The 72,089-nt window shown below is 36.6% G+C and overlaps 3 protein-coding genes and 1 pseudogene across 4 annotated transcripts; 1 reads left to right on the plus strand and 3 right to left on the minus strand.

The window, feature by feature from the left end:
* Positions 1-1,156: 1,156 nt before the first annotated feature.
* LOC133797015 (aldehyde dehydrogenase family 2 member C4-like) lies at positions 1,157-5,425 on the minus strand. 2 transcript variants are annotated; one of them, XM_062234766.1, is made up of 9 exons: positions 5,215-5,425; positions 3,435-3,577; positions 2,949-3,332; positions 2,768-2,857; positions 2,467-2,640; positions 2,199-2,336; positions 1,940-2,077; positions 1,668-1,729; positions 1,157-1,563 (listed from the first exon to the last, which is right to left on the minus strand). In XM_062234766.1, the coding sequence occupies exons 1-9, from the start codon at positions 5,321-5,323 to the stop codon at positions 1,290-1,292; spliced, it is 1,512 nt and encodes a 503-aa protein (XP_062090750.1). In that variant the 5' UTR covers positions 5,324-5,425; the 3' UTR covers positions 1,157-1,289. The 2 variants fall into 2 exon arrangements, with proteins under 2 accessions (XP_062090750.1, XP_062090751.1); XM_062234767.1 differs by lacking the exon at positions 3,435-3,577 and having other exon boundaries at positions 5,215-5,391.
* A 23,526-nt stretch (positions 5,426-28,951) lies between these two features.
* On the minus strand, positions 28,952-38,733 carry LOC133793749 (aldehyde dehydrogenase family 2 member C4-like). Its single transcript, XM_062231039.1, has 9 exons — positions 38,560-38,733; positions 37,285-37,427; positions 33,137-33,520; positions 32,949-33,038; positions 32,672-32,845; positions 32,371-32,508; positions 32,074-32,211; positions 29,490-29,551; positions 28,952-29,389 (listed from the first exon to the last, which is right to left on the minus strand). Exons 1-9 carry the CDS (start codon positions 38,657-38,659, stop codon positions 29,116-29,118), a joined length of 1,503 nt encoding a protein of 500 aa, XP_062087023.1. The 5' UTR covers positions 38,660-38,733; the 3' UTR covers positions 28,952-29,115.
* A 5,156-nt stretch (positions 38,734-43,889) lies between these two features.
* LOC133793750 (uncharacterized) lies at positions 43,890-44,918 on the plus strand. Its single transcript, XM_062231040.1, has 3 exons — positions 43,890-44,266; positions 44,349-44,453; positions 44,532-44,918. Exons 2-3 carry the CDS (start codon positions 44,394-44,396, stop codon positions 44,871-44,873), a joined length of 402 nt encoding a protein of 133 aa, XP_062087024.1. The 5' UTR covers positions 43,890-44,266; positions 44,349-44,393; the 3' UTR covers positions 44,874-44,918.
* Positions 44,919-52,652: 7,734 nt separating this feature from the next.
* On the minus strand, positions 52,653-58,540 carry LOC133797017 (aldehyde dehydrogenase family 2 member C4-like; annotated as a pseudogene).
* Positions 58,541-72,089: the final 13,549 nt, after the last annotated feature.

Consider the following 72,089-nt stretch of genomic DNA (forward strand, 5'->3'; position numbering starts at 1 on the left):
AACAAATATCATATTAAACATATAATATAATATAATCTACTATCAACTAGCAACAAACTTCTTTAAAAAAAAATAAAAAAACTTAGCAATAAACTTAAATTTAAAATCAATGTATAACATTAATATTATATTAAACATATATTATATAATCTCTTGTTTTCACTGCCAAATTAAAAAACTAGAACAAACACAAACTTATACAAAAATAAATAAATTAATTAATTAATATAAGATATTTTAAAGATATTTTATGATAATTTAAATAATTAAATTATATTTATCTAAAAATAATAAAGCCATATATATTATTTTTTTATCTTATAAATTTGTGTGATAGTTTATTGTTTATGAAGTGATTGAAACTTTTTTTTTCTTTATTAGAAACTAAAAATAGTTGATGCATGTAATACTGCACTACACTATGACTCTTTTTATTATTATTTTATTCTATTATTAATTAATTTTTAAATATTATTGTAATTTATATATATGTTATATTGCCATGTAAATATATATCTATGTCAATGTTTTGTTTAGGTGTCATATATGTAAATATTATTGATATAAATATATATACTATAGAATTGTAATTCATTATATTATATATATATTTTTTAAAATAGTGAACTAATTTTTATTAAAATTATAGACAATGTTTTGCCCTAATTTCATTAATACATTTATGTCATACATTGTATTAAATATATTTTATTTATTTTTATAATATTATTTATTTATTTAAAATTTATATGATAATTAAAAAAATACAAACACTTTAAAATTAAGTTTATAGCTAGTATATTACTATAATGATAATAATATTAGAAAATGACGCATATATATACCCAGAATCCACTCCAATTATATAAGAAACAATTTTACTTCATTAATACTAGTGGAGGATTATTAGATGTTGAATTTATAATTAGAGTAACGATACGTGCACTTCAAAATACGCATCCAAACATTACTTGACGTGGCACTGTTTGTTAAAATAGTAGTCTCTGTTTTTTAAAACAGTGGGTCTCTATTTTAATAAATGTGATTGATTATGCTAAACTGCTATATCATGTATATATCATGTATAATGTTTGCATATATATTTTGTGTGTACATATATTACTCCTGTAATTATTACATTTTAACAAAGCATCAATAAAACAGAGACGGATACGTATGCGCTTTTATTGGATGTTTAAAAGATTACATAAAAATATTACAATATAGAACTTTGGTGGAGGCCTCTGTTTTAAAGCAATACTACAAATAACAAGATAAAGATTGGGCTTTCAGAGCCAAGGAGAGTTATGAAGAGGAGTAACAACTGCCTTCACTTGAAGATACTTGTGGACGGCGTCCATGCCGAAATCTTTACCAAAGCCGCTCATTTTGTATCCTCCGAACGGGCAATCATTGTCGATTGCGAGGTAGCAATTGATCCATACTGACCCAGCCCTGACCGATCTTGAAACCGTGTTCGCCACATTTAAGTTATTTGTCACAACCACTGCGGCTAGCCCATATTTAGTGTTGTTAGCCCTTTGTATCGCCTCCTCAGTTGTCCTGTATACACACACACACATATACATTTATATGATTTGTTCAAAGTTGTAAGCTAGCTAGGCAGAGCCAAGTTAAATTATATAGTAATTATTTATTATGCTTACTTGAACTTCATGAGCGCCAAAACAGGACCAAATATTTCTTCCTTTACAATTTGCATGTCCTCCTAATAATAATAATGGAATTTAGAAGAATATCAAAACACCATATATATAATGCTTGAACTTCAAGTCGTTATAGTAATTTCCCTCGTTATTTTTTAAGACTCTTTCTGTTCATCTCTCCAATCTCTATATATATCTTTCTCTCTTTACATATTCTATATTTTTTTAATAGATCAAATAAAAATGAAATGAACTAATTAAGGGCTTATTACTTTAGTATCGGCGAATATGGTTGGCTCAATGTAATATCCTGTGTTTCCTACACGGTTACCCCCAGTTAACAAAGTTGCTCCTTCTTTCTTTCCTTGCTCAATGTAGCTTAGAATTTTTTCAAACTGTCTCTTGTCAACCTGCCATTGTATGTGGTTGAAGACTTCTCATCAGATCGATCGAAATGCCATATATATATATATATTCTAATATTCTATTAATTAATAAGATATAATTAAGATAGATAACTAATAATATTACCTGGGGTCCTTGACGGACTTCAGGATTAAAAGGGTCTCCAACAGCCCAAGCTTTTGCCTTCTCAACCAACTTCTTCACAAGTTCATCGTATATTCCTTCTTGAATGTACAAACGAGATGTTGCCACGCAAACTTCCCCCTGAAAAATATAAAAGATAGAATAAAAGTTGTTATGTATAAGAAAATTATATGAATAGAAAACTAGCTACTATATGAATAGAAAATTATTTCCAAAAAAAACTAAAAAAAATACAGCACTAGTACTGCACCTTGTTAAATAAGATTCCCATGAGAGCAAGCTCAGAAGCCATATCTAAATCAGCATCATCAAAAATGATGATAGGTGACTTGCCTCCTAATTCTAGTGATACTGGTTTCAAATTGCTTGCTGCTGCTGCTTTCATTACTTCACGTCCTACCTCTCCAGACCCAGTAAAACTTACCTGAACATTTGATAAATAAATAACTCATGAAAACCAACGAGGCTACAAAATATTCTATAGATAAATATATATATATATATAGCTCTATAATTCTTTTCTTTTTCCCAAACATGTAGAGATCTTATACCTTGTCGATGTCCATATGAGAGCTAATGGCAGCACCTGCAGTTGGTCCATATCCATTTACCACATTGAGCACTCCATCAGGTATACCAGCCTATAGTAATTACCATTAGTAGATATATTAATCACAATAAGATAACATATAAATATTAAAAGTAATTAACGAGAAATACTTTCTTTATTACCAGCTTTGCAAGATGAGCATAATAGAGAGCGGAGAGGGGAGTTTGCTCGGCGGGTTTGACGATCATGGTACAACCGGCGGCTAAGCAAGGGCTGACCTTGAGAGAAAACATGGTGCTTGGGAAATTCCAGGGAATGATGTGCCCAACAACACCAATGGGTTCAAGCAATGTGTATCCATGAAGTGGGCGCGACATTTTCAGAACCTCGCCGTGGATTTTGTCAGCAGCGCCAGCGTAGTAGCGGATGGTCTCTGCGGCCCCAGGAATGTCTATGGTCTTGCCTAGACTAAATAATTTCCCAGCATCAAGGCTGTCCAAGGCCGCTAGTTCTTCCACGTTTTGGTTAATTAAGTCTGCAAACTTCATCATAATCCTTCCTCTTTCCTATACATATCAACCAAGAAAATATTTCATTTCATACAGCAGTGCACAAACTTCTATCACAAGTAAAGATGAGAACATCTATATATATATTTATATACATACAGCGCCAGACATGCGAGGCCACGGACCATGGTCGAAAGCAGCTCGTGCTGCTTCGACAGCCAAGTCAACATCTTCCTTGTCTCCTTCTGCAACTCTTGCTATTACCTCTCCGTTTCTAGGATCTATTGTCTCGAACGTTTTCCCTTTTTTTTTTTTTTTGTAGTTATTATGACAACAAATAAAAGAGTTATAAGATAATATATACCTAATTAAGGACCATCCACATGGTCTAAATTTCAAGTTCTACTCCTACTACTAATTAGAATACATTATTATTGTTTCGTCAGTAATAATTAAACTCATTGAAATTAATAACATAACTTTCAATATTTTATCATTAATGAAGTAATAAAGTATAAAAAGTAATAATATAATTATTTTGTGAGCATTAAATTTTAAGTTTTATGTTTTTTTTTGTCGGGAAGTTTTATGTTAATTTAGTACTAATTAAATAAAGAATTGGTGTGTTAATTATATTATTTTAATATTCATCATAATTTATAACTTTAAATATGATATTGTTTCAGTTCTATGCAGTTATTTTATTTTAAAAATATTTTTTAATCCCATTATTATTATTCATCTAATTTCAAATTCTTTGTACATAATTAAAAAAAAACTTCAAATTTCCAGCTGTAATACAAATACTAAGCAATCTCTCTATATGTTATATTATATTATATTATATCTAACTATATCATGTGCCAAGACTAGCTATAAAATCTCATATATATTTTTTTATAAAAAAAATTCACAAGCTTTTGATTTTCTTAACACTCTATAATTTATTGTATGAAAAATAAAAAATTAGGCATTCTAAATTTTAAATAATAAAAATAAAAAACTTAATAACTAAATTCAAATATATTTTCTGACTAAAAATTTATCTTATTAAAATCAAAATTATTTATAAAATCACAATATTCAATTTTATTATTTAATAAAAATTATAAACTAATTAATATATAAGTGTTATACTAATTTTAGAGCCGTGACCAATTTATTTTTAGTATTTAACATATATTTTAATCAATCAATTAATTAATAAAGGGATGAGTTGATAAAGAGAAAGAGAAAGAGGACCACAAAAAAAAAAGTTTGGCATGATCTTCTAAATAATAAGTGTAGCCATAATAATTAAAGGAAATTAGGAAAAGGACGGTGTGGTGGATAATGATCACAGTTTATGGTTAACAGATTCAAAATACGGAACTCCGTTAAACGAGTCCTTTCATGCATGGTTCCAAACAAGAAATGGGGACGATGTACATGATAGCCTTGCAAATTATCTTAAAGAAAAAGATATCTTTCCATCTATTATTGTATCACTATACTGTATGTGACTATGTGTGTAATTTTTTTTTTATAAATGATAATAATAATAAAAAAGGTTGAGGAATATTCTCAAGTTTTCTTCGACCAAAACCCAGTTTGATTAATTCCTCCTCTCCTAAATTTGTTTCCCAGATCATCATCACAACTATGTCCATGTATAGACTAGTGCATGTGTATCTATACATAAATACAAACTATATCCCCCTTTCAATTAGACAGTGTTGATAAAATGATAAAAATTTATGATCTTCTTCATGATATGGTGCTAATAATCTGTATATACTATATATGAAGAGCACACACAAAAGAAAAGTACAGATATTTCGAAAAATACACCGGTATACACACACACACACACACACATATATATATATGCATAAGAGATTATATTGAATTTACACATGAAAAAGAGGGATTAAGCTATGCATGATATAGAAGAAATTACCAGAAATTGACTCAACAAATTCTCCATTAATGAAGAGCTTCGTAAATTTGATGGTTGGCATCTTCACAAGAGACTCATTGGTGCCACCGATATCACCATGACTTCCCATCTCTTTCTCTCTCTTTAACTTTTCTAATTTAATTCTCTCCAACTCCAGTAATGATATATAAGAGAATGACTAGCCTCTGCCTCTGCCTCTCCTGATTAGTGATTGGTGCTCGTTTTGGTCTCTATATATATACAACACACATTTATATAACAATATAGTTATATTAAAATAAATATAAATGGAATATACTATTTGGTCCCTATTTTTAATTATGCAAAATAATAGATATGTCTCTCAATTTTCATAAATACCAAAATGGTACTAAGCCTATTTTTAGTCAAAGTTATTTTTTCAAAGACACTTTAACCCTTACTTATATATTTTGTTTATAATTAAAGTTATTCATAATTATTTAAATAAATTAAATAAAATATAAATAATAATAAAACTTAAATGAGTTTATATACTTATTCTATAAGTTTATTTAAGTTAAAATCAAATATTAAAAAATTGTAAAATGTAATACTTGATTTTATTTATTTTAAGTAATATTTTATTCTCATTTTTTATTTATTATTAAATGTTTTTAAAAATAAAGTTTAACTATTATAAATTTATTAAAAGAATTAAAAATAATTTGAATTATAGACAAATATGTAGGTGAGGGTAAAAGGGCTTTTGAAAAAAAATTTTTATTAAAAATAATTTTAGGTACTATTTTAAACAACAAAACAAAAGTACTATTTTGATATTTACGAAAATTGAAAGACAATTTTGTATAATCCATGTGTATAGATAATACATAAAGTAAAGGTAGAGACAAAAAAATAATAGAGCTGTTAGCTAACAGGGACAGATGTAGATAATAAAAAAAATATAGTTGACAAAGTGACATTATATTTTCCGTGGTCAACTTTTTGAATTGGCTAAGGGGGACGGCATTGTGGAGTAGTATTATTTTGCATCCTAACAAAGACTTATTTGTCTTCATCCTTTCCCACGCAACCAAAACATCTCTTCTAACTGAAGATATATACATACCCTCTTTATATATTGACAATTTTTCTATAGAAATTTTCCATTAAGTCTTGTTGGTAGAGTTCTTAGTGTTTCTCGACCTGTGAACAGTTTTCAGTGTGATATTTTTTATGCACGTGTGTAACAACATGTTTGAATTTAGTTTTCGGTACTGTAAACTATTCAAAATTTTCTGAAAATTTGCAGGATGCTCTAAATAGCTACAATATACACGGTCATAAAAAAAAATTGCGCCAAAAACTATTAACGGATTGTAAACAATGAAAGTCCTACTGTTAAAACTTAAAGTGAAAGCCCTGTACAAAAATTCCCCTCTACTCGAACCTCTGACTTTGACATCAAGAGCGTAAGGCCAACTAATCTATAGGTGATTGGCGATTATTCCAAAATAATTGATGATATTGTTATTGATGTGGTCGGTCCATCGATCGATCAAGCTCAATTTCTTTTCTTTACAATATACTATATATACTTGTTCGAATGTTAGTCTATAAGTCCCTTTCAAAAAAAAAAAAATGTGTACGAACAAATAACGTATATATGTATAGATAAAATTGTTCGTACATAAACATATTGAGTAATCATAGTAACTAATTACCAAATATGTTAAACAGTAATCCAATAAGTTACTACTGTTTATGATAATCAAGTGGGTAACTAATTAATTAAGTACGTGACCGTGGAAACCAAATTAAGTACCTAAATAAGTTACTGTTAGTAATCAAGTGGCCAGCATACCCAAAAAATAAGTAATAGATTAGCGTTGCCAATAAACAAAGTAGAGCAAAGCTACGTACACGTAATCGAAAATTCTCCCAAATTAATATATACCAATATGTTACTGTTACTAGTAGTCAATAGAATCTCTTGTTAATGACTGAAATTGATGGCGTTATTACTTATATATACATAATATACTTTAATTAAAACACCATATAGCAACCGAGTGGTCAACAACCATTTCAATTATTTATCTTTTTTTAAAAAAGAAAAACGAGTTGTAATAAAAAGCGAATAATAGGAGCCATAATGTGTTTTTGTAAAGTTGTAAGAAAAACGAGTTTGACAACCATAATTGTAAGAGAAAATTAGTCAACATTTTCATAATGTTTCCCGCAAAAATAGTCAATATTTTTACATTGTTCTAATTTTACATTCAATATTTTTTTTTACGTCTCTCCATCATTATTCACTCGTATTAAAGGTGCTTACGTGACTATTGATATGGGCTGACATAACTAATGTATTATTTTCACGTTAATGATACATAAAAATTAATTTATAAAAATCAAATTATTTATATATTAAAAAAAGTCTTATCCTTCGTGCTCTTTCTCATTTTCTTACACTTCACTTGGATTTCTAGCATACTAAACATAAAATTAAAAAAAAAAAAAGAAATCTCTTATTTTCAAGCCTGCCAAACATCTACATCTCTCATTTTATCTTCTTTTCTTTCACTTTCTCACAAATCAACACTACAAAAAAATTAGTCTTTCTCGAAAGGTCGGGTCCACTGAAAATCTGAGCGCTGAGATTGTTTCTTTGTTAAATATTAGCAGTTTTAAGTCCTTCCAAATCCATTTACAATGTTAATAATATTATGTGAAGATATTAACAATAAACAAAATATAAATTCTAAAATCATATCTCATTAAACTAATAAACTAAGAAAATATAATTATACAAACTTTCAAAATGAATATTATGTCAAAATAACAAATTTAACATATATATTTCTACAACAAGATTTTATTTAACACAATATAATATTAAAAAACTTGAAATAATAAATTATAATATTAATTTTCGGCCAAAATAAAAAATATATATATATTAAAATGACAAAATTCATCTAAACTAATTTACAATAATTTAGTTATAACTACTAACATTACCAATATATTTAACTACATATATATAAAAAAAAAACACAAACTAAATAAATCATAATATTATTTTCGCCAAATATAAAAAATAAAATAAAAAAATTCAAACCTTACCCAAAATAGCTCCAAATCAATGACTCAAGGTCATTTAGTCTTCTATGAAGATAAACCCACCCTATTTTGAACCTAAAACAATCATAAAACAACATACATTTATCAAAATTTTCAAACTTTTAAAAAATGAAAATTAGGGCAAAATACTTACCAACACCAAGCACCTAAAGTGTTAGGTCCCGACCAGTGGGCGCACGTCCTGCGCACGGACTCGTACGGACGGATGGGCCCCGCGGCCCATGAAGGATCCACGTGGCTTGGGTGGTTTGGGATTACTTAGTATGGATGTATTCCTCCTTCTTAAGTAACTTAGCATAGATGATTTACTCCCTTAAATGGGCAGGTCATTTAGTTTATGGGCTTGTCCATATGCTTTATGCTTTATGTAGATATTTTAAGGGAAATGGATGGTGGGGAGCTTGCCACTTGTCAGCTTAGTGTGTTCTCTAGTTTCCTATATAAAGGGCAATGCCCACACTTGTTTAGGGGCTGCCATTACATTTCTCTATACTTGTAAACCACATTTTTATCAATACAAAGCACGGATTCTTTGTACCTTGTTGCCTTGTTCCTTTTCATTTAGTTGCTTACACTCTTTCTAAGTGGTTATTACTAACCACTCTAATAGGCTGACTTTGCCGACAGACTGGTGAAGTGCCGCACTCCCTAACCTCGGTGGGTTCGGAGCGTGTCAGGTGGTATCAGAGCTAATTGAAAGGAGAAAGAGTAGAACTAATGACGGATCAACCAATGGCGGAAGCCACGAAGCAAGTGACTAAAAAGAAGGCCGATCCAAGAGAAATGATAAACGAACTAGAAAAACGCCTCGAAACTAATGTTTACCTTGTCCATGCCATGGATTCTCGAATTGGAGGCCTTGAAGAAAAATGCAAGGATTTAGAAGCAGAAGATGCTGCTATACACGACTCCATTTTGGATGCACTTCATATACAGGCCGAAGGTCTGTGTGATGAAGTCGGAACCATGAGGGATTTGTTACTTACGGAAATGAATTCAATACGAGCCCGGCTCGATATCATGGAGGTGAATGAAAGAGAGAGAGACGTAGAGCATCGTGAGATGCTCAACCGGCAGGAAGAGGCGAGTTCCGCCACCATGGCCAAGATTGAGGAAATCCAAGCCGATTGGGCCATGTGTAGAAGAGTCGCGTCAGGAGGTGGAGTTTCCACCCCCTCGGTTCACAAAATCGAAATACCAAAGCTGAAGTCTTTTGGCGGGTTGAGGAATGCCAAGGAAGTAGATAACTTTCTTTGGGGTCTTTCCCAGTATTTCGAAGCTACTAACATCACTGACGAAGCAGTAAAAATCCGAACCTCGGCGATGTACTTATCCGATACTACCATGTTATGGTGGCGCCGGAGGCATGGCGAGATTGGAAGACAACTCTGCGTGATGGACTCTTTTGAAGATTTCAAAAGAGAGCTAAAGAAACAGTTCTACCCCGAAAACGCACTAGATGATGCGAAGGGCCAGTTGAGACGGCTTAAACAAACTGGCGGGATCCAAGAGTACATAAGAGATTTTACAACTTTGATTCTCGAAGTCCCAAACATCACCGAAGAAGACTCACTATTTAACTTCATTGATGGATTACAACAGTGGGCCAAAATTGAGTTAAGGTGGAGGAAGGTTCAAGATCTTTCATCGGCCATTGCTGTGGCCGAGAGCTTAACCGACTATACTTCTAGAGAACCCTCCAGACCGAAGGAAGCAAAGACGTTTGCAGGCCCGAAGAGTGGAGGAGGAGAACGGTGGAAAGCCGAGGGACAACCGATGCTAGTGCGAGCCAGAAGGGGAAGTCTAAGGAAATGGCCACACGAGACACTGTGAAATGCTTTGTCTGTGCTGGGCCACATTGGGCGCGGGAATGCCCACAAAAACGGCTGCTGAATGCTCAGGCAGTCGTTATGCAAAAGAAGCTCGAGGAAAAGAGAAGGCTCGAGGAGCAAGGAGCCAGATGCGGCTCGATGAAATTGTTGAAAGCCTTGAAGGCCAGCCCACGAACAAGAGCAGATGGCCAGATGTTCGTGGACCTCATCCTCAACGGAACGAAGATGACGACATTGGTCGATACAGGGGCATCTCACAATTTCTTGTTAACCCATGGAGCGGGGAGCGTTGGGGTAAAGCCTACTCATGAAGGCGGGGCACTGAAGACGGTAAATTCAGGGCCTATCCCAATAATTGGCGTTGCCAATGGCGTTGAGACCAGTCTTGGCGAATGGACTGTTCAGACTAATTGGTCGGTAGTGTACATGGACGACTATGACGTTGTCCTAGGGATGGAATTCTTCGATCAGACGAAGGCCATCCTCATTCCCTACGCCAATCAGGTTTGCATCTCTGATGATGCCGGTCCGTGTGTTGTTTCTACCCGAACAGCCATGGAAATTGAAGAGTGAGCGTTTTCCGCCCTTCAATTCAAGCGAGGAATGCACCAGGAGGGTGTGAGTTACCTTGCTATACTGAAGGAGTTTGATGATGAGGTGTTATCAGCCCCGACGGTGGAACTCGATGAAGTAGAAAGAGTACTGAATGAGTTTGAGGATGTGATGCCGGATGCCTTGCCTACGCAGCTACCCCCTCGACGTGGTGTGGACCACGAGATTGAGCTAGAAGCTGGTGCCAAGCCTCCTACGATGTGTCCTTATCGGATGGCTCCGCCGGAGTTAGCCGAGCTGCGTAGTCAGTTGAGAGAGTTGCTCGATGCTGGCTTAATCAGACCCTCTAAGGCACCCTTTGGGGCGCCTGTGTTGTTCCAGAAGAAGAAGGACGGGAGCCTTCGGATGTGCATTGACTATCGGGCACTAAACAAGATTACTATAAAAAATAAGTACCCGATACCGCTGATCGCGGATTTGTTCGACCAGTTAGGGACTGCTCGATACTTTACCAAACTCGATCTTCGCTCCGGCTACTATCAAGTGAGGATTAAAGAGGGCGACGAGCCGAACACCACTTGCGTGACTCGGTATGGCTCGTACGAATACTTGGTGATGCCCTTCGGTCTTACCAATGCCCCAGCGACGTTCTGCACATTGATGAACAAGGTATTCCGGGATTACCTTGATAAGTTCATTTTTGTCTATTTGGACGATATAGTCATATATAGCAACAGTCTGGAAGAGCACATCGACCACTTGAAGCTAGCTTTTACCTTGTTGAGGGAAAATCAGCTCTTTGTCAAAAGAGAGAAGTGCACCTTTGCAAGCAACGAAGTAATGTTCTTGGGTCACAAAATCAGAGACGGACTTCTGATGATGGATGGGGCCAAGGTGGTGGCTATCCAAGATTGGGAACCCCCGAAGAAAGTCCCCGAGCTAAGGTCCTTCCTAGGTTTGGTGAACTACTATCGGCGGTTCATTAAAAGCTACTCTGCACGAGCAGCTAGCCTGACCGATATGCTCAAGAAAAACAAACCTTGGGTATGGGACGCTGCTTGCCAAAGCGCGTTCGATGATTTGAAGGAAGCGGTGGCTGTTGAACCTTTGCTGGTCCTGCCTGACTGCGCAAAGCCCTTTGAGGTGCACACTGATGCATCCGACTTTGCCATAGGAGGAGTCCTAATGCAAAACGACAGGCCGGTTGCCTTTGAGAGCCGCAAGCTCAACGAGACCGAGCGGCGGTACACGGTCCAACAAAAGGAGATGACGAATGTGATTCATTGTTTGAGAGTATGGCGTCATTATCTCCTCGGATCCTTCTTTGTTGTCATGACTGACAACATAGCCACAAGTTACTTTCAGACTCAGAAGAAGTTGAGCCTGAAGCAAGATCGATGGCAAGACTTCCTTGCCGAGTTTCACTACTCGCTAGAGTATCGACCAGGGAAAGTAAACGTGGTCGCGGATGCTCTAAGTAGGAAGTCATCTCTTGCTGCACTTAGTCGACCACTGAGTACTCTTGTGGTTAGAATTAAAGAAGGCTTGGCACATGATCCTTTGGCCAAAAGTTTGATTACTATGGTCGAGGAAGGGAAGACTCGGAAATTCTGGCTGATCGATTGGTTACTCTATGCTAAGAGTAACCGAATATACGTGCCTAAATTTGCTAGTCTTCGAAGGGAGCTCATTAAGGAATGCCACAATTCCTTGTGGGCTAGGCATCCGGGAATGAAGCTCACTTTGGCGCTCATAAAGGCGATTTACTACTGGCCTCAACTTCGAGACGATGTTGAAGCCTATGTTCGCACCTGTCTTGTCTGCCAACAAGACAAACCAGAACAACTCGCACCAGGCGGGTTGCTGGTCCCTTTGCCCATTCCGGATAAACCCTGGGAAAGTTTATCTATGGATTTCATTACTGGATTTCCAAAGTCAGATGGTTGTGTGAGCATAATGGTGATTGTTGATCGATTCAGCAAGTATGCAACCTTTATCCCGGCCCCGACCGACTGTACGGCAGAAGTGACGGCGAGACTATTTCTAAAGCACGTTGTGAAGTTTTGGGGGATACCCTCAAGTATCATAAGTGATAGAGATCCTCGTTTCATTGGTCGCTTTTGGACCGAGTTGTTTAAACTCCTTGGTACGAAGTTAAACTTCTCTACTTCGTTTCACCCTCAAACCGACGGACAGACTGAGAGGGTGAATGCGCTGGTCGAGTTATATCTAAGGCACTATGTTAGTGCCAATTAGAAAAATTGGGCAAGTCTGCTCGATGTTGCCCAGTTTTCATACAACCTGCAGCGAAGTGAGTCCACGAACAAAAGCCCCTTTGAGCTGGTTGTGGGAATGCAACCTCAAACGCCTCACGCCCTGGTCGCGAGATATGACAGGCAGAGTCCCGCGGCGTTTAGGTTTGCGAAAAATTGGAGCGAACAAGCCGAGTTGGCTAGGGCTCACCTAATGAGAGCCCAAAAGCAGATGAAGAAGTGGGCGGATAAGAAGAGAAGGCAAGTCGAATTCCAAGAAGGTGATCTTGTCTTGGTGAAGATGTTGCGTCAACAGTTCAAAGCCTTGCGGAGATTCCACAAAGCTTTGGTTCGGAAATATGAAGGCCCATTCCTGGTGCTCCGGAGGATAGGCCAAGTTGCCTACAAACTTCAGCTGCCTCCATAGTTGAAGATTCATCCAGTGTTCCACGTGAGTATGCTGAAGCCTTATCATGGTGAAGAAGAAAACCCCGAGCGGGGAGTGTCCAAAAGAGCCCCTACGGCAATGACCACTTCTTATGATAAGGAAGTCGAGTGTGTACTGGCCGATAGAGAAGTTCGGAAAAAGAGGATCCCCAGATACACTGAATACTTGATTAAGTGGAAGAATTTGCCAGACGAAGAGGCTAGTTGGGAACCAAAATCTCTTCTTTGGCAATTAAGAGATCACATCCTGCGTTACAAGGATGGTGATGCGACGGGGACGTCGCGGACTTAAGTGGGGGAGGGTGTTAGGTCCCAACCAATGGGCGCACGTCCTGCGCATGGACTCGTACGGATGGATGGGCCGCGCGGCCCATGAAGGATCCCGTGGCTTGGGCGGTTTGGGATTACTTAGCATGGATGTATTCCTCCTTCTTAAGTAACTTAACATAGAGGGTTTACTCCCTTAAATGGGCCGGCCATTTAGTTTATGGGCCTTTCCATATGCTTTATGCTTTATGTAGATATTTTAAGGGAAATGGATGGTGGGGAGCTTGCCACTTGTCGGCCTAGGGTGTTCTCTAGTTTCCTATATAAAGGGCAATGCCCACACTTGTTTAGGGGCTGCCATTACATTTCTCTATACTTGTAAACTACATTTTTATCAATACAAAGCACGGATTCTTTGTACCTTGTTGCCTTGTTCCTTTTCATTTAGTTGCTTACACTCTTTCTAAGTGGTTATTACTAACCACTCTCATAGGCTGACTTTGCCGACGGACTGGTGAAGTGCCGCACTCCCTAACCTCGGTGGGTTCGGAGCGTGTCATAAAGTTCCTCTTGATATTAGATGACTATGGTGATGAAAAAGACCCAAAAACCTTCAATTTCAACAACAACAAAAAACTAAAAAATGGTGGCTGGTTTCAATGGTACCGCATGGAGAAGAAGAAGAAAGAAAAGATGGGAAAAATAGTGGCTGTGGTGGCTCTTCTTGGTGGTACCCCATGGGCCCACCAAGACCAATTCTGGGCTGAATTTCAAATTTTTTTTTTAAAATACTTACCAATCTCGGTGTACACACACGGGCCCGCCAAAATTGGTACGACAGATTATGCCTATTTTTTTTGTAGTGCAAACTCAAAACTTAAAACCCATCATAATCATCATGTCACAAATCAAACAAACCAAACTGATCAAAATTTAAAACCCATCATCACTCTTTAGAAAAAAAATTCAAATAAAACTTAATTCTGCACTTTTTTTTTTAAGAAAATAGATCTGCAAGTTGGCTCTTTTTGACGAGGCTCGACAGGTTGTGCTCTTTCCTATGAGATTCAAAAATCTGGAGGAGATCATCATCACTCTTCAGAAAAAAAAATCAAACCAAACCCAAATCTGCACTTTTTTTAATTATTAAAAGAAATAGATCTATAGGGTTGGCTCTTTTAGGCGAGGAACGAAAGGTTGTGCTCTTTCTGGCAGGACTCGACAATCTAAAGGAGAGGTCGGCAAGGGTTTGGACTCTGGTTGGACCTGCTGCGCTTAAGCTACGTCTGACTGCCATTGACTGTGCAGCAAGAAGAAGAAAAAGAAAAAGAAGAAGAAGAATAAAGAAGAAGAAGGGGCAAAAGAGAATTTGTTTTAAGGTTGTTGTTTTTTTTTTAATTATATTCATTAATTTTTATTTGAATTTATAATTAAAAAATGAATTGATTTTAATTATAAAAATAAAAAATTTATTTTATTTTTAAAAAAAAATAATTACGTAGCAATGACACACCAGCTATGCCAGACCATGCCACATCAATAGCCACGCAAGCACTATTAATGGTGTTAATGGGTGGGTAGTAACAGACGTTCATTGTGTCAGTAAATATTGACGCTAAATTCTGCAACAATGCTTGTGGCGTGTGGATATATATTTATTGACGCTAAACATATAAACATTAGTTCTAAGAATGTAAATATATATTTTTAGAATTTGTCATTAGACTATGTTGACGCGGTTCTTCGGCAACAGGTAATTAAGAGAAGAAGAGAAAGAGATTAGTACTTAAAAGTAGAACCGCCGCAGATATGAAATCTTTGTGAGAAGAACTAGGTGACCCTAAACACGCTTTTTAAGTGGTTCGAAGGTTAAAATCCTTCTACTCCACTAGTCAATATTATTGATCTTTTCTGGGTAATTGGTTTACAAAATATATAGTTCTTACAAGACTATTTTTTCCAACCCCTATCAATTCCCAGGGTCTCCATATTTATAGGAGAAGGCACCTGGAAATTGGTAGGGAGGTCATCCCGTGACCTTCCCATTTGTCATATCAAGTCTGTGATATTCATGATTACTTCCTAAACCTGACACACAAGTGTGGTCTAATCAGTATGGAAGGAGATAATGGGTCGCACGGCCCAACCCATCCGTGGGTGTCTGAATACGCACGTTCCTGCGGCGTGTCCGAGAAGTCAGGGGGATATCGGATACGTGATGGCAGGATTATGCACGTTTATCTTGCGTGTTGACCTCCCATAGGGTCAGAGCTTCCTGAGAAGCTCGCTACCGGAGCAATCCATAACCCGAGCTGATCCTTCAGTGGTCGTCGGATGTTGTTCCCAGCTCCTGGAACAACAAGAAGGAGCAGGAAACTCCATACCCTCGAGCTAGAAAGGGCCCGTCCTGAAGATAAAGCCTCTGGCCTGTGGGAGCCTCGGGCTAAATCATGTTTAGTCCGAGGATCGTCCTGCTAAACAGCCCGTGGGAAATCCAGGGCGTACATCTGCCCCCCAAGCTCCTGCTCGTGGTCCATGACGTCAGACATGGGAGACCACAGTTGGAGCTTTTCGACTTCTCCCACAACCCTTCGCATTCCATGCTTTTCGCATGCGTCTGATACGTGGAACGCCGCGGGTGGCGACGGTACATTCTACGAGAACCGCATTAAATGGCCTAGCCTACTGTCCAGCCGTCGTTTCACATTTCGAGTGGAGGGTCTCCTAGGAGCCTTTTACACGTGATCCCCCCTTGTATAAAAAGGGGGTGGTCATCCCACGCACGGACCACCTTACCATTCAGAACCTCTCAAATTTCCTTCTTTTCTCTCTGACCTTCCGAAGAGCAAAACCCTCATTTCTATTGCTCTCATCTTCTCCGTTCACGAAGCTTAAGCGTGCGAGTTCCTTCAAGGCCTTGGAGACTACTGTGCCAACGAAGCCCCTACCCGCGCAGCAACCTCGCTCACCATCCAACCCTATACTGTAAGTCTTCTGTCCCCATTTATTTTTGAAAGCATGCCACTGTAGCATAGGTAAAATTTTTTACTGTAGCCACATGCAGAGGTTTTCTAGGTCGCGCGGATATGGAGGGTGATGGCCCTTCTTTGATTAGGGCACATTCGCCATGGGACATCGCCTTAGAACATGGGTTCCATGATTCTTTCTTAGGAACAATTTCTGGTAGGATCCGTAGGAACTTTGGGTGCAAAAACCGGGTAGCTTAGGGAATACGCCTTAAAAGCGGTTTTGCCACGCCTTGCTTGTTGAAACTTTCCCCCCAAGGCAAAATTTTTTTTTTCTTACTCTGAGCCATCTGACACACGAATTCCGAGTAATCTGGGATCTGTTGAGGGCATAGGCGCGTGTTCCTTGGAACGCGTGGCACCACTCTCCACGGGTTGGGCTTACCCCAGCTCGTGTACTTAATGCTTGCCTCACTCTCCTGCTTGGGTCGCCTTTTCTAAAGTGTTTTCTTTTGTTCGATAGGCGACCAGATGGCTCCAAAGAGAAATCTGCCACAGAAGAATGTGGGAAGTTTGGCCTCCCAGAAGGATAAAGGAAAGGCGGTGGTGACCAGCTCGCCAATTCCTCACTTTGGACCGGCGGTGGAGAAGCAGGCCGAGGTGGCTCCTGACGCGTTTTTCGAGGCGGAGAGAATCGTCTCGAAGATAACCAGCCAGGCAAAGATCACCAAAATCTTCCTTAACCACAACATTCCTCTGGGGAAGACCTCCGTGATCGCCCGACCTGCTGCGGATGGGGAGAGGAGCTGCACACCGCTCGACGAGTCGTTCGCGGCCTGGAGCGGGGAACACTTCAAGGCAGGGGCCTTCCTCCCCCTGGATCAGTATTTTGCTGATTTTCTGAACTACGTGGGGTTGGCCCCATTTCAGCTCCCCCCCAATTCCTACCGTCTGCTGGCGGGACTGAGGTATTTGTTCCAAAAGCATGAGTTGGAGGTCCCCACTCCTGCTGATATCTTGTATTTCTTCTGCCTCAAAGCCAGCCCGGACCAGCGGGGGCGAGGCGACGGGTTCTATTACTTAACCCGCTTCCCTAACACAGCAGCAGTGATCGAGCTGCCGAGCCATCCAAACGACTTCAAAGACCAGTTTTTTATGTCTACTGGGTTCCGAAACTGCGATCATCATTATTTCAACCGCCCTCGTAAGTAATCCTCCATTTAGCTCGCCTTTTAACGGTTATCTTATTTTAGCCCGTCCCTTATTCCAATTCTGATTTCGACCAACCTTGCAGCCATCTACTCGAGGACCGAAAAGTCCGTGACCCTCAGGGGTCAATACGACACACTGGCGAACCTGCCCCCCAGTGAGAAAGACTACCGCGCGCTCGTGACGGACGAGACGATGGTATTCTGCAAGCTGATTTTCCCAAATCAGACTTTGAATTTGAAAAGGCCCCGGGGGCCTCCCCCAGCCCGCGACAACAGGCCGATCGTCGCGGAGGAGGTCGCAGATGACGAAGGCGAGGAAGAAGGTGAGGAAGTTCCTCTGGTGAGGAACAGGAAGCGGAGCTTGGAGGTCGCCCAGGGGATGATCGAGGAGAGGGCCCAATCCGGAGCAGCCGCGGGTCCTTCCGGTCAAGGTAACTTTTACTTATTTAAGAACGTAGATAGGGCCACTGCAGACCCCCGGCTGGTTAGGTTCAACCCTAGGCAGCTCGTCCATCGTCACCCAAGGAATCCGGACCTGGACACGCTTCTGCTCCACTGCGTTGACCAGCTCGTGCTGGACAACCAAGAGAGTCGGCCCAAGGGTACCGTAGTAGTAGATAATACCCTAGCCTTTAGGTCGGCCATTTTTGAGGAGTACGGGACCAATTTACGCACGTGGCCTGCGCTCCAGAGGGGCGTCTACGCTCCGGGGATTAGGCAGTACGTAGAAGAGTCCAGCCCCGATTCAGAACCGGACCTAGAACCTTCGCCAGTTCGTGAGATAATCGTCCTAGGCTCTTCCAGCTCGGGGGGTAGGGCTCCCTTGGTATTTTCTTTCTTATTGCCTTTATTTCTGTATGATTGCTGATAACCGTGTTTTTTGCTCTTTGGCAGAAGAGATGTCTCAGCCCGGGAATAGTCTGCGGGGCGTTGTGTTTGGTGGGAATCCCCCAGCGGGGCCGAGGTTAAAGAGGCTTCGCGAGTCCAAGAGCTCGACCGGGGTCTCCACCAAATCCCCAGCTACGGAGAAGGGGAGAGACCCGTCATCCCAGGTCGCGGGGGCGAACCTCCCTGTCGCCAGGACAGGACTCATGCATCCGCCACCCCAACGATCTCCACTGGCCGCCCAGGACGGGGTAATAGAGGTCGGGAATCTGGCCGCGGTAGCCCCGGACGTGCGTATCCCGGTCGACCCCCGGGCTCTGGAGAAGATGCCCGAAGCATTCCGGGGTACGGTGTACTAGTCGGCCAGCTACGCCGTCAGCCACTATTACAATATCAGGGAGAAGGAGCTCCGGGCCATCGAAACAACGAGCCCGGTCCGAGTTATAGAGTCTGCTATGGACATGACTTTAACGGTAAAGTGCCCCATTCTTTTAAGGCTTTGACACTCACACGCCGCCTTTCTCCTTCCAGTTTGCTAATTTATCACTCTTTTCTTGCAGGGCATGGCTGCCGCCTATAGAGGCATCGTTAGGACCAAGGCCCAGCTCGAGGGTTTGGAAGCAGATCGCCAGACTGCCCTCCAGGAGTCTCAGGAGGCGAGAGACGCCTTGGCGGCCTCAAAAGCCGAGCTAGAGAAGGTCCGCTCGGAGAACCAAGAGCTTAAACGCTCCTTGGCCGCATCCGAGCTAGAGAAGCTTCGCTCCGAGAACCTAGAGCTTAAAAAATCCCTGGCCGCATCGCGGGCAGACCTTGAGGTGGCGAAGGCCGAAGTCCAGACCTCCCAGACCGCCCTGAAAGACGAGCGGGTCGTGTCGGAGCAGTCCTTACAGGACCTATTCTATCACTGCTGGTCCCACAATCCGGACGCGGACTTCTCCTTCATGCCGCCGGACCTCTGGGCATTCCTGTTGCCGCGGCTTCAAGCCCGCCTGAATAAGGAGGCTCCTCCATCGGAGACTGGAGAGGCCTCTGCCGTGGCGGAGCAGGGTGAGACCGCGACCTCCAAAGGGCCAGCTGATGGGGCTTAGGATGCTTCTTGTTTTCGTATTTTGAACTCTTTTTTTTTTATTGTAATTCTCTTTTTTATGTGAGGCGTTTCCGCCTCGAGACAATTTGCTCAACCAGTTTTACATATATATTTTCATGTATTTGGTCATAATTTATCTCTTTATTTTTATGAACGTAGTTCGAGTTAACTTCATCCGTATCCCGGGCTCTTTAAATAAGATCCGCGTTCAACAATTTTCTAGTTCACTCCTAAGTTTTCTGACCTGGTTAAGACCAGGAGCTTATTTTGAAAAAACTCAGATCGCGTCAACTTTTATCCGTATCCCGGGATCTTTAAAGAAGAACCTCGGTCAACAAATTTTAGCTAACTTCTAAGTTTTATGACCTGGTTAAGACCAGGAACTTATTTTGAAAAAACTTAGTTCGTGTCAACTTTTATCCGTATCCCGGACTCTTTAAAGAAGAACCTCGGTCAACAAATTTTAGCTAACTTCTAAGTTTTATGACCTGGTTAAGACCAGGAACTTATTTTGAAAAAACTTAGTTCGTGTCAACTTTTATCCGTATCCCGGGCTCTTTAAAGAAGAACCTCGGTCAACAAATTTTAGCTAACTTCTAAGTTTTATGACCTGGTTAAGACCAGGAACTTATTTTGAAAAAACTTAGTTCGTGTCAACTTTTATCCGTATCCCGGGCTCTTTAAAGAAGAACCTCGGTCAACAAATTTTAGCTAACTTCTAAGTTTTATGACCTGGTTAAGACCAGGAGCTTATTTTGAAAAAACTCAGATCGCGTCAACTTTTATCCGTATCCCGGGATCTTTAAAGAAGAACCTCGGTCAACAAATTTTAGCTAACTTCTATGTTTTATGACCTGGTTAAGACCAGGAACTTATTTTGAAAAAACTTAGTTCGTGTCAACTTTTATCCGTATCCCGGGCTCTTTAAAGAAGAACCTCGGTCAACAAATTTTAGCTAACTTCTAAGTTTTATGACCTGGTTAAGACCAGGAGCTTATTTTGAAAAAACTCAGATCGCGTCAACTTTTATCCGTATCCCGGGATCTTTAAAGAAGAACCTCGGTCAACAAATTTTAGCTAACTTCTATGTTTTATGACCTGGTTAAGACCAGGATAGGACTTAGTTTGTGATAACTCTTATCCATAGATAAAAATTAACACCTAAGTCGTTAAGGAGACCCGGATATATCCGGGTACCATATGCCCCCCAAGTAACTGGGAAAGGGTCTTTCGTTGTTACTTTAAAATTACCCTTGCAAATAACGAGAAACATTTGATTTTTATTTATACATGGGAGGTGACCTTCTAGGTCTTACACATGTTTATTGATAATATTTCTTTAGGTGGATTGCATTCCAAGTCCGCGGGACCGCCCCTCCACCAAGTCGAGCTAATTTATACGTCCCTTGTTTGATGACTTCGATGACCTGGTATGGTCCTTCCCAGCTTGGTCCCAGAACCCCATCTTTGGGATCTTTCCCGGCCAGGAAAACTCTCCTCAAGACCAAATCGCCGACGCTAAAGGCACGTCTTTTGACCTTAGCGTTGAAGTAGCGAGTGATTTTCTGTTGATAATGGGCGAGCTGGAGTTGTGAATCCTCTCGCCTCTCATCCATCAAGTCTAAGGAGTGGCATAGGAGCTCGTGGTTCTTGTTCTGTTCGTAGGACCGGACCCTGTACGATAGGACCTTTACCTCCACGGGGAGGACTGCTTCACTTCCAAAGGTTAGGGAGAAAGGAGTGTGACCCGTGGGAGTCCGATGTGAGGTCCTATAGGCCCACAGAACTTGGGGGAGCTGTTCTGGCCAGATCCCCTTTGCCTCATCTAGCCTCTTCTTGAGGCTTGCCTTCAGAGTTTTATTGACAGCTTCGACCTGGACGTTCGCCTGGGGATAGGCCACGGATGAGAAACTTTTCACAATTCCGTTCTTTTCGCAAAATTTGGTGAACAGGTCGCTGTCAAATTGAGTGCCATTGTCGGAAACGATCTTTTTGGGTAGGCCGAAGCGACAAATGATGCTTTTAACCACGAAGTCTAGCACCTTTTTCGATGTTATTGTCGCCAACGGCTCTGCTTCGGCCCACTTTGTGAAGTAGTCAATGGCTACCACGGCGTAACGGACCCCGCCCTTTCCGGTGGGCAGGGCGCCTATTAGATCTATGCCCCAGATGGCGAAGGGCCAGGGAGACGATATCATTTTTAGCTCGGTCGGGGGTGCTCGTGCAACCGCGGCGAACCGCTGACATTTGTCGCACTTTTTTACGTATGAGATCGAGTCTTTGGACAGAGTCGGCCAGTAAAAACCCTGCCGAAGGATCTTCAAGGCCAGGCTTTGCCCCCCAGTGTGATCTCCGCAGAATCCGTCATGAACTTCCTGCAGGATGGCCTTCGCCTCACTTGGAAGAACACACCGGAGGAGAGGTAATGAATGCCCACGTCGGTACAACACCCCCTCGACTAGCGTATATCTCGGAGCTTGATAAAGGACTCGCCGTACGTCGTTGCGCCCTTCGGGTAACTTGCCCCCGACGAGGTACTCAACAATGGGAGTCATCCAGGTCGGCCTGATGTCAATCATCTCAATATCCGCTCGATCTCCGTCTATGCTTGGTTTGTCCAAGAACTCAATTGGCACCAACCCCAGGGTTTCTGCCTCCCCCGAGGTGGCGAGCTTGGCGAGAGCATCTGCGTTGGCGTTCTGCTCCCGAGGTATCTGCTCGATCGACCCTTGCCCAAACGTAGATAATTCGGATTTTACCTTAGCCAAATAAGAGGCCATCTTGGGACCCCGCGCCTGATACTCGCCTAAGACCTGATTCACCACGAGCTGGGAGTCGCTGAAGCACTGGACAGAGCTTGCCTTTAGCTCGCTAGCTATCCTAAGTCCGGCTAACAAGGCCTCGTACTCTGCCTCGTTGTTGGACGCCTTGAACCCGAATCTCAGCGCCGAATGGAATCTATGTCCTTCTGGGGATATCAGAATAATTCCGGCCCCGGAGCCGTTCTCGTTAGACGAGCCATCAACGAAGATCCTCCACGATGAGCCTGAGGATGTGAGCTGCTGTGAATCTTCTGATGGGATCTCACGGAATCCCGCGCATTCTGCCACGAAGTCGGCCAAGGCTTGACTTTTTATGGTAGTTCGGGGAGTATAGAAAATCTCGAACTGACTGAGTTCGACCGCCCACTTTAGCAAGCGTCCCGAGGCTTCAGGCTTTTGCAAAACCTGCCTTAGAGGCTGATCGGTCATGACGTGTACAGAGTGGGACTGGAAGTATGGCCTGAGTTTTCGCGAGGCCGTGATTAGGCAGAACGCCAGCTTTTCCATCAACGGGTACCTTGACTCAGCTCCGAGGAGTCTCTTGCTGATGTAATAAACCGGTTTCTGAGCCCGGTCCTCTTCTCGCACCAGAACGGCACTAGCTGCGTCCTCAGTCACGGCCATGTAGAGGAAAAGAGGTTCTCCTACCCTGGGCTTTGATAGCACAGGTGGCTCAGCCAGGTGCGTTTTTAGGTCGAGGAATGCGCCCTCGCACTCTACTGTCCATTCGAACTTCTTGTTTCCGCGGAGCAGGTTGTAGAAAGGCAGGCACTTGTCGGTCGATTTGGAAATGAACCGGTTCAGTGCCGCCACCCTTCCTGTGAGTCCTTGGACATCTTTCCGCGACCTGGGGGATGGAAGCTCGAGCAGTGACCTGATCTTGTCGGGATTTGCCTCGATTCCTCGGGTATTGACTATGAAACCCAAGAACTTCCCCGATGCGACACCGAAAGTGCATTTCTGAGGATTGAGCTTCATGCCATATTCTCGCAGTATGTTAAAACATTCTTCCAGGTCGGCAACGTGGTTGGTGGCAGTCTTTGACTTGACAAGCATATCATCGACGTACACTTCCATGTTCTTCCCGATCTGATCCGCGAACATTCTATTTACCAGCCTTTGGTAGGTAGCTCCGGCGTTCTTTAGACCGAACGGCATGACCTTATAGCAATAGACATTAGTCGGGGTCATGAAGCTGGTGTGATCCTGGTCTGCTGGATTCATCGCGATCTGATTGTAGCCCGAGTACGCGTCCATGAAGGACATGAGCTCGTGCCCCGCCGTGGCATCCACCAGTTGATCGATCCTCGGCAACGGAAAGCAATCCTTGGGGCAGGCTTTATTCAGGTCGGAAAAATCAATACAGGTCCGCCACTTGCCATTGGGCTTTGGAACTAACACGGGATTGGCAACCCAAACGGGAAATCTGGCTTCGCGGATAAAGCCACATTTCTTGAGCCGGGCCACTTCTTCTTCAAGGGCCTCGGCTCGGGTTGTCCTTAAATGCCTCTGCTTTTGAGACTTTGCAGGGACGCTTTTGTCTAGGTGGAGCGTGTGCATGATTACGCTCGGACTGATCCCTATCATGTCCTCGTGCGACCATGCGAATACGTCTAGGTTCTTTTTCAGAAACGCGGTCAGATCCGCCTTTCTTCTATCGCAGAGGTTCTTTCCGAGCTTCACCGTCCGTGAAGGGTTTTGTTCATCGATGCCTACCTCCTCGAGATCTTCAATAGCTTGGAGCTCGGACCTGTCCTCGCCTACTCGGGGGTCAATGTCCTCGCTTAAGGCGAGCTTTTCGTCTTCGGAAACCCGAGGTTTTTCAATCTCAGGGGCCGCCTTGGGTCCCTGCGATTCCTCTTCATCCTGAATGGCCATCGCCACCTGCCCGGGTTTAGATTTTCCCTTCATGGAAATGCTGTAGCATTCCCTGGCAGCGAGCTGATCGCCCTTGATAGTGCAGACCCCTGTCGAAGTAGGGAACTTCATGGCGAGGTGCCGGACGGATGTGATGGCTTCGAAAGCAACGAGCGTGGGTCGGCCCAAAATTGCATTGTAGGCAGCGGAGCAGTCAATGACTACGAATTCGAGCAGTTTGGACATTGTTCGGGACTCGTCGCCTAGGGTGATCACCAGCTCGATCGTTCCTATCGCTGCTGACCCTTCGCCTGAAAAACCATATAGCATCATCGAGGTTGCCTTTAGCTCGGAGACGGTCAGACCCATTTTTTCTAAGGTTGAACGGAATAGGAGATTCACCGAGCTCCCATTGTCCACTAACACCCTCCTTACTCTCCGGTTGGCGAGCTGGACTGCTACGACCAAGGGATCGTTATGAGGGAATTGGACATGGCCCGCGTCCTCCTCCGTGAAAGTGACTGGTTGTTTCTCTAACCTTTGTTGTTTTGATTGACGCTGTTCCGGGACGAACTCCCCTCCATTGTGGGCCTTCAACTCATTTATGTACCTCTTCTGGGCGCCTCTGCTCGTGCCAGCCATGTGTGGCCCTCCAGAGATGGTGGAAATCTCTCCCTCGACCACGGGGGGAGGGACGTCCTGATCTACTCGAGGTCTAGGTTGACTGGCTGGGATCTCCGGAGCGGGTCGACCTGTGGGGACCCTGTTCCGCGAGTATTGCGCCAACGGACCTGCTCGGATGAGAGTCTCGATTTCATCTTTGAGGTGCCTGCAGTCGTCGGTATTGTGCCCGACGTCGTTATGAAAACGGCAGAATTTGGAAGCGTCTCTCTTTCCCTTAGGGTGCTTTATTGGCTCCGGTCTTTTCCAGGGGACTCGCGTAGCGTTGGCCAGGAAAATATTCTCTCTGGTTTGGGTGAGCTCGGTATACGCTGTGAACACGGGCTTGAATTTATCCACAGACTTATTCTTCTTTTGACCGTGCTGGACGTTTTCACCATTTCCTTTTCTTTTGCCGCCACCGGGCTGGTTGCTCTGCGTGACGTCGGGAGTCGCTACTACGATCTCTGTTCCCGCCCCAGCGGGCTTCTCGAGGACCTGGCTGGTCCCCGCGGCTGAAGCTTCAGCTTCCTCCAAGTTTATCCATTCTTGGGCTCTGTTAAGGAATTCACTAACTGAGCTGACCCCCCTCCTTTGAATATCCTTCCACAGATCTCCGCCTACTAGGATCCCGGTCCTCATAGCCATGAGTTTGGAGCTGTCGTCGGCATCTCTGGCTCGAGCAGCGACATTTGCAAATCTGCTCAAGTAGGCTTTTAGCGTTTCTCCAGGTTGCTGTCTCACGTTAGCTAGGGAGTCGGCCTGGACCCTGGCGGCCTGAGAGGCGCGGAATGCCCTCTTGAAGTCAGCCAAAAAGGTCTTCCAGGAGCTGATTGACTGCCTTTTACTTTGTTTGAACCACTGCCTGGCAGGTCCAGTTAGGGTGGAAGGAAAGATCAAGCAACGAAGCTCTGGCCCGATGTTATGAGCCATCATTAGGGTGTTGAACATCCCTAAGTGATCAGATGGGTCTCCATCCCCGTTGAACTTTGACAAGTGAGGCATACGAAAGCCAGAAGGGTATGCCGTTGCTGCTATGTTGGGGGCGAAGAGCTCCATCTCATCCCCTGAATCATATTCGTCTTTTTCTTACTCTGACAGGAGCTTCTTCATCAGCTCCTCCATTTGAGTTAAGCGCTCTAAGGTTTTGTCCTGAGATCCTGGGTTATTCCGGGGCTGTTCAACAGCTCCGGACCCGTTGTACATATTAGGCGGGTTATTGCCCCTCCTATCTGGAGATAGGTCATTTGGGGCATTCCCGCCATTACGTACTTCGGATCGGACCCCAACTGAGCGGGCCTGGCTACCATCCCTAACTCGATCCTCTCTGTGAGAGTTGAGGCGATCTCGAAGATCGCCTCCCTGGGTATTATGGTGACTTTGTGCTGAACTTAGTCGCTGTCGCAGGTCTCCTCCCGAAAGATCACTCCGTGCACTACCGGTCCAGTGACTCCTGCTAGACAGGCTCGATGTGCGTCTTTGGCGGCTCCGACCTGATCCTTCCCCCGGCACCCTGCTACGCCGGGAAGGCTCGGCCGATGGCGGGTCTCTCCTACTATTCCCGTAGGTCGGGATGTCTCGGATGGTCTGAGGAGACGGATATCTGATGGGAGAAGGAGGATGCCTGACCGGAGAGGCGATCCTAGTGCCGTCTGGACGGACTAAATTTGGTGGGGGCCTCTCGGCCCTGCCAGCTTGATGGTTTCGCGCTGGGCGATCTGGACGAGGAACTGGACGCTCTTCGGGGACGGGCTGACGTCTCCGGATCTCCTCGGCCCTCCTTTGGGAATTTCCCCTATCTCTTCCGGGTGTCCTCGAGGAAGGCTGAGAGCTAGGGGTTGATGTCCTAACCGAACGGCTGTACTGCTGCGGTTCGGTCTGAGGCATTTCCCTGAAGTTCGCCTCTTGATGGCGTGATGAAGGGGTGGAGTTGGCTGCAGGGAGTCTACCCGAACGGCTATACCTGGATCGATTACTCCGGCGAGACTTAGGAGCCTCGCCTTGCCTCTCTCCAACGTTACCGTTGGTTGTGAGAGGGGGTAGTCGACTCAGAATATCCTGGATTTGCTGACCAGCTGCTGCTAGCTGGCTCCTCAGTTGAGCATTCTCCATCTCCACCGCAGTATAATAACCTGGATTCGGATTAGGCGGCCGGGGCGTCGAACTACCAGTATCGTCTTGGCCGGCCGGCTGCTTTCCTGGCCTTTGCTGGACTTCAGGAACTTGCTCCTCGGGGAGGGCAACATGGCGGGCCTCCTGCCCATCATGCTGTTCTGTCTCGTTGCCATGTTTGGATCGAGTGGTCACCATAGTTGTATGTTTGTGGTAGTACTAATTAGATTCGCTCTCAATGAAAGCACCAAACTGTTGACGCGGTTCTTCGGCAACAGGTAATTAAGAGAAGAAGAGAAAGAGATTAGTACTTAAAAGTAGAACCGCCGCAGATATGAAATCTTTGTGAGAAGAACTAGGTGACCCTAAACACGCTTTTTAAGTGGTTCGAAGGTTAAAATCCTTCTACTCCACTAGTCAATATTATTGATCTTTTCTGGGTAATTGGTTTACAAAATATATAGTTCTTACAAGACTATTTTTTCCAACCCCTATCAATTCCCAGGGTCTCCATATTTATAGGAGAAGGCACCTGGAAATTGGTAGGGAGGTCATCCCGTGACCTTCCCATTTGTCATATCAAGTCTGTGATATTCATGATTACTTCCTAAACCTGACACACAAGTGTGGTCTAATCAGTATGGAAGGAGATAATGGGCCGCACGGCCCAACCCATCCGTGGGTGTCTGAATACGCACGTTCCTGCGGCGTGTCCGAGAAGTCAGGGGGATATCGGACACGTGATGGCAGGATTATGCACGTTTATCTTGCGTGTTGACCTCCCATAGGGTCAGAGCTTCCTGAGAAGCTCGCTACCGGAGCAATCCATAACCCGAGCTGATCCTTCAGTGGTCGTCGGATGTTGTTCCCAGCTCCTGGAACAACAAGAAGGAGCAGGAAACTCCATACCCTCGAGCTAGAAAGGGCCCGTCCTGAAGATAAAGCCTCTGGCCTGTGGGAGCCTCGGGCTAAATCATGTTTAGTCCGAGGATCGTCCTGCTAAACAGCCCGTGGGAAATCCAGGGCGTACAGACTACTATGCATACATGTATTTTTCACGTGAACTCTTGAATCGCGTCGTACATGAGTGCTACAACAATAATCTATTTAAAAAAAAAATGAAAGGAGTACAATAAAGGGGGCATGTTTGCAATAATTGCTACAATTCAAGAGTTTTTTTTCCACACAAAAAAAATCTGAAGGGTAAAACTCTTTAACTCTACATGGGTGGGGAAAATTACCTATTCACCCAATTTTTATGCACGACTCTAAACATCTATTGTTGGAGACTGAAGCCTTGTTTTGCTGAAAAAGTCAAATTATTTTTAAAAAATTTTAGAATTAAAAAAGTACTTTTAAAAATATTTGAGTAAAAAATAAAAAAATCATTTTTCTTAATTAAAAAAAGACATATTGAGTAGTTAATTTTTATATTAGAATAATATTAATCATAATTTCTAAAATTTATTTTATTAGTTATCCAAATACTCTACAAAAAAATCATCATAAAAAAAATCTTTATATTATAGTTAAATTTAAACACAAAAAATAAACTAATTTTTTTGTTTATCTTCTACTTTTAGATACAAGTAAATAGAAGATTTTTCAAATGGGGTCTAACAAAAAAGAAAAGCGATGTTAAAAAGCATATATTAGTGGATAGTATAAATTTTGTTCAATTAAATATAAAAAACCAAAAACAAATAACATCATTATTTTAGTAAAATATATTATATATGCATATGCAGCCGTATACACAATAATCGTCATGCTTTTTGGTCTTATCAGAAGAAAAGAGGTAGCCAGAGAGGGCATGAGTATTGGCCTAAATATATACGATAATTTAGAGCCAAGGAGAATTGTAAATGGGAGTAACAACCGATTTAAGTTGCATATACTTGTGAAGGGCATCCAGGCCAAAATCTCTGCCAAACCCACTCATCTTATATCCACCGAATGGGCAATCCTTGTCAATTGCAAAGTAACAGTTGATCCATACAGAGCCAGCTCGGACTGATCTTGAAACAGTGTTGGCAACGTTCAGGTCCTTGGTCATTATGCCTGCTGCTAACCCATATTTAGAGTCGTTTGCTCTCTGTATCGCCTCCTCTACAGTCCTGTATATAAAGTACATATAGAAGTTATAAACACTACGAATTATTATTTATATAGAAATAGAAATTGGTTGGGTATCAATTATTCAGATCATGTGCTTACTTGAACTTCATGAGGCCCACAACAGGCCCAAATATTTCGTCCTTTACTATCATCATGTCCTCCTGATGATCAAATATTGTCACAGAACAAGGTAACAGCATTAATTGGACATCTTATTCATGATTAATACATTATATAAATATAGACACAAATAATATATCACTACAAGAAAAATAATTTTTAGCTACTAAGTTTTTAGCTCCCAAATATTATTGGTAACAATTAATTATATTTTGCTACTAAATTATGGTAGCAAAATAGTTTAGTGGCAAAATCCATTAATAAAAGACCAAATATTTCTACTACCAAACTTCTTAGTAGCTAATTTATAATTTTAGCTACCAATTGTTTTTGGTAGCTAAATTTATTGGGGCCAAAATATAAAATTGGCTACTTTATATATTATTTGCTACCAATTTATTTTTGTAGCAAAAACTGAAATTTTTAGCTACTAATTTTTTTAGTAGCAAAAACAAAAATTTTAAATTATAAAGTTTAGAAAATTTTGCTACTAATATCTTGTAGCAATATAAGTATTTCAATTATACTACTAAAATATTGATAGCTGATAGGACTTAATAAATCATACTTATCTTTTCACATATTTATAATAATTATATACAATAATACATTTATACACACATACTTATAAAATAAAGTATTTGCGTTTATATAAGATAAATCATATAATAAATATATATTAATATAACATAACCAACCACCACTTATAAAATCTATTACATGCACACACTCTCTCACATTTATCTCACCACTATCCTACCACTTTCTCCATAAACTGCTAGCTTCTCTACACAATATTTACCTTCTCGCATATATATATATATATATATATATTATACAGATAAAAGGAATCACAATGTTATCATTTTCCTTTGAGTAGAAAATATATATTTCTCATACTTCTCTTAGTTATATATAATTCTGTCTCAGACATACATAGCATCTTTCTCTCATATATAGATATCATTTTTCTTCAACGCTCTCTCTCTCTCTCTCAATCATCACTCCGGGCCAAGAACGTCTCTCACAATTATTATTCTCAGCCAGCAACGTCTTTATTTCTCAATCTCTCATATATATATATATATATATATATATATATGAATATAAATCCATTAGATAACTAATAATTACATTTTGTTTTTCTCTTTTACTGATTTTATACAAAACTTGAAGGATTGAAGACTAGAAGAGATTTGTTCTACACTCTGGAGCAAACCCCACTAAATACCATCTTGTAATTTTGTATAAATTAAACAATGTTAGCTTGCATCTTCAACCTATATAAAATTTGTATCTTGTAATTTTTGTATCAATAATCAAAGGACTCTCATTAGCTCGCATCTTCTATGTGTGCAATATATATTTATCTTAAATTTATATTTTGTTTTAATATTTTCCATGAGCATTTATTATTTTTATATATTATAATGTTTAAACAAATATAATCTGTGAGTTTCTGAATACAAATTATCAAACAAAAAACTAGTGGAAGTTATTTTATTAGCTAATAATTTAAAATATGTAGCTATCAAATTTTACTTGCAAAATAACATTACTACTGATCGTTTTATTAATAAAAATAAATTAATTTGCTACCAAAGTATAGTAGCAAAAAAAATTTAGTAGACACAAAAGTTAATTATTTTTCTGTCAAATATTATATTTTTTGCTACTAAATATTTAGTAGCCAATAAAAAACATTTGCTACCAAAATTTTTGGTAACAAAAAACTTTTAGCGACGGAGATTTAACTACGAACTAGCAACCAAAAATTTTGGTAGCAAAAAATCCATTAGCTACCAAAAATATATTATTAGCTGCTAATAATTTTGTAGCTAAATGACATATTTTTTGTAGTGTATATATTATATGTTCATATAATACGTTGCAGGTGCGAATAATTTTTGTATACCCCTTGAAAACAACATGTTTGAACTGTAAATTATTCGGAATTTTCTGAAAATTTGCAGGATGCTTTAAATAGCTATAATATACACGGCTATAGAAAAAAATTACACCAAAAACTATTCATAGATTGAGAAACATTGAGAGTCTCACCGGTAAGACTTAAAGTAAAGTTCTATAGAAGAATTATCATGTATATATATATATATATAGGGAATTTACTCTTTTGGTATCTTTGTTTTTGCAAAATATTTTCTGGTACCCTATGTTTTCAAAAATGCTCATATGGTACCCTGTATTTTGAAAATATAGATATTTTGTATTCTAATTGATAAATTTTTTTCAATATGACTAAACTGTTAGCAGTTATATATAATTTATAACTTGTATGATCGAGAGTAATTTGATTAAATTGGTAAAATTTTATGAATTAAATTTGAGTTTAGGGTACTAAATATGTACAATTTTAAAATACAGGGTACCAAATATGTACGATTTTAAAATGCTGGATACCAAATATGTACGATTTTAAAATACAAGGTACCAAATGAGCATTATTTGTAAATACACAGTATCAAGAAGATACTTTACAAAAACACAGGTACCAAATAATTACCTACCCTTACATATAATATAAGAATATATAAATATATACCTTAACGTTAGTGAAAATGGTAGGCTCAATGTAATATCCCTTCTCCCCTATTGGCTTACCACCAGTTAATAAAGTGGCTCCTTCTCTCTTGCCATGCTCAATATAGCTCAGGATTTTATCAAACTGCACTTTGTCAACCTGTAGTGCTTCAAGTTGACTAATTAGTATTTTGTGGTCTTTTGTATCATTATCGGTTCATTTATTCCACGTTATAATTGGTCTAAAAATTAATGAAGGTTAGAATTCAAATTCCGAGAGGGTTTCCAATCTAGGCATTAAAAAAATTATCCTAGTTACCTGGGGTCCATAACGAACTTGAGGATCAAAAGGATCTCCAATTACCAAAGCTTTTGCCTTTTCCACCAACTTTTTCTCAAATTCATCATATATACCTTCTTGAACATACAAACGAGTACTTGCCGCGCATACTTCTCCCTAAAACATAGAAAAGGAAATCACCCCTTTAAAAGTATATACCAATATATCTAGACATGCATGCATATTCAGACAAAGTTAGAAATTAAGTAAAAAAAAGGTTTTATATATAATAATAGGTAGAATAATTATGTGGTGAAATTTAAGTCACTTTATCGATCACCTTGTTAAAACAGAAGCCGAGAAGGGCAAGGTCAGAAGCCAAATCTACATCAGCATCATCAAAAACTATGAGAGGTGACTTGCCTCCTAATTCTAGCGAGACATGTTTCAAATTGCTTGATGCTGCAGCTTTCATTATCTCACGACCCACTTCTGCTGAGCCAGTAAAACTCACCTGTGTATAACAAATGAACAATAAGGCCAATGTTCACTATACATTAGCTAGTACAAATCATATGCCATATTAGCTAGAGAACAATTAATAATAACAATAATACCATGTCAACGTCCATATGGTGGCTAATGGCAGCGCCTGCAGTATGTCCAAATCCAGTTACCACATTAAGCACTCCATCAGGAACACCAGCCTATGAGTCATGATGATCAATACATAAGTACCACATAAACTAACCGCAATCGATCGAATATGGGAAAGTAAATATGAAAACGTTTATGATTTAAGTACCAGCTTAGCAAGATGAGCATAATAGAGAGCTGAGAGTGGAGTTTGCTCAGCGGGTTTGACCACCATGGTGCAGCCTGCGGCTAAGGCAGGGCTGACCTTTGTGAAAAACAAGGAAGTAGGGAAATTCCAGGGAATGATGTGTCCCACAACCCCAATGGGTTCAAGCAATGTGTAAGCTTGAAGTGGGCTTGACATTTTTAGCACTTGTCCATGGACTTTATCGGCTGCGCCAGCATAGTACCGGAGAAGTTCTGCGGCCCCAGGTATGCCCATGGACTTGCCCTCACTTAACAATTTCCCAGCATCAAGGCTGTCCAGAATGGCTAGTTCTTCTGTGTTTTGGTCAATTAAGTCTGCGAACTTCATAATAATCTTTCCTCTCTCCTGATCATCGTTAATCAAATTATAATTATATAAGATTTAGTAACAGATTGTGTAGTGGCAATCTGTATTCTCGTGTCTGAAAGGTGGTATGAATCGTTTTTATTTTTAATCTTCCAGAGCAGCATCATTTTTTAACTTTGATTATAAACGGGGAATTATATATAATTTATTTTTAAAAAGTGGAAGATTAGTTTTTTTTTAATGGGGTATTTAGTTATAGAACAACTCTCTACTACATATATAAATGTTATATTGAATTTTATTGTTACTTATAAATTTTATTGTTTTGATATGTTATTCTTTTATATATAATATTTTTTATTTATTTGAAATTTTTATGATAATAATATAAATTTAATAAAAATAATTAATAAATTTTATAAAAATTTAGATTTGTATTATATATATTATAATGATATTTTATAATATTTAAATTTATATTAATATAAGAATTAAATATATAGTTTTGTATTAAGTATTGTTATAATAATAATATTTTATAATATTTAAATTCATATTAATATAATTAGTAAAAATAAATAGGATTATATATTATTATCATAATAATATTTTATAACATTTAAAATTTTATTAATATGATTATTAAATATCTAGTCTTGTATTATATATATTTTGAAAAATTGTATTATATATTATTATAATAATGATATTTTATAACATTTGAATTTGAATTATATTAATATAATTAATAAATATTTATTTTAAATTAGTTTTAAAAGTATATTCTGTTAAATATTTAGAATATTCTGTTAAAGTTAACAAAACAAACCGTTAAACTAAGAATTTCCGTTATCACAATTTTTATATCGAAGATATATAATTGAGAATGTTATCACAATACTACACTTTAAACTGTCAAACATCCTAATTACATTAGGTAACACTTCATAAATAAAACTCAATTAAAAATTTAATCACACATAAAGCATCGGTTAATGAAGGTGTAGTTAGAGCACTCACACTAGGTGTTAGGGGTGAACATTTGACTCGCAAAACCCACCCGACCCACAACCCGAAAACTCGTTTTTTGGGAAAACCCGTCGGATTCGGGTTAAATCCGACCCGAACCCGACAAAATTCGGGTTGGGTTCGGGTTTGAAATTTGTTAAAACTCGGGTTCGGGTTCAAACGCAAATTCTGAAAAATGGTATTTTTGCAAAATTTGACTTTTTGGGCCAAAACCCAATTGGCCCAGCCCAACCCAACCCAAAATCCGAAAAAAATGTTATTTTGAAAAAAAAATGGTATTCTTGAAAAAAGTATAAAAAATAGTATTTTTACAAAATTATGCTTTTCAGCCCAAACACACAAATGGCCCCAGCCCAACCCGAATAAAACTCGAAAAACCCCGAAAATTTCGGATCGGTTTCGGTACCATTTTTCTCAACCCGAAAATCCAACCCGTGTGCACCCCTACTAGATGTGCCATATTTTTCTTATTTTAAATCACCAAAACTATACTTTTTCTGTTATACCGCATACTACTACACATCGACTTCTCTATTTTACATCATCAAAGCTCAACTTTAATATTTTTTATTCATTTTAAATATTCTATCTTACTTTTAATAATATCTCTATCATATTTTAATATTTGTAATATTTATCTATATGTTGTCAAATATAATTATACTCTACAATTAAAAATAATAATTATACTTTATTTTAAATTAACCAAGTTTCTAAAATTAACTAAAAAAATATAAAAATGCTCATTATAAATATTGTAATAACAAAACAAAATAAAAAAATATAAAAAATAATACATACATTGTAAAATTTAACAAATACCTAAATAATAAAACAACTAACTAATTTGAGCAAAAAAACAACTAATTAATAAATCATAAGGAATAATATAAAATACCTAAAATAATATAATATTAAATTACTATTATATATATTTATATATATACACACACTATAAATATATATGTATGGAATAACACAATAAAACTCACGAACACATTTACATTTATTTATATATATATATATTATAGGAGAAAGCCTATAAGAAAAAAAAACTGATGGAGAGAGAAAAAATAATAAAATATGTTTACAATAATGAATAGTATATCATAAGTTTAACACATTTATAGTGTTCTATGTAAAATTTGTGTAAAATACATCACCTAATATAGAGGTTTCTTTAATACTTTTGAGCTAAATTTTAAAATTTGACTATTATCCATCTTCTAGTGTGAGTGCTCTTAATTATAACATTACTTTATAAATAATTATGACATATCATGTCTTATACTAAGTAAACAAATCTTCACAGAAGAAAGTACCTACTATTTATGACAACTAACTAACAAACGTCCTTTAAAAAAAACTAACTAGTAAACGTAATTTATATGAACAATAAATAGGAAAAACAAATGTATTGTATCAACATCCCATATATTTTGTCAAAAAAAAAAAAATTCCCACAATATATAATATAAATAAATAACTTAATATATATTTATATGGTCCGCGTTATTGGTGTGAGGAGTTGGTGACTATATAATTTATTTAATAAGTTAGTAGTTGTATTCATGCACTTATTACGTGTTCTTTATTTGTCAATTCTTGTTGAGGTTTTACTTTTTAAAGTTTAATAAATAGAACTTTGTAATAGTTTAAAATATTGTAAATGGGAGTGGGGTTAAGGCGTCGGGAAAAATGCATGCACTATGGGCCCGTTTGGTAATTCTTAAATAAACCATTTTCTTTATTAAATAATTAAAACTTTGGGAACAATCACTGAAAATTTGTTCGGTAAGTTAATTTTATTTTTAATTTTTTAAAATTTTAGTTAAAATTTATGAAATTTTGAAAACATAGAGCCATTCGGTAACCAAAACTTTGGGATAATTACATATAACTATCATAAGAATATTTAAACAATAAAAGATCATAAATTCTAATAACAAATACTACAAATTCATTATATTATGCATATACGTATATAATTAATTAAAAAATAGTTTATATTATGCATATACGCATATACACCTATTGTTGCGTATATAATTACATTAAAATGTAATTAAAATTTATGTAATTAATTAAATAAACAATTTTTTTATTAAATAATTAAAACGTATATGTATATAATTACATTTTTTTTTAATTAATTATAACGTATATGCATAATATAATGAATTTGTAGTATTTGTTATTTGAATTTATGATCTTTATTGTTTAAATATTTTTATGATAGTTATATGTTCTTTTTTATGTCTCTTGACTCCACCTTACCCATTTAAATCCAAATTAGAACTTAGGTGCAACAACAATAGATGGGATTACAAGTAATATTAAATTCTTCAATATTTACAATTATGAAATTAAGATATACTTAATAATATTCATAAATTTAAGAAAAGAATTACCGAAGACAATTAAACAGGTTAGGACAGCCATATACACAGACATCTTAATTATGATAAAATTTGCATAATAATATCACTAAGCTAGGATATTTAACCTAAAAATTGGATACACTACATGCAAACAAATATACGATCCTCTTTATTATACGCATAAAACACATCAATGATGGGTAAAATATTTTTTTTTACTGTCATTCTATACAAAAAGCCTTTCAAAGTCTATTATGCAAAACGTACCTATAAGAATTATTTTAATTATCAATTACCCAAAGAACATATATATATTTATATATAAATAGTATAGTATTTGAGTTTGAGTATAATGTTAATGATATTAGAGAAAAAGGAATTAGCAATACATACAGAACCAGGCAAACGAGGCCAAGGACCATGGTCAAAAGCAACACGGGCAGCTTTCACTGCCAAATCAACATCTTCTTTGTCTCCCTTTGCAACCTTTGCTATTACCTCTCCATTTCTCGGATCTATCGTCTCGAATGTTTTCCCTGTTTTTTTTTTCTAAATTATTATTTTTATTTGATAAAAAGAAAAGAAACCAAAAAATAAAAATAAAAATTGTCCAAGTGTGTAGTTAAAGATTCAAGAATTTCACATGAGAGAGGGAATTACTAATATTATTTACGTCCAACAAAAATACATATGCCATTAATATGATCGGTGATCCACGGATTTTCTTGTGAATTCAATTTTTTTAATTCACTTATAATAATGGTTAAGAAACTGATCACTGTGTCGACCCAATGTTCATTAAGAATTTATGGATGTCACATCATAATTTGTTAGTAAAATTGGACAAATATCCCACATTTAACTAGTTCATGAGAAATTTTTAACCAAATTTAATAATAATAATAATTAGTGGGAAAAAAAATCATAATAAACCTATATTTCATAAAATATGACAACAACAAAAAAAGTCGTAGAGAGTACTTTTTTTTTTTTTTTTTAAAGTCCAAATAAGACTGTAGATGGTAAAAAGAAGTGTAATCAGCCAAAGGGATTTTTTTTTTACCATTTTTTGAAACTGAACCAAGTTATCTCTCTGTCTTATCATTTTTCCTTTTTTGCATCTGCTCTAAAAATTGGCATCTCTTTTAACTCAATGAAAAAAGTACTTATCCCTAAAATTTACAGACACCGTCATGATGATATATCAAATAGAAGAGAAAATTTTACGTAGGCATATCTATCAATAGGAATTTTAGAAATTAAGCAAGTGATCGAACTGTAATAATAAAGATTTATTTTTGGAACTGAGTATGTTCATGCATCAATGACTAATTTTGCGGTAAATCAAACATGCATATACAAAATTTCTTCTATGCCTGACAAAAATAAAAAATAAAAACTTTTCTTCTATGAAAAATTATTCCAAGCAATGATTTTAAAAATTCTCTAATATATATATATGTCTCGGTAGGTCTTCCAAAGATTTTGTTTTGTCTAAAGAAGAAAAGAAATGAAAAGAAAGAAAAAAGGAAGAAAGAATATCTCAAAATTATAACTAGCAAGATATATATTTCTTTGAGATAAGTTCTATATGTATGAGAGAGAGAGAGAGAGAAAGAGATGGGGAATTTATATAAAATAATCAATATATATATTGAAGAAATTAACCTGAAAGTGCGTGAACAAATTCTCCATCGATGAACAGCTTCGTGAATTTTATGGTCGGCATCTTGGCAAAAGTAGTGCTACTATCACTTTGACTCCCCATCTCTCGTTTTTATCAGTCTCACTGCCAAAATATACAGAGAAGAAACTAGAAATGCTTATCTGCTGCTATGATGATCTCTTTTAATTATACCCTTAGCTCTAACTAACTAAATATATATATATATATATTATATAATAGATATAGTCGATATATACAAGACCGCAATGTATATATATAAATATGACATTATTATATATGTAATCGACGAATTAGCTTACTTAAGCAACGCGAAAATTATATGTAAAAACAAAGGAGTAAAACAAAATAAAAAATGAGACCGTATATGTGTCACATTTTTCCGTGGTGAAATTAGAAATATTATTGTTTGATTAAAATCATCTATCAAAGACTTGAAGAAAACCTATTTATTGTGATGAAGAAAAGTCTTAATAGTACGAAGCTTTAATAATTAAACTATAAAATATTGAGTGATTGGCAGCAAAATCCCATAATTTTTACATTTTAACTTTTATTTTTAGTAGGTAAACCTCTCAAACTACTATTATGTTGGCAAATTGACAGTCTCATTAGTTTCATTTTGTTATTTGCCAGCATGGACACACGTGAGCATCTAAAACAAATGTCACGTTATAATTCATTAATTACTCTTAAAGAGAAATTGACGACAAATACTCCCATATATTTTCAATTTTTTACACTTAACCCCTAAGCTTTGTTCATAATTTATTTGTTTTATATGATCACGTATGTCTATGTTGGCAGATTACAGAGTAAAACTAAATGAACTATCAATTTGCCAACAGGATGGTGATTTGGGAGGTATTACCACCAAAATAAAGATTGAAGGGTTAAGAAATTATAAAAATAAGAGGATTTTGCCGCCAATTACTTTATAATATATATTATTTTAATTTTACATTAACTGACTTTTTTTTAATTTTACTTATTAATTTTTATAATACACGTTTGTATCATTTAAATAATATATTAGTTTTAATCTTTTTTATTAATTTCAAATATAAACAAAATATAAAAGAATGTAAAACTAGAGAAATTAATTAAAAATGTTTAAAGATAAATAATGTTTTGAATTTTTTTTATTATTGCATTCTGCTTTACTTTATTTATCAAAATATCTCATCAAAACTCTATATTTTTTTTATTTTACCTTACACTTTTATATTACACCATACATCACATTCTCAATATTTTCTTTACATCATTTAAATATTATTTAATAATTAAAGTCATTAAAAAAATAAAATAAAAGAATAGCTAATAAAGGAGAGTGAATGGAAAAAAAAGATTAAAAAATTGTTTACATAGTCCATTAAAACTGGAGAAGATATTAAGTCACTACAAAAAAAAGAAGATTTACCGTTAACACTATACCGAGAACACGTTCTCGGTATAGTTAATTTGGTACCGCGCCATATTTACGCGATTTTTTCATTTTAGTTTCTGTACCGAGGACCATATACCGAGAACATGTTCTTGGTATAGGGTCTTTATAATCTTCATCTTCCCCAAACAGAGAGCTCATTCTCTCTGAAACGGCAGAAAAAAACCACCGTTTTCTCCGCCCCCTTTTTCATTTTTTCGGTATTTCGGCCCCCAAAAGCTTTGGTTTTGGTCAAAGCTTCCCTTCCAAAGAGGATTTAGGTTGCTATAAGGTCTATTAAGGTAAGCATTTACATATATTTCAGTTTTTTTTTTGTATAAATTTTTCAATTTTTTTTCTGTTTTGGTCTTCTATAATGAGATTTTTGTGGTATTATTTTCAGATTTTGCATTGTTTACAAGCGATTTTACAGGTATTTCGCATTTTATTTGTAATTTTTTGGTTTTTTTTTATATTTTTTGCATAAATATATTTAGGGTTTTTTGTATAATTTGTTTAATATTGTTAATATATTGTTATTTTTTATATTATATATATAATTTCTGATTATGTATTTAAAATAGGTAAGAATAATAATTAGTAATGAAAATTAGTTAAAAGTTTAGTGATATCCAATTTAGAGGAAATAATGTTGTGTAGTATTTTAGTAAAATACATATATAATTTTAGGATTTAGTTAGTTTAAATATATGGATAAATAATTAATTTATTAGTATGAAAATTTATTAATTTATAATAGTTTATTTTTTAGGTATATAATTTGACTTTTAGTTATAAAAATATGTTTGTATGAAAATATAATATTTGAGTGTTTGTTTTTTAGATTGGGTTAAATAATTTTAGTTTTAGATTATTAGCTTTGGTTAATAAATTTTGATTATTAGAGTGAGTTTTGTTTATTTAATTTGAATTTTTTTGTTGTTGTTAATTTTTTTTATTCTTAGTGTTGATGAATATTGATGCTTTGTTTTTGTTGTTAATTTTTAGTAGAATTATGATATTTTAAATAGAAAATTGAATAATTAATCAAATTTAGAGTAATAATTATAAATTATATAGTCATTTACAATGTATTTGTATTGCTTTGTGTATGTTCTGCGACTGGATATTTTTTTATGTGTTATTTGCAGGTTTTTAAATTTTGGGATATATGAAAATACAGTCGTTATGCTGCCCAATTTTTTATAGAATTAAAAGTACTCAATAAAATTTCTAATTTAAGAAATAGTGAATTGATAAGTAGTATAATATATTTTTAATTATGATTAAATAAAATTAATAATAACATTATGCAACCAAATTTTAATAAAAATAAACATTAATCTTGAAATTTTATTTAAATAAGTAATAAATCTTAAAGTAATTATAACGATTTAAACAAATCTTAAAAACTATTCAATAAAACATAAGTAAAATATGTTATTTAATAAATACTGAATTAATATGTAAAAATAAAATTAACAATTATATTATTAGAAAACCAATTTTAAACACAATGTTAATCATTATTAAAATTAAAATTAATTTTTGAAGTTAGAAAAAAATAAGTCAAATTTAAATAATTTTAATAATATTTACACTGAAATATATTATAGTTAGATATCATAAAACAACATAATTAACTTCAAAGAGCATAAGACATTAAAAAAAACATATTTAATTTTATTTGCTTTTTTCTTTGGTAATAAGAAATTATTACCAAAGATATGATAGTATTATTATCACCTAGTGATAATATTATATTTTTTTAGTGTTCATCACAAGAAGCCTTAGACCCGTTCAGAGAGGGTGAGTCATTAAAGACTCTTACATTTGCCTCTCTCTGAATTAGGACACACACATAAATTGATTGTAAGTTTGATGATTAGTGTTCCGTGCAGTGCTACATTCATACAATGTCGATCGACAAGAGCTGGATTAATTTGACAGATCGATTATCCGATGAGTATGAGGCTGGTCTGATGGATTTTCTCCAGAGAGCTCGGCAGTGCGTTGACTCAAGGGGATTGGTGAAATGTCCGTGTAGGAGGTGTGTCAACGTTGAATTTCAGACGATTGATGTATTAGAAAACCATATATTTGTAAATAGTTTTCTACGGAAATATACCAATTGGCATTGGCATGGAGAGGATGAAATAATACCAATGAGAGCTCAGATAGATCAAAATGATGAAGATGAAATGATGGATGTTCTCAATGATCTTATGCAAAATGACAATGACGAATAAGCGGAGAATGAGCGCGGTCAAGAGATACCTACAACAGACTACAGGGGTGGGCAACATTATAACGATTTGTTTGCTGAGATCGAGGCTCCATTATTCCCCGGGTGTCAAAATTACACATCATTGAATTTCCTAGTGAAGTTAATGCATTTCAAAGTGTTGGGGAAAATTCCCAACAAAATATTTGATGGAATGCTGGAGTTGTTATATGATGCATTTCCAGCCCCAAATAAGCTTCCAAAATCGCATTATGCAATGAAAAGGTTGTTGCGGAAACTTGGATTGGGCTACGAGTCAATCCATGTCTGCAAGCATGATTGCGCACTGTTTTGGAAAGAACATGCTAGAAAAAGCAAATGTTCTGTTTGTGGGGAGGATCGATGGGTGGACAAGAACACCAAGGGAAAGAAAGTGCCTCATAAAGTGATGCGTTATTTTAACCCCTAAGTTAATGCGAAAATATGCATCGAGGCACATTGCTCAACATATGAGATGGCATTACGAGCAACGTATAAAAGAAGATGGTGTATTGCGTCATCCTGCTGATGGGAAAGCTTGGCAAAACATAACGAGTATCAAAACCAGTTCGGAGGCCTTCAAAGATGATAAATTTATCTTAGCAACTCAGGCTAACCAAGTTTTCTACATTGAAGACCTTAAAAATAAATCTCATTGGAAAGTCGTCCAAGAAGTGCATCACAGAAATGTGTGGGACATCCCACTAGTTGAAGAACAAGCGGAGGATGTAGAAGTAGATGTTATGCACGACACTAGTTCCTCTAATTTCCAATTATTCGTTGATCTTGGGCCGTTGCCACAAATCAGCTTTGAAAGTACGGGGGCTCCATTACAATTTGTTGAGATAGATAATGTTGCAATTGAGGAGGAGAGGGAGGAGGAAATGGAAGAAGAAGAGGAGGAGGAAGAGGAAGTGGAGGAGGAGGAGAAGGAGGAGGAGGTTGAATATGAAGATGATGAAGAGGAAGATGAACACATAGAAACCGATGATGATAGTGAAGATTATTATAGTGATAATTAAGTGGTAATTTTATAATATGTTGAAGTAATTATTTTTAACAATAAATAATTTTATATAGTCATTTTGAACCGATAAATGTAATTTTAATATCGATTAATTTGACAGATATGGCTGATGTTATTGCTCAATCTCACGGGGGTGATGGTAGAGGATGCGATCCTCCACGTGGACTGTCAGATATCCCAGCTGATTGTGAACGAGGTAATACTTTACACATTGATATACTCCTTAAAATTTAACAATTAATCCATATTAATTTTAAAATATTGAATTTGCATACAATAGCGCCTCCAAATAAACGTGGACGCCATAAAGGATTGAACACGCGGGAAAAGAGGGAACAGTTGGGGCGTCCTCTCCCTCTCGAGTGGGATGTGCGGGGGAGAACATATAAAGAGATCGGAGAGTACAACTCAAATTTCTCAAGAGAGCTCGGATTACTTGTTCGACAGTACACATATCCGGACTGTCCTCAATGGTCAAAAGTACCAAATGCCTCGAAAGAAAGAATACTTGCACATTTGGAAGTAAGTAGTTTATTTATTTTTATGTTAATTCTCATTTTATGTTATATATCATATTTACTAATAAATGTTTGTAAATTATGATGATTTGTTTGATATTGGGCGTACTAGATATGGAGAACGGCATATGCCTGGGATCTTGAGAGGCATTGATACTTCGTGTGCTAAAAAGTATTCTGACTGGAAGTACGATATTAAAGAGCATTTAACGATTAATGGGCCACAAAATCGTTATGGTGGTTGCACGGATACGCAGTGGCAAAAAGCCATTGAATTTTTCCGACGCCCAGAAATTACGGTATTAATTTCTTGCTAAACTTAACTATCTTAATTAAATATATTACTAACGATAACTTTTTGCAGAAACGTTCTGTGGTCAACAAGGAAAATAGGAGGAAACTGAAAGAGCTTAGCTATGGAGGTTCTCAGTCAATCCCAACCCTGCGCTATAAAAAAGTTAGTTAATTAATTATTTTTTAGTTTATTTTTCTTATTTACGTTTAATTAATAATTTTATAAAAATATATGTACGTGACAGCGCAATTTAGAGACTGGGCAACTTGAGTCAATCCCGGATAGCTGGATGGATACTCACCATAAATCAGGCACAGGGTGGGTGACAGAGACAGCCAAAAATACTTGGGTACGTTAAGTTTTTTTAAACATTTTTCAAAATTTTAATTGTTTCAAAATTTTAATTACATTATACATTGTATCATAGGAGGAATTGCGTGCATACCGCGACACACAGCAGACACAGGCAACTGATACTGAGAGTTCCACACCAGTTTCGAGTGCGCCTGAAGATGAAGACATATCTTTGGTACAAACTGTCTTCGGAAAACGACAGGGCCACCAGAAAGGATATGGACGTATCCTTAACATAAGGGACCGAACTCCATTTGATTTTCGTCATTCACAAACTAGAGATGAAGAGTTGTCTGAGATGAGAGAGCGTCTTCGACAGTTAGAGGAGCATGTCCGGACTCATTGTATCACCCCGGGATCTCAATGTGCCCCACCACCACCCGATGATCCCGATGTTGGAGCACCGACTCAGTAGGACTTATGTATGAATTTTATTACAATTGACTATTACATTATCATGTTTAAGACAACTATTTATTTTGATTCAGCGAACATACTCTTATGTTTTTATTTATATGTTTAATATAAGTGTTTTAATTTTATTCTATTTTTTTATATTTAATTCAAAATAAATAAATAAGGGAATAACAAATATAAAAAAAAAATTGGGGAAAAGTCTATACCGAGGACATTGTCCTCGGTATATACCAGTAAGATGTCGGTATATACCAGTACGATGACAAATTGGAGTTGGTTGTACCGATGACTTTTGTCACTTTCTACCGAGGACATTGTCCTCGGTAAAACCTATACCGAGAACATTTTTAATGTCGTCGGTAGAAGTTTTGTTTTACCGATGCGGATGTACCGATAACTTTCTACCGACGACATTGTCTCGGTAGAGGCTATACCAAGGACATTTGGGCTTATATCGAGGATATTTGTTCTCGGTATAGGCCTTGTTTTTTGTAGTGAGTACTTTATTTTGACTACTTTACCTCGGCCGTTGGGACTGCTATTATACAAAAGACAATAAAAGTGCAATCAGAAATTATAATAATATTACCTAATTAAAATAAATACACATGTATTAAGTATATTTATAATTTTTCACTTCAACTAAAATATTATAAAATTATGGGTTTGTATAATTTTGGGTTACCGTGTTTTAGCTTACTTATATTATTGATTATCTATTTTTAAAAATACACTTTTAGATCTTATGCTTTGTTGATGGTTAAAATTAGTTATGGTTTTCAAAACCAAATTCAGTTAAAAAAATTTCAAATATAATCCTAAAAAGATCGATGTCTTTCAGTCATAATCTACACATTTTCTAAATTGATAATGCCGTAAATAAAGTCTAAGGACAAAAATATTTTGGCCAAATATGGTTTAATTTTTTTATAGAAAAAAAAATAGGTCTATTAGTTGGAATATTTTATTTTGATAAAAAAAGATACAAAATTGGCTAGTATATTTTTTTTTTGACAAAACGTTTTAATGTTATTTTAAAGTTTAAACTAAAAGAGTAATTGATTTTGAAATATTATCAATATTAGTTTTATAAAGAAGAAGTAATTATTAATATATTAAAAAAACATTTATTTAAAAGGAGTATTATATTGCTTCTTAATGTATACTATTTAATAATTTTTTATTTTCTTAGTACATTTCACTGTAAAGTATATTAATATTTTATCAATAAAATATTATTTTTTTTACTTATTTTTCAATAATATATTTATAATATTTATAAAATATTTTCCCTTAAAAGTTTCCCAAATTATGATCACTGAAATGTGGCACGAACCTACCATTGATTAATCAATGAAATATGTGCGGAGAGGTGAAATAAGATAATGATGGAACTCCAGCAAAATTTGGTTTTAAATATCATTAGTTTATGATACTTCCATCATAAGTCGTTGTAAATTAAACATTTTCTGTGAGATAAAAAATAACGGTATTTTGTAAAGCTCCTATTCTTAATGGTTCAAGCATAAACTCATACTACTTTATGAAGCAAAATTCATAAAAATATATATATTTATATAATTACAAAACAAACTTCCCCTGTTTTTGATATTTTGATGGTGAGCATTAAGACTATTTTCCTCACAAAAAAAAAATTGATTAAAAGGAACATTTTATTATTAGAAAACAAATAAAATAAAGAATGTAATAAAATAAAAATATCTTTTTTTTTCCTCATCGAAATAGTTTTTTTACGAAGTTGGTGAACACCACTTGAGCACTATATAATGCCTCCTAGACACGCTCAAAACCTTATTGAAACATTCACGATAGTAACATTTAATATAAGAGTTTTAAGTCGAGTTTAAAAAATTAGAGGTAAATTAGTAAATTACCACTACTACAAAAATAAAATTATATTTTTTAGAACACTCACCTAGATGCGAGTCATAAAAATAGCTCATGGACTTTTTAGGACTATAATTTCTTTTAGGATCCTAAAAATTATGTGTGTCTTAAAAAATTTGAATATTTCTTTTAACAAACACTTCCTAGACTTTTTGAGACTCGCGATGCGAGTCCTAAAAGAATTTCCTACGAGCCCTAAAATCTATGTGTGTCCCTCGTCGAAGTTTATGCAATTTTGAGTTTTCCCAAACTTTCCGACCACTTTCCGGCCACCTCGAGCCACCACGAGCTGAACCACCACCACCATACTCTTTGCATCTTGGGCTTCAAAGCCAACTAAAAATTTAGACCCAATGGCCACCGAGGAGTGGTGGTGCCACTACTTGCTCCGGCCATTCTTATAGGGCTCACAGCGCAAGTCCTAAAAACATTCTTTTAAGACTCGCAATACGAGTCATAAAAAAAATCTCAATTTTTAAGGCTCTCAAATAGAAGACTCGCGTCCTGCGAGTCCTAAAAACTTTTTTAGGGCTCACTAAAATAACCTTTTTTGTAGTAGTGTACATTTCAGAGCTTCAAATTCTCGTGTCGGACTTGGTCAAAGCATGCAGTTGATGATGACTGACATTTCTATTGAGCCATGAGCCCACTTACAATATCTATGTTTTGTTAGTGATAAACAATATACTGTAGCTAATTCAGTTTAGTTAGTTTTTGTTTTACTGTTAGTTTTCTTGCCACGTCTCCTCTGTTTTGACAGAGTTAGTTAGTTTGTTCAAGCTGTTTTTTCAACAGCTCCTCTTTGTATCTCCTTCATATATAAATAAAAGCTCAGCTCAAGAATCTGTAACGCTTTTACAGTTCTTTGAGATTCAGTTCAAGAAATTGATCCAGATAATATTTGTATTGATAAGCTTTTCTTTTATGGTATCCGAGCCTCTGACTCACGTCGACTATGGATCCTAGACACCCAGAACACACCACGGCTACTCAAACACCACCGCTTGCTCCGATTGCTCCGATGCAGCAATGGAATCCGTTTCAAAATTCTCTGAATTCTTCTCTCACAGTTCGTCTTGATCGAATGAACTATCTTGCGTGGAAATCCCAAGTGATTCCCACTGTCATTGGTCATGGCCTTGATGATATTCTTCTCACTGGTATTGCCCATGTTCAGCGACTTGTCACTGGAGAACTCAACCCTGAATTCACTACATGGAAAAGGAAAGACCAATTGCTCCTCAGTTGGCTTCGCTCGTTAATGACAGAGACTGTTCTTGGTTCCCTGGCTCATCACAATTCATCCTTTGATGCTTGGCGCGCTCTTGAACAAAGATTTTCCAGTCAGTCCAAGCTCGCTTGCTTCAAATCAAATCACAGCTTTCAACCATTCAGAAGGGCAATCTCTCAATTTCTGATTTCTATGATAAGGTAAAGATGTTAGCTGACTCTCTTTCCACTGCTGGTCATCCGATGGAAGAAAGTGACTTGATCATGCATTTACTGAATGGATTGGGTCCTGAATATGATCCTGTTGTTGTTCATGTAACTAGTCTTGTTGATGATCTCTCTTTAGAATCTATTCAATCGTTGTTACTAACTCATGAAAGCAGGATCGAACGACATTACAATGTTAATGATCTTGCCTCCAAGATCTCTGCCAATCTCAGCATCAATACATCAAGAACTGGTTCTGGTGTTCCCAACAGATTCTATGGACAACAGAATAGAGGTTCTTATGGTTACAATAATCGATCTTCTGGCAGATTTCCTAATCGTGGTCCTCCCTCCATTCCTCGGTTATTATGCCAAGTTTGTCATAAATCTGGTCATACTGCTGCTGTGTGTCATTACAAGTTTGATAAAACCTTTGTCACCCCCAGCGTTGGTGATTCGAAAGCCTTTCTCACTGAAGTCCATGACCAAGATTCCCCTCAGGTATACTCATCCAGTTCGATTCCAGAATTTTCAGATGACTATGACTGGTATGCAGACACAGGGGCTACAAACCACGTTGCTCAAGGGATGGAACATCTTGAATCTGAGATTCCTTATTCTGGCTTTGAATCTCTAGCAGTTGGCAATGGCAAGAAGCTCCCAATCACCCATGTTGGTAATGCCTCTCTACCCTCCTCTCCAACTCCTTTAAAATTAAATACAATCTTAAAAGTCCCTGGTATAACTAAGAATCTTGTTAGTGTCTTACAGCTCACAAATGATAACAATGTCTTTTTGGAATTTCATTCCACTTGTTGTTTTGTCAAGGACAAGGCCACAGGGACTGTTTTGCTCAATGGGAGAGTTAAAAATGGATTGTATACACTGTCTCATCGTTCTTTTTCCACTTCAAATGTTCAACTTCAGTGTCATGTTGCCACATCAGTTCCTAGTTCAGCCATAGCTTCTGTATCTGACTCTAGTTCATCAATAAACATTGATTGTAATTCTGTTGCTGATACTTCAGCTATTAATCATTGTAATGATTTTTCAATAAATAAAGAATCTATTTCTGAGTCTGATTTTCTTGTTTCCCCTGAAGTTTTCACTATTCAAAAATCTGATGTTAACTTGTGGCATGTTAAACTCGGTCATCCAGCTCCCAACATCCTTGCAAAGATTTTACATCTGAATATTCCAACCAATTTAAAGGCTTTAAAATTCTGTGAGGCATGTAAACAGGGAAAAAGTCATAAATTACCTTATTCTCTTTCTGAGTCTAGAGCTTTTCAGCCTCTTCAATTGGTTCACACTGATCTGTGGGGTCCCTCTCACACCCCCTCTAAGGAAGGATATAGATATTACATTCATTTCTTAGATGATTTTAGCAGGTATACTTGGATTTTTCCTCTCACACTCAAATCTCAAGCTTATCCTACATTTCTGCAATTTAAATTACTTGCTGAAAAACAATTCAATTTTCCTATTAAGAGTGTCCAGCCGGATTGGGGAGGGGAGTATAGGTCTCTGGCTCCATTTTTAAACCAACATGGGATTCACTTTCAGCATCCTTGTCCACATGATCATGAGCAAAATGCCCGTGCAGAGAGGAAGCACAGACATATAACTGAGACTGGGTTAACCTTACTTGCTCAAGCTGGACTAGATATGTCTTATTGGTGGCTTGCATTTCAAAATGCACTATATCTCATTAACAGATTGCCTACACCTATCATTGGGGACATTTCTCCATATGAATGTCTGTTTCATAAAGTTCCAGAATATGACTTTCTCAAGCCATTTGGGTGTGCCTGCTTCCCTCATCTCAGGCTTTACAATACTCACAAGCTCACTTTCAGGTCTCAAAAATGTCTCTTTGTTGGATACTCTATGAGTCACAAAGGCTACTTATATGAAAATAAAGAAGGCATGGTGTACATTGCAAGGAATGTGGCTTTTAATGAAGAAGAATTCCCTGCTCTTTCCTCAGAATCTCCTACGCATGTACCTAAATCTGACTTCTTCCCAATTCCTTCAACTACCTTTGTTACTCCACCAATATATAATAATGTTGAGCCACGTGCTACTGAGGTACCAAATACATCTACTGGTGCGGCCCAACTTGTACCAGAGATCTTAAATCAAGACCACATAGGAGCTGCCACTCTCTCAATGACTGTTGCTCCAGAGCCACCAATATCAGATGCTTCACGTATTGTGCCAGTTGGCACTACCTCTTCTAATCTAAGCATCCCATATGTTGGTTCATGTTCCAGGTCTGCGCCTCACACCACTTCCTTTCCAGTATTGCCCATATGTCCCACAAATCCCCAACAATCTATATTACCCTCCACTCAATCACACATTCAACCTCCGCAACCACAAATAACCACACTTACATCACCAAATTCTGTATCCACCATGAATTCTCATCCCATGCAAACCAGATCCAAATCTGGAATATCAAAACCAAAAGCTTATACTGCCACTTCCTATCCTCTTCCAGAATCTCTATCACCTAAAGAACCGCAAACTCTAAAGCAGGCACTTGCTGATCCTAAGTGGTTTGCTTCTATGCAAGAAGAGAATAATGCATTACTTAAAAACCAGACCTGGAACCTTGTCCCTTATGACACATCTATGAGTTTGGTGGGAAATAAATGGGTACATAGAATAAAGCTCAAAGCTGATGGCTCTGTTGACAAGTTCAAATCAAGACTAGTTGCAAAAGGCTATTCTCAAACCCCTGGTATTGATTACAAAGAGACTTTTAGTCCAGTGGTTAAACCTGCAACTGTTCGAATATTACTCACTCTTGCTGTCTCATTCAACTGGCAAATTACTCAACTTGATGTCTCAAATGCTTTTCTAAATGGTACCTTAGAAGAAACAGTTTATATGCCTCAGCCACTAGGATTTGTTGATCCAACATATCCCCATTATGTTTGTAGGTTGAACAAGGCCCTTTATGGCCTTAAGCAGTCTCCCCGAGCCTGGAATAATAAGCTTAAAGCAACACTATACAGCAAGGGTTTCAGTTTATCCAAATCTGACAATTCTTTGTTTATTAGTGGCACTGGAAAGCACTTAATTGTGTTATTAGTATATGTGGATGATATACTAATTACAGGACCAAATCAAGCTGCCATTTCCAGGATTATTATTGACTTGAACAAGGAATTTGAAGTCAAAGATCTAGGTCCTCTCCATTACTTTCTGGGCGTTGAAATAAGAAGAACACCATCTGGTATGCATTTGTCTCAATCCAAATACATTGCCGATTTGCTCACCAAGCTCAAATTGGATGGTGTAAAACCCTGTCCTAGTCCAACAAGCTCATCTCATGTTCTCTCCCTTACCAATGGCGACCCATTTTCTGATCAGACACTTTACAGAAGTACCTTGGGCGTTCTGCAATATCTTACTTTGACTCGGCCAGATGTGGCATTTATTGTGAATAAGTTGAGCCAATTCATTCATGCTCCTACCAGTATACACTGGGATGCATGCAAATGGTTGTTCAGATATCTTAAAGGTACCATTCATGAGGGATTATTCATCAGACCTGCACCTAGATTATGTCTACAAGCATACTCAGATGCTGATTGGGCAAGCTGTCCAGATGATAGACGATCTACAGGGGGTTTTGCAGTGTTTTTGGGAGGCAATTTAATCTCTTGGTCAGCCAAGAAGCAACAAGTAGTTGCTCGTTCCAGCACTGAAAGTGAATTTCGTGCTTTAGCTAACACTGCTGCAGAGGTTAAGTGGCTTTCATCTGTGTTAACAGAGCTTCAGCTCATGCTTCCAGCTCCTCCCATTATCTGGGTTGATAACCAAGGTGCAGCCTCCTTAGCCGCCAATCCAGTTTTCCATGCTCGTTCGAAACATATAGAGATTGATCTTCATTTCATTCGGGATCAAATCCTAGCTAAGGAAGTCGAAGTTAGATATGTTCCATCAATGGATCAAGCAGCTGATATCCTCACAAAGGCTCTTACAACAGATCGATTCTTGTATCTAAAATCCAAGCTCAAAGTGTGTTCTTCACCTTTTCGCTTGAGGGGAGATGATAAACAATATACTGTAGCTAATTCAGTTTAGTTAGTTTTTGTTTTACTGTTAGTTTTCTTGCCACGTCTCCTCTGTTTTGACAGAGTTAGTTAGTTTGTTCAAGCTGTTTTTTCAACAGCTCCTCTTTGTATCTCCTTCATATATAAATAAAAGCTCAGCTCAAGAATCTATAACTCTTTTACAATTCTTTGAGATTCAGTTCAAGAAATTGATCTAGATAAGATTTGTATTGATAAGATTTTCTTTTAGTTAGAATGTGTAATTTAAATTTAGAAGTAGAATGAAGTGCATGTTAAGAAGTATAAAGTTCTATCTCAAAATCAATACTAATTGGTAATGAATAGAGTAGCTATTATAAATAGTTGAATATATGTTTTAACTAGTTATACAATGAAACAACATCAAACAAATCAAACACACAAAATGAATAATAATCCATACCGCAGCATCCGATCATAAAGTCTTCACCAGTACATCACCCCAAACTACATATACTTATATTAGTTAATATTTGCACATTTATTACTGTTATATATAGCACATACAATAATACTCTTTTTATATGAGGGTGCAAAGCCTAAGTTCTTAGTAACAAAATCTCAAATTAAAGCCATGGAGAATTGAAAATGGGAGTGACCACTGATTTGACTTGGAGATACTTACGAAGTCCCTCCAACCCATAATCTCTTCCAAATCCACTCATCTTGTATCCGCCAAATGGACAACCCGCATCGAAAGCAAGGTAACAATTGATCCATATAATTCCTTCTCGAATTGATCTTGAAACAGTGTGAGCCACATTCAAGTCCTTTGTCACAATGCCTGCTGCTAGCCCATATTTAGTGTTGTTTGCTCTCTCTATTGCCTCTTCGGTTGTCCTATATATTTATATGACATTTTCTCAATTATATATTGAAGAAATAAGCTTTCTGTTTAGCGAAGTCTAGTATAAATATGAATACTTACTTGAACTTCATGAGCGCCATTACAGGTCCAAATATTTCGTCCTTCACAATGAGCATGTCCTCCTGAGGTAGTGAGATGACTAGTATTTTTAATAGAAAAAAACTGTGCACCATACATTTACGAAAAAGAAAGTTGAGCCTCGGCAAAATGGCAACTTTATTGAAGTTATTTTCCAATTTGGTCTAATTTTGATGATTTGCAAAAAAGAGTAATAATAAGCGTAATCAAAATATATACGTAAACGTTACACAGTGATATGACATTATTTTATAAAAGAATTGATCTCAATTTTAATCAATTACATTTATCTAAATTGGGATCAACTATTTTAAAAAATAGTATCACGTTATGTGTAATGTTATAGTGCATATTTTAAGTGCACATATTACTCTTTACAAAATTAACACCTACACTATTATGGAAATGTCATTTTGCAAAAACTTACAAAATCAAAGTCAAAATGCAAAATAGACTCTGAAGAAATGTCTATTTTAATCAATTATACTCAAAAGAAAAATGTAATGTAATGAAAAATGGAACAGAGATTTATTATGTTTTTATACACCAGCAAACTTGTTGCATGCATACAGATCAGGTGAAAATAGTATCAGTACCTTAACGTCAGTGAATATAGTTGGCTCAATGTAATATCCCTTGCTCCCTATTGGGTTACCTCCGGTTAACAAAGTGGCTCCTTCTTTCTTGCCATGCTCTATGTAGCTTAGAATTTTATCGAACTGGGCCTTGTCAACCTGTCATATGCATCAAGTGAAAATATAATTACTAAAAAAGTAGAAGACTTTGAAGCAATTAATAAGTAACATTAATAATAAATTTCTGCAATGGTTTTGGGTTAATTGGTTCAAAAACCAAGAGTTAAAAATTTATCAAGTAACCCACACTTGCATCCAGGGATGTAAATGGGGCGGGTCTGCCACGCCCCGCTTCCGCCCCGCCCCGCGAAAATTTTGCCCCACCCCGCCCCGATTAGTTTCTTGGAGCGGGGCGGGTCGCCCCGCCCCGGCTTAATCGGGGCGGGTCTGCCCCGCCCCATTTGTCCCATTTAACTTTTTTTTTTTAAGAAACATTAAATTATAATTTTAGAATTTTCCCCAAGCCTAAATATTATTTTTTATTGTAATCTTTATATTTTACACTTGGTATCAACTACACCATCAAATATTATATTTTGTTTTTTTATTTTAACATTTACAAAATAAATACAAGAATAATGATGAATTATATAAAACATATTTGTCAATATTTATAATTCTTTCTAGTCTATATAGAATTAAAAATATTCTAAAGCACATATAAAATGTCAATTTTACGTACTATGTATATAAGTAGTATGAGAGAATTGAGTTAGAATATAAAAAAAAAAAAAATTGAGGCGGGGCGGCCCCGCCCCGTTTAAATTCCTAGCGGATCGGGGCTGCCCCGCCCCGCTTAACCCCGCCCCGAATTCCGCCCCGTTTTTACCGGGGCAAAGATGCCCCGCCCCGCCCCGCCGCCCCATTTTGCCATCCTTACTTGCATCTTACTTACCTGGGGTCCTTGACGAACTTGAGGATCAAAAGGGTCTCCAACTACCCAAGCTTTAGCCTTCTCCACTAACTTGTTAGCAAATTCATCATAAATTTCTTCTTGAACATAAACACGAGAGCTTGCAACGCATACTTCCCCCTGAGTGATACAAATACGTACGCAACGTGAAATTAACTAGGGAATGAGCTATATAGGTTAATTAATTAACTAGCTAACTAGAATTCCAAAATGCTAAATTTACATATAAATTTAACACTGGAAGATCAACTGAATTATCACTGAAAGAAGCTACTTAATTACCTTGTTATTGAGGATTCCAATAAGAGCAAGATCAGTAGCCATTTCAATATCAGCATCATTAAAAATGATGAGGGGTGACTTGCCTCCTAATTCTAGTGAAACCGGTTTCAAGTTGCTCATTGCTGCTGCCTTCATTATCTCTCTCCCTGTCTCTGTGGAGCCAGTAAAACTCACCTACATCAATAAATATTTAGAAGAAGAATTAGTATTAGTAGAATTTATTAATTGTATATCAATCCCCATTCTTCAAACTAATAGAGAGAAGTTTAATTTAATTTAATTAATACCATGTCAATATCCATATGAGAGCTAATGGCAGCGCCAGCAGTATGTCCAAATCCAGTTACCACATTAAGTACTCCATCAGGGACACCAGCCTAGTTGATAAATGATTACAATAACAAACATTCCTCCTATTATTATTAGAATGAAAATGCTATTTTAGAGTATATATATATACCATGAAACATCCTAAATTTCGGTTTATGATCGAAGGAATTAAGTTACCAGCTTAGCAAGATGAGCATAGTATAGAGCTGAGAGTAGAGTCTGCTCGGCGGGTTTGACCACCATGGTGCAGCCTGCTGCTAAGGCAGGGCTGACCTTAGAGAAAAACAAGGAAGTAGGGAAATTCCAGGGAATGATGAGTCCCACAGCCCCAATAGGTTCAAGCAATGTGTAAGCTTGAAGTGGCCTTGACATTTTTAGCATCTGTCCATGGATTTTATCGGCTGATCCAGCATAGTACCGAACAAGTGTTGCGGCTCTAGGTATGTCTCCGGACTTGCCCGAACTAAACAATTTCCCAGCATCAAGGCTGTCCAGAGTGGCTAACTCTTCTACGTTTTGGTCAATTAAGTCTGCCAACTATATCATAATCTTTCCCCTCTCCTGATCATCATCATCATAATTCCACATATCAACATGAGATTGTCATCTGAGAGTGGGATTTGTATTGTAGTGAGAATCAAATTTTACATGTACATGGAACACTTGGCCTGTGAGAGTATGAATTATTGGAGACTTACTATTGTACAGTGAAGTATATGCTGTTTGTTTTAGATACGTTCACTTATTCTTTTCTTGATTATAAAATTAATTTAATATAATGTATGCATTACCAAGTCTGGATGTTAGGAAAACTCAATTAAAAAAAGAAAAAGCTGAAGATGTTCGGAGCGTTTAGTAATAGGGACAAATATACTAAATAAGAGAGCTGGAAATACTATAAGCATAATAATTAATGGCCGGGTAGGCAATTGTATGGTAAAAATTTAACTTAGCATCTTATGGTTTAATCAATATCATTTTAATATTTTATATATGTGTTAAATTATTTCAAAATTAAATATTTGTACAAATTTTAGTAAATATTTTTTCTGATAATTTTTTTTTTATAAATATGCTAATGGAATGGTACTAAACAATAGCCACTCACTCAAGTGGTTATTGTACAAAAATCTCATATTTCTTGCACTTCTCTTTTTGTCCTCCGGTAAACTAGCTTTCTTTCTTACAATCCTATTATTAATTTTACCAAACATAGAGTAGAAAGATTTTTTTTATTATTTATTTGTATATAGTGGAATTTTATTTGGTAGAGTATTCAAACAGAAAAAAATAAAAACAAAGTGGTCAGAAAATAATGATGTCTACAATCATTTAAAATTTAATTAGTGGTGCCAGTCATAGAACACTAATTAGTTGTTTAACAATAGCTAGCACCTCCACAATACTTAATTAATATATAGTAGTAGGTAAAAAGATACATGGGCACGGCATATATTGTTGATGTAAATTTTAAATTCTTTTTTCTAATAAATAAATAAAAAACGAGGAAAATTAGGAGTTGATTGATAATGAATTTGAAAATAATTTTATCATTTTTTGAATTTAAAAAGTAAAAGCTGCCACAAAAAATATTAGTATACTTATTTTATAAAACATAAAAAAACTCTTTTTGAAAACTGATAAATAATCCTTTAATAAAGGTTTCTTGATGTTTCAATTTTTTTCTTAAAAATAGTGTGTGACAGTATTATATAAATATATATACATACCAAACACATGGTCTTATGAGCTATAAATATAGCACGATACGAAATCGACACGAGCATGACACTGTATGAAAAAATATGGGCTTGGCTCAGGCACAACACGACATGGATCTAAGCACGCTATGACACGATAAGCTCGAAGACACGACACGAAAGCACGAACAAATTAATCTGAAAGTACGATACGATAAAAAGTCCAATATTTTGACATTAATAATGATAATAAATTTTTATTTGTCAATTATCTATAAATTAAAATGATAATAAAAGTCTATTATTTTTCTTAATGTTTATAATTTTATAATTATATTAATTTATTTTAAGATTTGTGAGTCAAATTCTAATAATTATCTTTGATATAATTTTGTGTAAAGTATTGCTGAAATATATATAAAAATATCTACAATTATAATTTAAATAAAGAAATGTATTTAGATTGATTGTGAGTACATTATTGTTAAAGATGAGATGGGTTCAATTCTCATTATCACTTTTTTTCTAATAATAAAACGAGTCTAAAATTGTGTTTGACACGACAGGAAGCACCACATGAAAGAAGCACCACGTGGGTCAATGATGATATGGTAAAGCACGAAATATAATGATTGAACTTCAAAATGAAAGAAGAACATACAGAACCAGGTAAACGAGGCCAAGGACCATGGTCTAAAGCAACACGGGCAGCTTTCACGGCCAAATCAACGTCTTCCTTGTCTCCTTCGCTAACCCTTGCTATTACCTCTCCATTTCTAGGATCTATTGTCTCGAATCTTTTCCCTTTTTTATTGGTTCAAACACAACAAATTTTTAATAATAATAATAATAAGCTTTTGGTCAAATTCTTTAATAAGAGGGTAAGACTTCTAGTTACAGTATTTTAACTTGCATGATCAACAAAGACAATAAAAGTTTACCATACAATAATAAAAGAATACATTTTACTATACAATAAGATAGTAGTATATTAAAATGTCTTGGTGACGATTGATCTTTACCAAATGATCACTACTAAATGATTAATTTAAAATAAAATATGGATCCCTATGATTAATAGAACGCATAATTATAATTTTAAGATACAATTAATTAAAATGATATAATTACATGTAGCTAGAAATAAATAATAATGATTGAGCTAGCTAGATGAGATTAATGAAGGTTTTAGAATATACAGATGGAAGAGGAAGATCGATCGAGATATAATATAGGCAATTTAGAGTAGAGAGACACCTGAAACTGAATCTACGAATTCTCCGTCGATGAACAGCTTTGTGAATTGGATCGTTGGCATCTTCACAAAACTTTTGCTGCTTTCGTTTTCACTACTTCCCATCTCTTTCTTTCTGATTTTATTATATCAGCCTCCGATCGAGTCTCAGTCTATTCCTATTTATCTCTATATAGACAACCTCTTTTTAATTTATATACACACCCACGCACATAACAAAGGTGAAGTAGTGGTTGTCGATATATATAATACAATAATATCAAATAAAGTAAAAATCAATGACACAACCTAAATATATTTATATATAAATTATATAAGTAGTAACACTACTACAAATATAGACTTTCTCTGCGGTTTTTTTTAAACAATAAATAAAAAAAGCAGAGAAAATGTTTGAAAGAGTAAAAAAAATTATATTTAATGTCCGCACCCTATTTTATTGCGGTTTTAAAAAAAACGTAGTGAAATGTTTGAATGACTCACTTTTCTCCGCAGTTTTGGGTCTAAAACCGCAGAGAAAAGTGTAGAACTTTTCCCCACTTTTCTCCGCGGTTCTATACCAAAAACCGCAGAGAAAAGTGGACTTTTCTCTGCGGTTTTGGGTATAGAACCGCGGAGAAAAGTGGTCTCCACCTACTTTAGCACATTAACCTATTTTCCCATCTCATTTGCACATCTTCTTCCCCTTCACAGAGACACGGCCAAAGCTCTCCCACCACCGTCCCTACCCACGGGTAAGCCCCACATTGTCCTTTTTTTTTCTTCCATTTCCTTGCATATTAAAGCTTGAAATCATGTATATATACTTAATCTTGAGTTATTTTGAAGTTTTAGGGTAAAAATGAAGAAATATTGTGTGGGTTTAATGGTGGTTTCTATGTATGTTTATATGGTTATTTTTTTTAATAGTTTTGAAATTTTATATAGGATTGAAAAACATTTTCATTGTTTAAAATGTGTATTGATCACTAAAACTTGATTTCTTTAATGTATATTTCGGTTTTAGGGTATTTTTGTATTATTTTATTTATAATAATGTTGTTTACATAATTTTTTATATTAAAAATTAGTGCTTGCATAATTTTGTATATTATTTAGGTAATGATTTTTTTAAAGTATATTTTTGTTAATTATATTATTTTAGGATCAATTCAATTACCATATATTTACTAATGTTTAACTTTTTATTGTAGGAAATATTTGTTTGAGTGTGAGGTTGAAATTGTTGAATCTTAATTTTTAAGGTAAGTAGTAATTACTACTTAATTTTTTATTTTTATTTTTTATATTTACAAACTATTGTTAGAGGAGTTTGAATATATTAGATATTCATCCATAGTGAAGTAGGTTCTGAGATAAAATTGTGTGATGCGGAGATAACAGAAGGTTGAGAACATGTGTGTCTTAGTGAAGTAGGATCTGTGAATTTTCTGTGTGCTGCGGTGACTTATGGTTGAGAACATGCATGTTGTTTGTTATATGTTTTGTTTGATGTGAATTTATAGGGATATGCTATAAATATAGAGGAAACTCTGCCCAATTTTTTTTTTGATGATATTAGTTGAACATGTTTTATAAGTTACTATATATAATAATAATGTTTTTGTTTTTGTTGAAATTTTAAATACATATGAATTTTGGATATGTTATAGAAATAAATGAAACTCTGCCCATTTCATTTTATAATTTTAGAGTATTACTATACTAATTTTCTTTTCATTATCAACTTAGGAATTAGGTAGATATTATCATTATGGATAAGTCATGGATTCTTGAGGATAGAGAAACACAACAATTTCAAGACGGATTCAACCAATTTTTAGAATTTTGCCAAACAAATTGTAGTGATCCGGAAAGAATTCATTATCCATGTATAGATTGTGGTAATGGAACAAAAGGAAATATTACCATGATAAAAAATCATGTATTTTGTCGGGGATTTGATACAAGTTATCGTACATGGTATTGGCATGAGGAATCATTGAAAAATAATAATCCATATCCATTCGGGAGGCGAGGGGTTGCTGATTTGGGTTATAGTGATTTTGACGATCATCCTATGGAATTGCTCAATAAAGCACAAGAAGAGTTTGTTGATGATCCTTCAAAATTTGATAAATTGGTTAGAGATGCAGATAAACCATTATTCAATGGTTGTCTGAAACAAAGATTACCAACGATGGCAAAATTTTACAACATAAAAGCAGAAAATGGAGTTAGTGATAAATGTTTTAGTCAATTTTTAGCTGCTTTTAAAGAGATTTTGTCGTCAGATAATTGCTTCCCTGAGTCTACGTATGAAGTGAATAAAACTTTAAATTGCATAGGCTTGAAGTATGAGAAGATCCATGCATGTCCAAACGATTGTGTGTTATATCGTAAAGAGTATGCAGACATGGACACTTGCCAGAATGTGATTCACCCCGCTACAAACCTAACAAGATTAAGGAGATTAGGAAACTTATTCCTCAGAAAGTGATGTGGTACTTGCCTTTGATTCCGCGGCTTAAGCGATTATATCAAAGTGCAGAACACTCTGAAAACTTAATATGGCATGAGACTAGGCGAGTGAAAGATGGTAAACTTCGACATCCTGCAGATTCGCAGGCTTGGAAAAAAGTTAATAACTTAAATCCATAATTTAAAACTGAAGCAAGACATCTTCGTCTAGGTCTAGTTGCCGATGGTATAAATCCACATAAATCTCTAAGTAGTAGGCATAGTTCGTGGCTTGTCTTCCTTGTTATGTACAATCTTCCTCTGTGGTTAATGATGAGAAGAAAGTTTTTGATGCTCACGTTAATGATTTCAGGCCCAAAACAACCGAGACACGATATAGATGTTTATTTGGCACCATTAATTGATGATTTGAAAGATTTGTATGAAAATGGTGTTGAGGCATATGACGGTTTTAAGAAAGAAGTCTTTAAATTAAAAGTTGTTTTGTTGTGGACTGTTAATGATTTCCCAACTTATGGTAATCTATCAGGGTTAAGCACAAAAGGTTACCAGGGATGTCCAATATGTTGCACTAACACAAAGGCTATTCGTCTGTCTAATGGGCACAAAATTTGTTATATGGGTCATAGACGATATTTGCCCCTAAATCATCATTATAGGGACAAAAAAAAAGCATTTGATGGTGATAAAGAACAAGGTGTTGCTCCTTTGCCACTTTCGGGGAAACAAATTCTTAAAGAAGTAGAGAAAATTGACTTCAAGTATGGAAAAATGCGGAAAAATAAGAAAGTAAGTGGATGTTTCCAAAGGAAATCAAAATTTTTTCGTCTCCCTTACTGGAAAGATTTACTTGTTCAACATTGTTTGGATGTCATGCATATAGAAAAAAATGTGTGCGAAAGTATTATAGGTACATTACTTGATATTCCCGGTAAAACTAAGGATGGTTTAACTAGTCGTTTAGATCTTGTTGAAATAGGTATACGAACTGATTTAGCACCTGAACAGAAAGGTAAACGCACATATTTACCTCCTGCTTGTTTCACGTTGTCCAGAGAAGAGAAAAAATTTGTATGTAAATCATTTGCAGAGATGAAAGTGCCTGATGGCTATTCATCCAACATTCGAAACTTGGTATCCATGGGAGATTTGAGGCTGATGGGTATGAAATCACATGACTGTCATATGTTGATGCAACAATTACTTCCGATTGCTATTCGGTTAGTATTACCGAAAAAAGTTCGAGATTGTTTAATGAATGTTTGCATATTCTTCAATCATTTATGCGGAAAATAATTAGAAATGAAAAAATTGGATGCATTGCATTGTAAGATAGTGGAAACTCTATGCAACCTTGAAATGTTTTTTCCGCCATCCTTCTTTGACATTATGATTCATTTAATGGTTCATCTAGTAAGGGAAGCCAAGTTGTGTGGACCAGTTTGGGCGAGATGGATGTATCCATTTGAAAGAAGTATGAAGGTGTTGAAAAGTTATGTGTGTAATCATTATCGTCCTGAAGCTAGTATGGTTGAATGTTATATATCGGAAGAGGCAGTGGAATTTTGTCAATCCGTTATGTCATTACAAACTATTAGAGGAGTTTGAATATATTAGATATTCATCCGTAGTGAAGTAAGTTCTGAGATGAAATTGTGTGCTGCAGAGATAACAGAAGGTTGAGAACATGTGTTTCTTAGTGAAGTAGGTTCTGCGAATTTTGTGTGCTGCGGTGGCTTATGGTTGAGAACATGCATGTTGTTTGTTGTATGTTTTGTCTGAATTGAATTTATAGGTTCTAATAATTTTGGATATGCTATAGAAACAGAGGAAACTCTGCCCAATTTTTTTTATGACGATATTAATTTATTAATTGAAAATGTAATATGAATGATTGATTCTCTACAGATGCATTTGGGAAAGCATGCACCCAAATTCACGACAATTATATAAATTTTTTGACACCGAACATCTTTCTATTGGCAATGATGAAAGTAAAAACTATACGGTGGATCTTATAGCCAAATGGATGATGACTATGGATAGACGAGGCCAAATATATTTCATTCCTTGGATTGTTGAGTAAGAATGAACTACTTAAACATTATCACTACTATGGTTGAATTTTAATTTTATAATAATCATATTTTATTATTATTTTAGTCGACATTGGATGTTGGTGCTCGTGATGATGCGGGGGATGACCATAATTTTGGACCCTTTAAAAAATCATAAATCTCCACCAATAATTACGGAGGTTATGGGAAAGTAAGTTCTTCAATTGTAATGTATGCATTATTAATTTTTAAAAGTTGAGAGCATAATATGTATTTAATTAATTTTAATTTTTGTAGAGCATACGCACAATGTTTGGAAAATGAATACATCAGCACATTTACAAAATTGGTGAGAGGTTCTTGTCCAAAACAACCTGAAAGTCATGAATGTGGTTATTATGTACTAAGATACATTTATGATCTTGTAAATGCACCGAATCCGGCAGAAGTTATCAAGAAGAAAGTATGTTATATTTTAAACTCTTTTTTGCTTAAGAAAAACTAGATATAGTATTTAATTATCTAATCTATATTAACTTTTCAATTTTGCAGTGGTTTGACAAAAAGCAATTCAATGTCAAAGAGGATCTACTACCACTACAAAGTGATTGGTTAGCTAGATTAATGCCATTTGTTTATGAAATCTAAATTTTTGTATGCATGTAAGATTAAAGTGCTAACTTATATTGGTTAGAATGATTAAAGTCTTTGATTCATTACTAGCCAATTATTTTGTATTAGATATGAAATGTATATATAACAATTTAAAAAATTAGTTATACTATTGAAAATAATTATGTATAATTAAAATTGAAAATTAATTTTTTTTATTAAAAATGCTGGGTTATCAACCGAAATTGAATTTTTTTTTTAATGAGAAGCTCTTTTCTCTGCGGTTGTAGTAAGCAAACCGCGGAGAAAATAGACTTTTCTCTGTGGTTGTAATAAACAAACTGCAGAGAAAGGTCTCTTTTCTCCGTGGTTTGTTTATTACAACCGCAGAGAAAAGTCTCTTTTCTCCGCGGTTGGCTTACTACAACCGCAGAGAAAAGTGTAGCTTTTCTCCGCGGTTTGTGTAACACTTTTCTCTGCGGTCGAATACACTGCGCTTTTCAATACTCTCGAAAACCGCAGTGTATTGAGTAAAAAAACCGCAGAGAAAAGCATTTTTTGTAGTAGTGTAATATTCAATTATTGAGTCTGGGATCTCAATCTCATTGTAGAAAAACTCAATACATTATGTTAGAATATTTGATCTGCATTAAACATCAGAACACATCAGCAAAGTTACGTTTTTTTCTTCCAGTCTTGTCTACTATTTCGCCAGATGTGTCTGCGTTTATTTTTGGTATTTTTTTAAGTTAGATGACAGTTGTAAAACCCCCTATAAATAAGTCTTATTATCTCAGTTGTTTAGGAGTGATAAGAGTACAGTTTTCATTTGTAACAATAGGAGCTATTTTCAGAGAGAGAAAGAGAGAGAACTTGAGAGAGAAACACTTGGGTCTTGGGTGAGAGATTTCTTTGTACATGGTCAAGTGTACTTGGGGTTTTTCTTGGGTTCAAAGCATTGTAATCCATCAAGTGTAGAAGTTTTTCTAGTGGTGACAAAGTATAATCTTCATTGCTGTTTCATAGTGCAGAGAAGAACATTCCAAGGGGAGTTCAAAGAGGATGTAGGTTCAAGTTATTTGGGCTGAACCTCTATAATTCTTGGTGTTGATTTTATTGTGTTTTTCTTGCTGATTTTCCTATAGAATTTGTGCATGTTGTGTCTACTAGTTTGTTGATTTTATGATTGTAGATGAAGCTGGTGTGAGGAAGGTGAATTCCCTAACAGTGGTATCAGAGCCAGGTTGATTGGCAAAATTCAGCTTCAAGATCAAAGTTGACAAAGAAGGGAAGAACTGGCTGAATCAAGTTCTTCATCAGAAAGTGACACAGAAAAAGTTTCAGTCAAGAAAGAAGTCCAAGAATCGAGTTCGAAGGTTCAAGAAACTGTTCAAAGTCTCTTGGATTGGAGTTATTGCAACAATATGAGTAATATGAAGCTTGAAATAGAGAGGTTTGATGGTAATGGAGATTTTAGAATTTGGAGAAGGAAGATTAAAGGAATGTTGGCTTCTCAAAAGTTATTGCGTGTTCTTGAAGATCCCATTTCATGGCCTGAAGGTACTACAAAAGATCAAAAAAGAAGAAACGCTCGAATCAGCCATTGGGATTATGATTTTTCATTTGTCGGACTCCATCATTCGAATGGTTGATAAAGAAGACACTCCATCCAAGATTTGGAAGAAACTAGATGAGTTATTTCAGCAAAAGACTCTCACCAACAAAATCTTTCTTAAGGAAAGAATCTTTGGATTTAAGATGAGCAGTAGCAAGAGTTTGGAGCAGAATTTGGATGAGTTCCTAAGGATGAACATTGAGTTGGCTAACTCAGGAGAAGGAGAAGCTTTAAGTAATGAAAACCAAGCAATTATCATTTTAAATTCTCTGCCTGAATCGTTTAAGGAGGTCAAAAGTGCTATCAAGTATGGTCGTACATCAATTACTTTAGAAGAAGTAATTTCAGCATTGAAATCAAAGGATTTAGAGTTAAAATCAGAAAAATATTCTTCACCAAACCTTGGAGAAAGCAACTACGCAAGGGGTCGATTACCACACAAGAACTCAAATGGCTATCATGGTAAAAGGCACAGCAAGAGCAGAGGAAGATCTGGTTCCAGAGGTCCAAACAATTCAAGGGCGTGTTTTCATTGTGGCAAGCTTGGTCACATGAAGAGAGATTGTTATCTCTGGCTCAAAAAACAAAAGGGTAGGAGTTTCGTCAGTGAAAGCGCTAGATCCATCTACGAGGGAAAATCTGAACATACGGATTCAGCAAATATTGGAAAAGCTTACAATGATGTTGAAGCTTTAATTGCAGCAACAGGAGAAAATGAAAGAGATTGGATCTTGGACTCTGGGTGTTTATATCATATGACTTTCAATAAGGAATGGCTTCAAGATTTCAGAGAGTTGAATGGTGGTAAGGTTATTATGGGGAATAATCAATCTTGCCAAGTAACTGGAATAGGCTCAATCAACATCAAAATGTTTGATGGTGTCATTCGAACATTGAAGAATGTCAGGTATGTTCCTAATCTGTCTAGAAATTTGGTTTCACTAAGCCTGCTTGATGATGCAGATTATATAGTAAAAATAGAGCGTGGAACCATGAAGATTTGTAGAGGTTCAATGGTAGTTCTTAAGGGAATTAAGAAGGACTCTCTATACTACCTAATTGGTGAAACAGTAACTGGCAGCAACACTTTAGCTGAGGCACCAGAAGATCACAAGGCAATCCTATGGCATAGGAGGCTTGGTCACATAAGTGATAAAGGCTTGCAAGTGTTAAAGCAACAAAGCTTACTTGGAAAGGATAAGGTGAGCAAGGTAGATTTTTGTGAGAATTGTGTCTTGGGCAAACATCATAGATTGGCTTTCAAAGTTGGGCAACACAATTCAAGGGACATACTTGAATACCTACATGTAGACTTATGGGGTCCAGAAAAAACTTCAACAATTGGAGGTAACAATTACTTTCTTTCTATTGTAGATGATTTTTCTAGAAAAGTATGGGTGCATTTATTGAAACATAAAAATGATGCATTTGAGGCTTTTAAAAATTGGAAAATTCTTATGGAAAATCAAACAAATAGGAAGATTAAAATATTTAGGACTGATAATGGATTAGAATTTTGCAATGAGATTTTTGATTCATATTGTAGAGAGAATGGTATTCAAAGACATAGGACTGTGAGATTAGCTCCTCAACAAAATGAGGTGGCTGAAAGAATGAACCGAACACTACTTGATAAAACTAGATGTATGATGATTAGTTTAGGTATACCCAATGGATTTTTGGGGGAAGCTATAATGACAGCTGCATATCTAGTAAATAGATGTCCTAATACAACTATAGAGTTTAAGACACCTGAAGAAAAATGGTCCAATAAACCACCAAACTTGTCTCACTTAAGAGTATTTGGGTGTGTTGCTTATGCACATCAAAGAGAGGGTAAATTAGATCCTAGAGCAGTTAAGTGTGTATTTTTGGGTTACCCACAGGGAACTAAAGGTTATAAATTATGGGTTAAAGAAAACAAAGGTTACAAACTTATAATCAGTCGTGATGTTATATTTAAAGAAGATTGTTTTCCTTGTTTATCTCAAACTAACATTCCTGCAGGTCAAGAACAAAATAGTACTAACAATGCAGGTACAATAGAGACTTTAGTTCAGATGGAAACAAGAGCACCCAACACAAATCAGGTGGAAGAAAATAAGATTCAGAACCCCACTCAAACTCCAGCTGAAATGAAACCAGAACAAAGTGTAGATGCATCTGAAATTCATGCAGATCCGACTGCATCATATCATCTTGCAAGAGACAGAGTCAGGAGAGAACCAAAACCAGTCCAGAAGCTTACACTTACAGCTTGGGATGACATGATAGCTTATGCACTGATGTCTGCACTTGAGTTAGCTAATTCAGAACCCAACTCATATGAAGAGGCAGTAAAAGGTTCAGATTCAAAGCATTGGATTGATGCTATGAAGGAGGAAATGAGGTCTTTGTACAAGAATGATACTTGGACGCTGGTTAATAGACCCAAAGACAAGAATGTAGTAGCATGTAGATGGTTGTTCAAAGTAAAAGAAGGCATGAATGATCAAGAACCAGTGAGATACAAAGCAAGGTTGGTTGCTAAGGTCTTCACTCAAAAGGAAGGAGTGGATTTTACAGAGATTTTCTCACCAGTCATTAAATATAAAACCATAAGAATCATGTTATCTTTGGTTGCCCAGTTCAATCTGGAACTTGACCAGATGGATGTAAAAACTGCTTTTTTACATGGTGACTTAGAAGAGACTATTTACATGGAGCAACCAATTGGGTTTGAGATGTTCAAAGGCCAAGATAAAGTTTGTTTACTCAAGAGATCATTGTATGGCCTCAAGCAATCACCTCGGCAGTGGTATAAACGTTTTGATGGGTTCATGATAAAGCATGGTTTTCAAAGAAGCTACTGTGATCCTTGCCTCTACTTCAAAGGACAACAATTCAAAGATGTTGAGTATCTACTGTTGTATGTGGATGATATGTTGCTGATTAGTGACAAAAGGGACAAGCTGAATAAATTGAAGGCTCTTCTCAAAACAGAATTTGAAATGAAGGATTTGGGCATGGCTACAAAGATTTTAGGTATGGAGATCAAGAGAAATATGGATCAACATACCATCTTCATTAGTCAAAATTCTTATGTTGAAAAGGTTTTAAAAAGGTTTTCTATGAAGGGTGCTAAAGCTGTCAAACAGCCATTGACAAGTCAATATCAGCTTACAAATGCTGATTGTCCTAAAACTGAGTTTGAAAGGGAAGATATGGCCAAGGTACCTTATTCTAATGTTGTTGGAGCTATAATGTATCTAATGATTTGCACTAGGCTTGCTTTATCACACTCGATTAGTGCTCTAAGTAGATACATGGCGAATCCTGGAAGAATTCATTGGGATGCTATGAAGTGGTTGCTGCGTAATTTGATTAATACTACTAAACATGGGTTGGTGTACAAGCGGCATCATAATCAGGTGGAAATCAGTGGGTTTGTAGACTCAGATTATGCTGGAGATCGAGACACTAGAAAGTCTACTACAGCCTATTACTTTCTAGTAAGTGGGAATTGTGTGAGTTGGAAGTCTCAACTACAATCTGTAGTTGCACTTTCAACTACTGAAGCTGAGTACATGGCTGCTACTGAAGCAATCAAAGAAGGTATTTGGATTCAAGGCCTTCTAAAAGAGCTACAAGTGTTCAAAGGAAAAGCTACAATTTTTTTCAGATAGTCAAAGTGCCATACATTTGTGTAATAATCCAGTATTTCATGATCGGACTAAGCATGTGGAGATCAAGTATCACTTCATTCGTGACAAGGTCACTGAAGGTGTAATCAATGTCGAAAAAGTCCCCACAGAAGAGAACCCCGCTGATGCTGGAACTAAGATATTGCCATTGAGCAAGTTTAACTACTGCCTAAGCTTGCTCGGAATTGATCATGGATGATATTTGATGGCTGAACTGGGATCCTTGGGAAGTTATGTTTATCTCTGCAATCCATGTTTAATGAAGACCAATGTGGAAATTTGTTAGAATATTTGGTCTGCATTAAACATCAGAACACATCAGCAAAGTTACGTTTTTTTCTTCCAGTCTTGTCTACCATTTCACCAGATGTGTCTGCGTTTATTTCTGGTATTTTTTTAAGTTAGATGACAATTGTAAAACCCCCTATAAATAAGTCTTATTATCTCAGTTGTTTAGGAGTGATAAGAGTACAGTTTTCATTTGTAACAATAGGAGCTATTTTCAGAGAGAGGAAGAGAGAGAACTTGAGAGAGAAACACTTGGGTCTTGGGTGAGAGATTTCTTTGTACATGGTCAAGTGTACTTGGGGCTTTTCTTGGGTTCAAGGCATTGTAATCCATCAAGTGTAGAAGTTCTCTAGTGGTGACAAAGTGTAATCTTCATTGCTGTTTCATAGTGCAGAGAAGAACATCCCAAGGGGAGTTCAAAGAGGATGTAGGCTCAAGTTATTTGGGCTGAACCTCTATAATTCTTGGTGTTGATTTTATTGTGTTTTTCTTGCTGATTTTCCTATATAATTTGTGCATGTTGTGTCTACTGGTTTGTTGATTTTGTGATTGTAGATGAAGCTGGTTGGAGGAAGGTGAATTCCCTAACACATTATTTATGCAATATTCTTACTTTTTTTATTTTCTTTTTCCCTTGCAAGAAGTTGATTAAAAACTGTTACTGACAAGCCTATAATTTTAAAAACTACACAGATCGCAAGGTGAATATTGTGAAATAAAATTTCAAAATAAAAGAGATAGTTGGGTAATTTTTTTTTTTTTACCATTATGGTTAAGACAAATGCTTCCCACCAGAACTGTCAGCTTCTCCTCATTTTGATAAGTTTTCTTTAATTTTTAATTAAACAATCATCGATTAACACTCACCCATGTATTAGAGCACCGCATTTGGTTATTGATTGGATAAACAAATGGAATATACGTGTGGATCTGATCCCTCGCTGTCGAGTGGCCTAACCAAAAATATAAATATACTAGATTAATTCAAACTATGAAACCATCACTTTCTTCATACATACAACCTGTAAAGTGTTCATAGAAATAACACAAAACTCTGGAAAGTTTTTTTTTCTTTATAAACATATATGTATAGAACAAAATAGTCACCACTGATGACAGGTGGATCAGAGATGGACGAATTACACCTATATTTAAAGGGAAAATATCAGTTTGGCCCTTATGTTTTTCTCAAATACACGATCGGTCTTTATGTTTTGTTAAATGACAATTCGGACCATGTGTTTTACAAAATAGATTAAAATAGTATCTTATATACCCAATTTTGGTAAAAAAAAATTCAAATATAATATTTCATTCTCACGTCATCGACCATTTTCTTCGCTTCTCTAAACTCATTGCATCACTAACGACCTGAGAATTGATTTTTACCCTGTGTTTTTGTAAAGTATCATCTTGGTACTGTTAGAAAGAGTCCTCTTCGAGATAGGACAAATATCCTTAGCAATAGCTTGCAATTTCATTCAGCATAAAAAACTGTCAAAATGGTTACAGCTTACCTTTTATATGTATTAAAAAAAGACTGAAAATAACAGTAATTGACTAAGCCAGACTCTCTCTAATTCTCAAGCTTCATTACATAATCCTTCAGCCAACGTGGCTTAGTGTGCTCCCTTGTATTATTTGCTCTGTTTTTCCCTCTTCCCTTATTGGCTTCACCTCTGCTATTGCTGGTGCCCTCCTCTATTGTTGGTGGTGATTCTTCAATGGGTTGGGTCTTCTCTCTTTCCCAGCTGCCCACTCTCTCGTGAATGGCTCCATGGTCCAAGTTAATTGGGCTTGTCAAATGGGCCCTTGTATCAATAGTTGGAATAAGGAATCGATCCTTGATGGTGATCCCATTTAGTGCCCTGTAGTCAACACAAAAATGCCATGTTCCATCTTTTTTTCTTACCAATAGCACCGGGGAAGAATAAGGGCTATTACTCGTTTGAATAATACCACACTCCCTCATTTCTTTGACCATCTGCTCAATAATATCCTTCTGAAAATAGGGGTACCTGTAGGGTCGCACATTAACAGGCGCTGAACCGGGTTGCAAATGGATGCGATGATCAACTTCTCGGTATGGTGGAAGACCCTTTGGTTCTTCAAACACATCAGAATATTCATCCAAAATACCTTTACGAAAATTAACTTCCCTCTGAGTTAATGTAACCGTAGGCAACTCAGAACCATCCATGACTGCCGTTAAACGAAACAAACAACGAACCCCACCTTCTCGCAACAGTGTCGCAAACTGAGTGTAAGAAAGCTGACGTGCGGAAACATCCTTAGAGGCCTCCAATTTGACTATACTGCCCCGCCAAGAAAACTCCATTGTCAATGCTTTATGATCATGAATGCAAGGGCCCAAGGTTTGAAGCCACTGCATTCCTAGTACCACATCCACACCAAAAATAGGAAGCATATACAAATCCACCACAAAATGGTGGCCCTGTAAAATCAACTCAACCCCTTTGCAAATTTTCGAACATAGGAGAGAATTTCCATTACCCATATAAACCTTGAACCTTTTAGTTTCTTCCCAAGGTAAATTCAATTGACCCGCAAGTGATTCTTGAATAAAGTTGTTGTTGTTGCCCGTGTCAATCAAGACTTCCAATGATTCTGCACCATGTTTAGCCAAAATACGAAAAATTCGAGGATTAGCGGAATTGGACAGAGCATTCAGACTAACCTCATCGACCACATTATCCTCTAAGTCGTTGGACTCCCCACCATCTGAAGAGATTAGTCCATCCTCTTCCTCCTCAGTTCCACACAAAACCAGAACCCGATTTTTGCATTTATGCCCAAAGCTATATTTCTCATCACAAGTGAAGCAAAGGCCCTTGTCTCGCTTTTCACGAAGTTCAGTAGGTGAGAGACGTTTAACAGGCAGATAATTAACCGTTTTAGTAGAGTTGGGACTGGAATGAATCGAAGGAGAGCCAACACCACTAGTAGTACTCACCTCCTGAAGC

Source organism: Humulus lupulus, chromosome 8 (genome assembly GCF_963169125.1).
Source record: "Humulus lupulus chromosome 8, drHumLupu1.1, whole genome shotgun sequence".
Taxonomy (NCBI): Eukaryota; Viridiplantae; Streptophyta; class Magnoliopsida; order Rosales; family Cannabaceae; genus Humulus; species Humulus lupulus.

What these genes read in the sequence shown, in the direction of transcription:
- LOC133797015 (XM_062234766.1), bottom strand. Translation starts at nt 5,323, where the DNA reads ATGGGAAGTCATGGTGATATCGGTGGCACCAATGAGTCTCTTGTGAAG. An exon ending in GGCCTCGCATGTCTGGCGCT is followed by an intron (nt 3,333 to 3,434) that starts GTATGTATATAA and finishes TGATATGTATAG; the next exon opens with GAAAGAGGAAGGATTATGAT. An exon ending in CCATATTCGCCGATACTAAA is followed by an intron (nt 1,730 to 1,939) that starts GTAATAAGCCCT and finishes TATTATTATTAG; the next exon opens with GAGGACATGCAAATTGTAAA.
- LOC133793749 (XM_062231039.1), bottom strand. Translation starts at nt 38,659, where the DNA reads ATGGGGAGTCAAAGTGATAGTAGCACTACTTTTGCCAAGATGCCGACC. An exon ending in GGCCTCGTTTGCCTGGTTCT is followed by an intron (nt 33,521 to 37,284) that starts GTATGTATTGCT and finishes AACGATGATCAG; the next exon opens with GAGAGAGGAAAGATTATTAT. An exon ending in CCATTTTCACTAACGTTAAG is followed by an intron (nt 29,552 to 32,073) that starts GTATATATTTAT and finishes TTTGATCATCAG; the next exon opens with GAGGACATGATGATAGTAAA.
- LOC133793750 (XM_062231040.1), top strand. Translation starts at nt 44,394, where the DNA reads ATGGATACTCACCATAAATCAGGCACAGGGTGGGTGACAGAGACAGCC. An exon ending in AGACAGCCAAAAATACTTGG is followed by an intron (nt 44,454 to 44,531) that starts GTACGTTAAGTT and finishes ATTGTATCATAG; the next exon opens with GAGGAATTGCGTGCATACCG.